The sequence below is a fragment of the Diceros bicornis genome, chromosome 14 (assembly GCF_020826845.1).
Source record: "Diceros bicornis minor isolate mBicDic1 chromosome 14, mDicBic1.mat.cur, whole genome shotgun sequence".
In the NCBI taxonomy this organism is placed as follows: domain Eukaryota; kingdom Metazoa; phylum Chordata; class Mammalia; order Perissodactyla; family Rhinocerotidae; genus Diceros; species Diceros bicornis.
Window position 1 is genome coordinate 53013127 of NC_080753.1, and position 52866 is coordinate 53065992.

At 40.0% G+C, this 52866-nt stretch overlaps 1 protein-coding gene across 1 annotated transcript; it reads left to right on the forward strand.

Annotated features, from left to right (window-relative positions):
* The first annotated feature begins 14373 nt into the window (after positions 1 to 14373).
* MCUR1 (mitochondrial calcium uniporter regulator 1) lies at positions 14374 to 43340 on the forward strand. The gene is made up of 9 exons (XM_058555236.1): positions 14374 to 14872; positions 21806 to 21925; positions 27969 to 28072; positions 28574 to 28675; positions 29588 to 29629; positions 30444 to 30515; positions 40622 to 40675; positions 42319 to 42433; positions 43264 to 43340. The coding sequence occupies exons 1-9, from the start codon at positions 14446 to 14448 to the stop codon at positions 43317 to 43319; spliced, it is 1092 nt and encodes a 363-aa protein (XP_058411219.1). The 5' UTR covers positions 14374 to 14445; the 3' UTR covers positions 43320 to 43340.
* Positions 43341 to 52866: the final 9526 nt, after the last annotated feature.

A 52866-nucleotide genomic window follows, 5' to 3' on the forward strand; every position in this document is an offset into this window, starting at 1 on the left:
TGAAATCAAATTTGGGCTATGATTTATTTCAGCAAAAGGATACCAAACAATCAGCAAAGGAAAAGGGCACATGGGGCAAAGTCTGGGGGAAACCAGGCACAAGCTTCCCAGGGTCCTTCCCACTGGAATCACAGAGGATATGCTGAATACCCCCAGCAATGGATTGTGACCACACAAGTGTTGTCTTCTAGGGAAACTTATTAGAGTCTCAGTAGCCAGGGTTTTTATTAGGGGCTGGTCATATTGACAGCCTCTGCTTGGCATGTACCAAAATTCCAGACTTCCAGAAGGAAAGCAGGTGCTCGGCATAAACCATATTGTTTGTACAAACAGCTTAGGCACAGGGAACCATTCTTGTTATTTAACAGTGGGAACCCTCCTGAAATCTAAGTTCCCAGATGCCACCCAAGGGCCAACCTAGCGAGCGGTCCTTTTCAAGGACAGAAGTTTAGGCTTGCTATGTTGACTTTTTCCTGCACACCCTGAGACTCAGCAGGCTGTATCCAGGGTCAGCCAAGTTCCCCAAAAGATCAAGATGCCACAGTCAATGAGGTCTCAGAAGTTCTCCTGAAGCCACGTCTATCCCACTACACAGTCACTTTTATCCTTCTGATACTCTTATTTTTACCTCAAGAAAGCAGCAGTAAAAAGAAGGACAAAATGGGGTAGACAAACAGAGAGGGAGCAGGTCCCTTGTCCTGAGCCCAGCCCAGTACTAGAGGAGTTGATGAGTCAAGTAGAGACGGTAGTTGGGAGTGGGGGTGGGTGTGTCCTGGCAAGCCTGCTGTGCTGGGTGTCTCCTGGGTGTCTCAGGTAGGTCATCGCGAGGTAGGTGAAATGTAGGTGTAGTCATGCAATGACTAGTCATTTTCATGATATATAATCCTCAAAAGAGTATAGCAAAAGGGTACCAATTGCATTATAAGAAATGGTGCCTGAGACCTACATATTAGATCCAAATGATTTAGCCTGAAATCCTTTAAGGTGATTGTGCCAGAGTTTCAGGATGACTTGGTGGGGTTGTAAGGGACTTGGTAAATCCCCACTCGGGGCTTCCCATGACTTGGAGGACTGGGCCCTGGTTGGGCAGGATTGCATGACCATCAGCCTGGTACTTCTCTGATGAGCTCACCGGGCCCTGGAGAAGCCATGCTCGTGAAACATGCTCCAGCCTCATGTCCTCTGAATTCTTTGCTAAAAATACGCATTTTGAGCTTGTCACGTTAACACTTACAAGATGCATTGTTGGATGCTCATTTTTTCCAGGCATCAAACCCCATAGGTGGTGACACTTGGGAAGTCAGGAACTGGGTAGGCTCCTGCATAGAACTTTCTGAAGCTGGAAATGAAGCAATAGGCAGGGGCATTGAAATGGAATTGATCAGCACTCGGAGGCAGCAATGAGATTTCCAAACTTGCCTTCAGTCAATTACCAGGATTTAAAAAAATAGTTTGTAGTATTGTTCACTAAGGAACCAAGTGTGTGTGGGGGGGTTTCTTTTTCTGGTAATGTAAAAATCTCTTTCACACACACAAACGCACATGAATACTTCCAAGTAGAATAGACCTTTCTTTAGCTAAAATAGTCTTTCAGATGTCACAGATCCGTAAAGGAAAAAAAAAAAAAAATTAAGTACAATACCTGCCATATACTATACTATAACAATGATTTGTCAAAAAAAAAAAAAAGTAAAAATTAGGAAAGCCAAAAGTCAATATGATAAACATTGAACAAATTTATTTTATCAAAAAAACTTCTTACATTGTACATATTTTTCTGATGTGTGACAGCGTGAAGCCAATCTGAACAAGCATTTGAAGGTGAGAGAGTGCTTGGCACCAGTTCCCTGACCTTCTCAAGTCTTTAAGCTCTGAGTCTCAGTTTGCTCAGCTGTCTACTGGTGAAAACCACACACTGAGCAGGGCAGAGCAGGAAGACGGAAGAAGTCTGGGTCCTTCGTGACACTGAATCCGTCCCAAATTGCCAATCTCTAATCGTGTTCTGTAAGTTACATGAACTCCTAACTGTTTGAGCTGCCATAGGTCAAGTTCTCTGTTATGTGTAACCAAAAGCGTTTCTAAAAGATACACTGCACTGTGAAGGTATAAATCTCTTATTACCTCAGAGTCCTTGGGTTCTTATACAATAGTAATAACCAAATAGAGTACTATTTATCAAGCGCATATATAGACCAAGTGTGGTAGTAAGTTTTGACCATTCATTATCTCATTTTAATCCTCACCTAAAAGGAAGGTATTATTATGACAGAACTCTCTTTAAGAACGGGAGAATTCAGTGTGAGAGAGACACAGAAATTCACCGAAGGTCACATAGTTAGTCAGTGGCAGAGTGGTCACTCATGCTCTGAACAACTGTGCTGTTCTGCAAATAACTCTAGCCATGAGAGCTTAATTTTTAGAAAGTAGACAACATTCCAGGCCTAAAGCCTTTCTGTCACCTGAGAACTGTTCATACAACAGAGATCCGCCCCTGATGAGTCTTTCACCACCTGTCCACAAACGAAATCAGTGTAACCACATGAAACGGTGTTCTTGTGAAGAGCTCATTGAAATTTGAGTAGGTGAGGTTTTTGGAAAACACCAAAAGGGGCCTATCTGGCTTTGAAATGCAAGGCAGCCTGGGTAGAGTGTATATGGAAAATGTTTAGACAAAATACATGATAAAGTCTCAAGAAATTTTGGAGTTGTCAGCTGGTGTTAGGAGGAGGGAATTGGGCTCTGGAAGGAAGCAGGCGGCAGAGGAAGAGAACACAGTGGCACCAGGGCCTGCCGAGGGAGAGAGACTCCCTCTAGTGGGGAATGGCAGGAAAATGTACAGGGAGAGCTAGGAGTGACACACAGTTGGAAGTAGCAGTTTTCCGCTTATGCTATAGTTATCCTCTGAAACTTCATAAAAATCTGTTAATCAAAATAGCCTCAGAGTAGCATTGTTTTGGAGAAAGAATGAAAAGGGGCAGTAGTTTCAGAATCCACGCATAGTGACCAGCAGGGAAGTGAACTCAGTTCCCAGGAACGATGAGTGACTCGTTCCAGCACTGAACCTGCCTGCACTGGGGATTGATTCTGTATTTGTCCCAAACACACCAAATCCAGTAGACCCTTGGAATGGGCAGAAAGAGGAATCAGATGTTGTTAGTACTTACGATGAGGATGTGATACAATAAGAAATATATATTTGGTCTTGGCACAGAGTGGTAAGAGTGCCTTTTGTACATTAATGAGACGACGACTGGTGGCTAAGGGTCGCTAGCTTCAGCATGTGGACCGGTCTCCAGAGAGACCAAGGTACGGGTGGCCTCCGTATCTGCGGGTTCGGCATTCACGGATTCAACCCATCTCGCATCCTGTACTATGTTTACTATCTGCGGTTAGGTGAATCCGCGGATGCGGAACCGTGGATACGGGAGGGACAACTAAGGGACTTGAGCAACTAAGGAACTGAGCCCTTAAACGTGTGTTGTCTACTACTACTCCGGGTAGCTAGTGTCAGACTCGACTTTAATTGTAAGACACCCAGTTGGTGTCTGGAATTGGAGAAGTGGTTGTTGGTATGGAAAAAAATCCCCACATATTTATTTGGTGTCAGAAGTGTTGTGCATAAAAATGGCTCAGACCAGATAAAGTCTTTTTATTGGATGGTACAGAAAAGGGTGACATTGGAAAGGCAGAGCACTTGAAGTCACTTGGTTTTTACTGGTTTGCTAAAAACTGGATGTTACAGACCAGCACTGTCCAATAGAAGCATAGCCACAAATGCAAACCACATATGTAACTTTGAATTTTCTAGTAGGCACATATTAAAAAGTAAAAAGAAATACATGAAATTAATTCTAATAATATATCTTGTTTAACCTATAATATATCCAAAATTATCATTTCAACATGTAACCAATGTTAAAAAATACACAAGGTACTGTATATTCTTTTTTTTGCACTAAGTCTTCGAAATCCATTTTGCATTTTACACTTACAGTTCATCTCAGTTTGGACTAGCCACATCTGAAATACTCAATAGCCCTGAAGCTTACCTCTTCAAGGTTTAAAAAAAAATCTGTTTAACAATTTTTCTTGGCAAGTCACATAAAATATAGTACTATATACTTTGATGTCTTCCTTTTTTGCAAATTTTTCTCTATTATAGAAGTAATATATGTTCATTTGTAGAAAAGTTGATATATAAAAGTACAAAGAAACAAAATTAATCCACTCATCAACTCCCTTTCAGAAATAACCACTGTTGATCCAGCTATCCCACTACTGGGTATTTATCCAAAGAACCTGAAATCAATGATCCAAAGAGATTTATGCACCCCATGTTCATTGTAGCACTATTCACAATAGCCAAGACATGGAAGCAACCCAAGTGCCCTTTTATGGATGAATGGATAAAGAAGATGTGGTATATATATACAATGGAATACTACTCAGCTGTAAAAAAAAAAAAAAAAAAAGACAAAATCGTCCCATCTGCAACAACGTGGATGGACCTTGAGGATATGATGTTAAGTGAAATAAGCCTGACAGCGAAAGACAAATACTGCATGATTTCACTCATATGTGGAAGATAAATACATGGATAAAGAGAACAGATTAGTGATTACCAGAGGGCAGAGGGTTGGGGAGTGGGTGAAAGGGGTGAAGGGGTACATATGTACGGTGAGGGACAATAATTAGACTACTGGGGGCGAGCATGATGAAGTCTATCCAGAAACTGATCAACAATAATGTACACCCGAAATTACACAATGTTGTAAACCATTATGATCTCAATAAAATAACTGGGAAAAAAAGAAAAAAGAAAGAACCACTGTTAAATATTTTAATATGTGTGCTTCTAGAGTAATATGTATATTACTCTCTCTATATATAATTATATATAGTATATATATTATACTATATAATAGTAATATGTGCTATTATTTATCAATAATATATTAATGATATATTATATTATAGTATTATATATTAATAGATATATAGTAATTTGAGATTATATGATATATACAGTATTATTGCTTCCTTTTTCACTTTTGTAGGAGTTGTAGGCCCAAACCAAGCTCATCTTTTTCTGCACATTCAAAAACGCAATAGTTTTCAGCATGCAACACACAGCATATCAATCTTTCAGTCCCCAAGGTTAAATAAATTTTGTCTATTTCCAATCCTTCGTTATCTATGTTTCTTCTGTCACCATAGGTTTGTGGGGTTTTTTCCACTCCAACTGATTTACTTTTTTCCCTTCATACTCAATGTTTTCAACCTAATTCAATTCTTACCTGCATTACCATAAGAGTTGCCTCTTTGGTCTGCCTGAGTCCAGTCACTCCCGTTTTGATCTATCTTGACTATTGATGGAAGATAATCTTCCAAAAATGCTGTTTTCCAGCTATTGGGGGAAGGCAGGTAAAATGGGGGATGGAATAGCCAGCTTTGACTCCCTCTAACAGAAGCATACACTCCAGGGAATTTTTCCTTCCGATGGAAATAGAATTACCCCTCTGTCACCTCCTCTTCCCCATACATCCATTATGGTGAATCAAAGTCTGTTGTAAGATACTTAATAAAACCTCAGAAAGATCTTAGGGTCCAGTCTTTTTTTTTTTTTAAAGATTTTATTTATTTTCCCCCCAAAGCCCCAGTAGATAGTCGTATGTCATAGCTGCACATCCTTCTAGTTGCTGTATGTGGGACACGGTCTCAGCATGGCTGGAGAAGTAGTGTGTTGGTGCGCGCCCGGGATCCGAACCCAGGCCGCCAGCAGGGGAGCACTAACCGCTAAGCCACGGGGCCGGCCCCTTAGGGTCCAGTCTTGAAGAAAGGTTATAGGCAATTACAGCTAGGCTTTCCCGCATCAATGCCATAGCTTTAGGCTACAGAAAAGCAGACAGAGCACAAGAACTATCCCCTCAAGCTGCCATTCAGAGGATAAGACACACAGGTCTCACATAAAAATGAGAAAAGATCTGGGGAGAGATCACTCACATCCAAGCAAATTGAAGACCAGGATAGAGCCACCTACATTAAGTATTAAGAAGATGAAAACATACTGTATGTGTTATAAAAATATCCTTTTTAAAAGGAGGAGAAAGAAATAAACAAGATTAGAAATAAAGATATAGAACCCAGTGTCAAAGAAAATATAACTCAAAGAAGAGAAGAGAATTCTCTAGGATGGCTTCTCTCTAAAACAACTCAATAAAAATATGAATTCTATAAAATAAGAACTCAAAGACAAGAATAAATATGAAGCAATGATATGAAAAGAGAGACTTACCATTCCAAGTAAATGAATTAAAGACAGAAAGAATACCATAACTAATAAATTCTATTTCTTATATGTACCCTTACACACAACCAAAAGAGACCCCTGCCCTAGGCCCTGATCTTTAGGGGACTGGTGATATCCCAAATACGTTTCCCAAATATCCAAGAAAATAAGCTTATTAAAGAACACATGGGCACCTCCAGTGTCTGCTCTGGCACAGCAAAACCCATAATCCTAAACTCTGCATTCATAAGTAACACCTCTCAGGCCCCAAGGAAACGTTTCTTCAAATGCATTGCAGAATGTCAAATGTCATGAAGGTTTTTGTGCCTCTGCCAACATCAGAGATGCATACTGCTCTGGAGTATGAGAAGGAGTTGAGCTGAAGTCTTTAGGAAAAATGAAAGACCAATTAATTCACGTGTCAAATACTTGGTCTCTGATAGCATGAATCCAATAGATTCTTGTCTAACAAAGTATTGTTGCCCAGTAGGCCAAGCATCCATTTTGTCACTTCTCTTTGTATCTAATTCATTGGTTTTGGAGATATTAAAAAATTAAAGTGTTATTCACAAACTAGAGCGGTATCTGAGGAACATTTTGCAGTATTCAACAACACATATTACATATTCTTAAATGTGTGCCCACCTACATTCCGGACATAACACACATGAAGCATGATTCTAATTCTTTGCGTTGGTGCCTATGTGGACATTAAACATTAAAACTGCAAGTAGTTTTTCAATATAAAAATATTTACTATGATTGTGATAAAATTTTAAAATATTAAATAAGAATGTCAATGTTAGGGCCAGCCCTGGTGGCCTAGTGGTTAAGTTCAGTGTGCTCTGCTTTGGTGGCCCAGGTTCGGTTCCCAGGCGCGGACCTAACGTCACTCATCTATCAGTGGTCATGCTGTGGCGGTGGCTCACATACAAAATAGAGGAAGATTGGCAACAGATGTTAGCTCAGGGCAACTCTTCCTCAGAAAAAACAAAAAATGTCAATTTTAACTTTGATTTTAAATTTTGATTTTTGTTAATTGTAATTATTTTGTCTTTCAATAGAGAAATTTCAATATTTTGAAGAAAATATAAAAATCATTGAAACAATTTAAGTTTTTAAAGTTTTTACATTTACTTTCTGTTTTTGATGTAAATTATTCAAATTTTGTTCAAGTTGAGTACATTTTATTTTTTAATCTTTTAGCTCTTTCCCATTCGAAGAAAACAAATTATGTGAAAAATCTTCATTGTTCCAACATAACTAGTGCTTTTGCTGAAATGAAAGGAAGAAATTAATTTTATAGAGTAGATAAAAATGTATTAATTTGGGAAGTCTTTATTTTAGTCTTCATCTAAACACTGTTGACCTATTACAGGACACCCAAATGTTCCCAATGATAATTACATTCACCATCTTTAATATTTTGCCAAATTTTAGTCATGTAAAAACCATATAAAACCATAAAAAGCCACAGCTTTTACACATATTTTCTATTTTGTCAGTATGAAAGTATACTTGTCAAGTATAAAGGAGGAAAAACTGTTTTCCCTCTACCCACCTTAGGTTCATTGGTTGGGGGGGGTCCATAAATTAGACTGACAAAAGAAAGATTTACAAGAGAAAAACAAACAAGTTTATTAACATGTACATAGCGCAGACATGTGGGAGTACTCATAGATGAGTAAAGCAAAGGAGTGGTTAGAACTTGCGCTTCTATAGCATCTTAGCAAAGAACAATAATTTTGTAGAGGAGTAGCAAGATGAAGGAAAAGGACTTTGAGCATCTAGGGGCAGCAAATTGTGGGAAGGCAAATATATGGGGAACTAATGGTAGATAACAGCTACTCTGAGCAAGGTTTGTTGTGTAGATTCCTCTGATGCTGTTTCTGGGTTGGAAGGGTCTAGAGTTCTCTCTGGTGATTAACTTTGTCCTTCCTGGTAGAGAAGGGAGGAGGGACACTTTTACAAATCTATGTCCTGTTTTTTGGGCAAATGCGGGAGGGCAGGGACCTTTTCTTGTGTCTAATTCTTTTCGATTGGCTTCAGCTCAAAATAATCCTTATGCCAAAGCGGCATATTTTGGAGTAGCGTATTCTGCTACCTTTCACAAGGAAGGAGGATAGAACATATCTTATTTAAAAGTCTCTTTGCTTGATTTATAACCTCTAAATGTTTGTATATATGGGTAATGGGCCTCCACTTGTTCTCTTGCTCTGATCACTATAAATGTCAGAGGCAGGACTGCTTATAAGAGTAAGCAACAGAGTTGGTAGGAAAAAAATTAAACTACTCCCAAGCAGCAAAGGCATGAGATGATCAAAGTGAATGTAGGAGAATAAAAAACAAAAAGAACAATGTCATCCAAGAGAAAAGAATAGATATGGAAAACACAAGTGATCCAATATACAGATAGTCATCCATGAAGTAGAAATTCAGCAAAGGGATAGAAAATTATCAAAATTATAGGGAAAAAATCCTCAAAGGAAAAGTGGAATCTACAGATTGCAGAGAAATTTCTTCTTTAAGAAAGATTCATACAGAATGAAATACTTAAGCAGGAGAAATCGGTTGTTTTAAGCTTTCCTTGAATCCTCCAAGTTACCATTATATGGTCCAGTGGCAACTGTGCTGTCACACTCCTTTCTTACTCCACCCGACACATCAGTTTCCTATTTCTCCTCCCTTCTGACTTTTTGTTTCTTATCCGATGAGATTGGTGGAGGGGCTAATGTATTTAGTATTATAAGTAAAATAAGAGGAAACAGGCACAGAATGAGCAGCCAGAAGCCTTTGCTGTGGCATAAAGCGCTCAGGTTAGTCAGGGTTACTGAAGACACTCGGAGGCATGCTTTACTTCCAGTTTCAGGACTGTTCTTAAACTCTGAAATTGCCAGAAATCTGACTTCCCTATAAGGGAAGAGGAAGGAAGTAGCAGGGAGAACCCTGTCTACTTCTCTCAAGTTCCATCTCAGAGAACACTAGAAGGAACTTTCACTGAGATACCTCACAGGCAAGTGCTAAGGAGGACCACCCCCCTCTTTCCTACGTGGTTGTAACTGAAGTGAGTTTCTTGTAGACCACATAGAGTTAAGTCATTGTTTCTTTCTTCTTTTACTTTTTAATCCATTCTGACAATCTGTCTTTTAATTGGTGTGCTTAGACCAGAGGTTGGCAAACGATGACCCATGGGCCAAATCCAGCCCACCACCTGTTTTTGAAACAAAGTAGAATATGCAATAAAGACTGTATGTGGCCCATAAAGTCAAAAATATTTATTATCTGATCTTTTTAAAAACTTTATCAACCCTTGATTTAAATCATTTTCATTTAACATAATCATGGCTATGTTTGGATTTAGGTCTACCATTTCATTATTTGCTTTCAGTTTGTTCCCTCTGTTTTTTTAACATCTATTTCCCCTTTCCTGTCTCCTTTTGGGTTATTTGAACCTTTTTTTGTGTGCTTGAGGAAGATCATCCCTGAGCTAACATCTGCCAATCCTCCTCTTTTTTTTTTTTTTTTTTTTGCTGAGGAAGACTGGCCCTGAGCTGACATCCATGCCCATCTTCTTCCACTTTATGTGGGACACCACCACAGCATGGCCTGACAAGCGGTGTGTTGGTGCGCGCCCGGGATCCAAACCCGGGCCGCCAGCAGTGGAGCACACGCACTTAACTGCTACGCCATGGGGCCGGCTCTGAACATTTTTTATCATGATATTTGATCTATTGTGTGTTTTGACTAGATGTGTTGGGATAGTATGTTTATGGGTTACTCTAGAGATTACACTATGGTTATTTAACTTTTCTAAATCTACTTAGAATCAATATTTTAGCACTTCAAGTGCAATGTAGAAAACTCATTACTAGATAGGTCTCTTTATCCTTGCCCTTTTATATTGTGTTTATATTTTATATCTATAAACATGAAATCTCCACCAGACATTGTTATAATTTTTGCTTGCAATCATTCAACGTATTTTAAGGAATAAAGAGGAGAAAAAGAGTCTATTATATTTCCCAAGATATTTACTATTCCTGGTTCTCTTCCTTCATCTCTGATGTTCCAAGTACCCTTTTGGTATCATTTCCCCTCCTCCTGGTAAATTTCCTTCAGCAACTCTTTTAGAACAAGTCTGCTGGCAACAAAGTTGCTTAGCTTTCCCTCACCTGAGAATGTCTCTATTTCAACCTCATTCCTGACAGAGTTTTTGCTGGATGTAGAATTCTGGGTTGACATGCCAGGCTGGAGAGACACCAGAGGGAAAACAACAGTCAATTCAACACTGGTTTGGTGGTACTTTGAATTTTTGTCTTCTTCACGGATCTGCTTGCTACGATTCATTTTTCAGAGTCCTCAAATATCTGCTCTGTGCATTCTATCCAGATTTTGTAACTGCATTGAGTTGGAGAAACCGGGTAGAATGTGCTACACCATCTTACCCAGAACCAGAATCCTCTTCCCATCCTTGACTACGCTTCGATTAGGGAGAGGAGCTAATATGATTAGTGGGAGCTGATCTCCCCCTCAATGTTTACTAGTAAATGGGGTCATCATATTAAAGGTCATACCCAGGCATGCCCCAGCTCCTTTGTTCTCTCTTTGACCTGTTTGCACCAGGACAATAAGGCTTTGACCTGTCACCACCTGGTAAGTACACATAAGGCAGGCCCAGTGCCTCTTCCAGACGCAGCTCTGGCCATCCTTCCTGTTTTCTCTGAGGCTACCTAGAGTTCTCACAGCTGGTGGGTCTCAGAGGGTCTGCTCTGTGAATCCAACTCTGCTCATGGAAGGTCCCCAGATCAAGATATGGGAGAGAGTAGGAGGCCCCCACTTCGGTCCCAGGTCCAAGCATATTCTCCAATCCAACTCTGTCAGCAAGTTCTGAACTCTGGGGGTTGTTTGGCCCCTGCCTGAAGCCTTAATTTGTTGATACTTCTTTTTTGTTTGGCCATTAGATCCCTGTATCTAGTCTCTCCGTGCTGGTCAGCATAAGAGACAGAAACCCTACTCTAGCTGGTTTAAACAAAAGCAATTTATTACTTCATATAAATAAAAATGTCAATTTCCAGCTAAGCTAGAACCAGGAGCATTTCTCTTCATCTTTCAGGTCTGCTTTTCACCATAATGGCTTCAGTCTTAGGCCATGTGGTAGCCCCGAGAGCTCAAGATTCAAAACACCCTACATCTAGATATCACAATAAAATAAGACTTTCTCCTTTGTAAAAACTCCCAGAAAAATCCTAGAATTGAAGCTCCTTGACTCTAACTGGGTGATATGTCGATGCCTGTGGCCTGCAGAAAGATTGGCCTATCCAAACCACAGGGACTGAGAGCAGGGAAGAGTGGCTCCCTATGGAAAACTGGGGTGCTGAGACTGAAAGAAAGAAGATGCTTTGAAAAGCAAGCAACATACGTCACAGCCTTATCCAAGGAAAAGTCTTATCCAATCTGTAATTGGAACTGACAATTATTATGCTTTGACTATATGCCAGACACTGCGCTAAGCACTTTACGTATATCACCCCATTTAATACTGACAATGATAATTGAAAAGAAAACATGAAGAGGTACTCAACATCATTAGTCATCCACGAAATGTATATTAAAACGTATATTAAAATCATAATGGGACACGATTCCATAAGGATTGAAAATACCAAAAGTTGGCAAGGATATAGAACAGCTGAAATTCTTATGTATTGCTGATGAGAGTATAAAGGGGTACAATCACTTTGGAAAACAATTTTTTGCAGTTTCTATAAGGTTAAACTACACTTACCAAATGATTCAGCTATCTGACTCCTAGATGTTTCCCAAGAGGATGACAAAGATTCTCTCGTTGACCAAATGCTACTCAGGCTCCACTGAGCTCTTTTCCAACTAGGCCTAACTTTTGGACTTCTGTGTTCCTCTCTGCACTGTCCAATTTTAGCAAGACTCCTGAATTTAACCAGGATCCCTCTTCCTCATATCTGATCACCCTCAATTTCTGATCAGGTTCCTCATCCTCCACCACCCGCCAGTGATGTCTGCTCACCCTGGCCTGCCTCCATCAAGAATCCTGTTAGGTTGGTTTAGCCAGAATACCCCTCAATCTTGATGTTTCCTCTTAGCAATTTTCCATCCACTGACCCCCCTCCACCCTGCTCCTTGGCTATAAATTCCCACCTGCTCATGCTGTATTTGGAGTTGAGCCCAATCTCTCTCCTCCACTGCAACATTCCACCTCAGTGGTCCCCATACCTATCAAGATAGTCCTCCCCCAGAATAAAGTCTACCCTACTTTCCTTTAACGAGTATTACTGAATAAGTTTTTCTTTAACAAGGGATAAATAACATATGTGCACACAAAGACTTATACAAGAATGTTTATAACAGCCTTTTCATTATAGCTAAGAACTAGAAACAAACCAGTAGGAGAATGGATGACCAACTTGTGGCACAGTTGTACAATGAAATACTACTCAACAATAAAAAGGAACTAATCCCTGATACAACATGGATGAGTCTCACAGACAGAGGCAGAAGGAAGATGCAAGGCAATGCTTATTGCATGATCCCATTTACATGAAGTTCAAGAATAGACAAAACTAATCTGTGGTGATTGGAATCAGAAAATGGTTGTCTCTTGGGAGAAGGAAGGATTATCTAAAAACCTGGAAAGGAGCACAAAGGAACTTTTCTGGAGAGATGTAAATGTTCTACACCTTGTTTGGCTGGTCGTTACATGAGTGCACACAATTGTTAAAAGTCATCAAACTGAAGTAAGATCTGTGGATTTTTATTTTATGCAAATTACACCTCAATATTTAAAATTACAAGGGGCTAACCTTAAATAAAGTTTGCGCCATGGTTTATTTAACCATTCCTCTAATGTTGGACAGCAGTTTTTTTCCACTTTTTCACAGTCATAAATTATGATACAATGAATATCTTTGTGCGTATATTAGGTTGATCCATATGGAATTACCCAATGTTCAATATTTTGACATAAAAATTACAAGTTCATGTGCTGCAACGTAACAGATTTTTAATATTTTGGATTATTCCCTTAGATTAAATGTTTAGAGTTGGGTGACTTGAGCAGACTTGATGAACATAAAAAGCTATTGACACATATTGCTATTGCTTTCTTTACCAGTTCTACAAATGTGTAACTCCTACTAGCCTTTTAGGAAAGTGTCTACTTGCACCTTAATATTTTTAATTCTTTATATTTTGATAGCCACTTACATCTCTACCACAAGCACATGCACCCTCTTCTCTCTCACCAGCATTTTGTGGCTCTCTTAGGTCTCCTAACACATTCTTCTTCCATCATGTATGTGTGCACATATGGGGGTGCAGGGAAATGACTCCCGGAGGACAAAAGCAATCTCATTTTTCTTTGTATCTCCTAGCTTGGCGACTTGTGCATTTCATTCATTCATTCAAGGAACATCTACTGAGCTCACACAATGGACCAGTAACTGAGATGGGTACAACAGGCATTCACCAAGTTCACTGAACACCACTAGTTTCACAGATATCCTTTTATTATAACCAGCAGGTCTCATTTAACATTCATGCCCCACGTTTTAAATTCCCAGATCGAGACTTGCTCACTTCTACTGGGCACTAATGCGAAAACAAAAGCTCTGAAAATTTAGCCTTTAAATGTATCGACTGTGTGAGCGCCGTTCCCTCGGCCCTGTTAATAATTCCTTAAAATGCCCCCCGGCGCCACACTTTGGGGGACTTCGGACGCAGCTAGTTAGTAAAACCTAGGGCAGCCCCGTGGCGCAGAGACTTTTCATCGGACTCTGAAGGGCACCAGGGTAATTAATTTCTTTATAAGGACACCAATGTCAGGAATATGCAAATAGTGGCAGCAACGAGCCCGCTCCAGTTCCGGCAGCGCCCGCCGCCTCCCCCGGGCGCTCCGCGTCGCCCTCTGAGCGGGGCGGGGGCTCGCGGCTCTCCTGGCGTCCCCGAGCCGAGCCCCGCCCCGCCCCCGGCGCGCGCCCGGAGTCCCCCCCTCCGGCAGGAAAGGGCGGGCCCGTGCTGCCGCCCACGCTCGCTCCCGCCGCGGACTCAGGACCGGGCCGCGCGTGACCCGCGCCGCGCGCGAGCAGCATGAGCGCGCGCCCGGGCCAGTGACCGCCCCGGGGATGGACTGCGGCTCGCTTGCGGGCAACAGGCCGAGGAGCGCGCCCGGCCGCCGGCGGCTGCTGCTCTCCCTGCGCGCCGGCCGCAGCGGAAGCCCGGACGGCCGCGGGGTGCCGGCCCGCCGCTGCCTGTCCGCGCTACCCGGCGGTCTGGGGGCGCTGTGTCCCCGCGCCCTGGCGGTCCGCGGCGGCGCGTCCCGAGCCTCCCCGCTGCTCCTCCTCCTGCTCGTGCCCGCCCCGCGCCTGGCCGCCGCCGCCCCGCGCCGGCCGCTCGGAGACTGGGAGCGCTCGCGCGCCGGGCCCTCGGCTCGCCTGGCGCGGCGCGGCGCCGGGAGCTGCCAGCATCGCGTGGCCCCGCGCACCCGCTGTGCCGCCGGCGCCCTCCACCTGTGCCACGGCCCGGCGGCCGGCCTCGCTTCCTCCAGGAGAGGTGAGGGCCGGGCGGGGGCGGCGCGGCCGGTGGAGCTTGGCTATGACCTCCAGGGTGGGGAAGGCCCGGCGACCCAGAGGTGGGTCAGCCGAGGTCAGCAGGCTCCTCCTGGGGCGTGAGGACGAAGGTCTGCCTGGTCCCGCCCTTCTGGTCCGCGGTAGCCTGGACTTGGTCAGCTGAGAAGATTCGACTTACTCGGAATCCGGGTCCAAGGTGTAGGGCGCAGAATTTTAAGGGGATGCCGGGAGGGCCGGGCGTGCTGGGGCAGAGATGGGGCACGCCCATGGGTGGCGCGGCCGCGTGGCGTCCCGCTCCCAGGTTTCTGTTCTGTCAGATGCACAGCTTGTCGCGATTCCGGTGAAGGGGTGTGCAGGACGCTTGCGAGTTTGAGGAGCGAAGCTCTGGGAAATGAACAGATTGTTTTACAATTTAATTTCAAACTCTGTTGGGTTCATTAATTCCTCCATTAAGCACTGGCTCCTACTCTGTGCCTGGCACTTTTCTAGGTACTTGGGATTATCAGTCTATAAAATCTTTTCCTTCCTGGGGTTTAATTCTAGCAGAGGAAATGATATAATTTATGTATACATATATACTTTAGATTTGCATATGTACACATAATCTGATAAATGCTGTAAGAAAGAATAGAGGGGGATAAGGATTAAGAAGTGGGGTGAGCCTCCAGTTACGAATTTAAATAGAGTCATCAGAAGAGGTTTCATTGAGAAGGTGGCAGTTGATTAAATACTTGAAGGAGGTGAGGGCAGTCAGGGCCCTGCATGAGATTAGGATCGTCTAAACTGGCTCAATACACTAGATAACAAATTGATAAAAACATCATTTTGGGTACTCTTTATTAATTAGGAAACTGGCAAAAATATAACTTTAGATAGTCTATACATATCCATCAGTAGCCACTCTGATGGCTATTTTTAAGATATTTTTCTCAACAGAAATGCCCAGTAAATGTTGGTTGCATTTAAAATTTAAGAATACCTTTGGCTGGGGGAGAAACTGTTTGGTAGAACAACAAAGTGAACGAAGCTTTACATACAGAGGGTGGGAAGTGAGTAATGAACTGTCAGTGTCCTGCAGTCATTATGAATTAGAGATGGCTTTGGTCTTATTTCTTGTACTTTGCCTTTTGTTGCTCTTTTTTTTTGACAAGCTGGTAAGTTGTGATTTATTTTCCTCCAATAATTCAAGATTATGGGGCAAAAGAGGAGAGTGTTTTTTCTCATCAGTTTTCTGACATTATATCAGCAAGGTGGTCCTGTTGAGTTAGTCTCAAATGGTCTCATTCTTCACAGAGCCATCTTATAAAGTGAGGATGGATGCATAAATACGGAAAACCATAGCTTGGACAGAGTCAAGGAAGGATATATGCCCATTAACCAGCAGCAAATGAGAGTTTTGTTCCTTTTGTCTTCAGTCTAGTGGTGTTTGGTGCCCAAGGTTACACGAGGGCTACTTAGACTTAAGGATGTTGTGAACAGGAAATTTGTACTTGGGTTCCTCCACTATCCAAGGCTAACTTGGGGCTTCTTTTCTAAGTGTGTGTTTTAATATCCTTTTGTATGCTGAAGGTCCCTAAAAAGAGAATTACATATTACACTTTGACATAGCTCAGTTTTCTTGTTTCCTGGTTATTAGTGGGAATTCATAGTTGTTGGACCTCGTTTTGTTGTCACAATAAAGGAGGAAAAATGAGTCAGAGGTGTCCTAAGTGCCAGAGTCCTGTTGTGTTTTGGGCGTTGTCCTCTGAGGGAAAGGAAGATGGCATTCCCCTTCCACAGCAGGGCTGGAGTGCCAAGTGGGAAGTGGCCTTCCCTTTTCTCCACTTTTCAGACAGCAATGTTTCTTTGAAATAAGCTTGCAATTGAAATAAATGCCAGTCGTTTTTGGAAGAGGAAAAAAATCTGCAGTATCTAAATTGGAATTAGCTCTTGCTTGGAAAGTAGTCATGACTGTTTTGTTTTATGTGTGTATGTATGTGAGGGGGGTGTTTTGTTTTAAATCACATGAATGATTATTTTGTTATTGAAAACAAGGAATTTGGGACTAGAATAATCCCATCACTCTTCACAAGGCAGTTCTAGACTCAAATGTTTTCAAGCTACCTGACTCATGGGACAGTCCAGCACAGTTCTACGATGGGTGGGGTGGTCTATAGAGAGCCCCTTGAGAGGTGCATTCATTCATTCACTCATTCACCACTTTTTCTCAAGCTGAGCCTGTTCTGTGTCAGGCAGACATTCAGGGTATCTTCTCATGGAGGCCAGTTTTTGTTCTAGGACTGGAGATAAAAGATGAAAAAAGAACTACCAGGGGTCAGCCCCGTGGCGTAGTGGTTAAGTGCGCGCGCTCCTCTGCTGGCAGCGCTTGTCGGGCCATGCTGTGGCAGCATCCCATATAAAGTAGAGGAAGATGGGCACAGATGTTAGCCCAGGGCCAGTCTTCCTCAGCAAAAAGGAGGATTGGCACGGATGTTAGCTCAGGGCTGATCTTCCTCACACACACAAAAAAAGAAGTACCAGATTTAAGTGACCTCATTTATGTAAAAAGGGAAGACCGTAGATGAAGAGGAGAAAGGAGTTGATCTCAAATTTTCTTTCTAGACAGTCTCATGATCCAGATCTTAGAAGTCATACAGTTGAATTATTATTATTATTTTTTTTTGTGAGGAAGATCAGCCCTGAGCTAACATCCACGCCAATCCTCCTCTTTTTGCTGAGAAAGACTGGCCCTGGGCTAACATCCGTGCCCATCTTCCTTCTCTTTATATGGGACGCCACCACAGCATGGCTTGACAACCGGTGCATCGGTGCGCGCCTGGGATCCGAACCCGGGCTGCCAGCAGAGGAGCGCGTGCACTTAACCGCTACGCCACGGGGGTGGCCCCCAGTTGAATTATTTTTAAAAGTTATTTCTGGCCTGCAGTATGCCTGGCCCTCTGCTAGATGCTAACAATACAAAAGTGACTAAGACTGGCTGCTCTTAGAGCGCTGGGACTAATAGATGAGACAGATATGGAAGTAATATAATAAATGCTGTGATAGAGCTATCTGTGCTGGGCTGAGAACACATAAGGGAGCAATAAAGGCTGCTGCCTGACAGGGGTGGAGTTCCCAGAGAGAACAATAAAGTGTAGCATAATGCCCTGCCCAGAACGTAATGGGTGCTTAGGAAATTGTCAAATTAAATGAAGAGGAGTAAAAAGGATGCTTAAAATTTACCAGTTGAGAAAGGGCAGCAAGCCAAGCTTAAGGATGGAGTACTAAGGTATAAAAGTGCAGGAAACAGAATGGTCTAAGTGGCTAGAAAGAAAGCTGAAAGGGTAAGTGTGGGCTAAATTAGGACAGCTTTGTATGCCTTGCCAAGGACCTTATAGTATAGGCTAGTGGTTCTTTGAATCTAAGGGCCCTCTTTTAACCATTAAACACACACATAGATAATAGTTGTTGCATTTTATATTTTGTCAGTCTGCAAACGGAGCATGGTACAAAGGGGTTATTGGATCTCTTGGACTTATCTTGATGCTGGCTGTGGCCACAGCCACTCTGCTCTGTCCAAGTTGGCAGTAATTTGGGAACCATTGCTATAGGCTTGCAGAGAAGCATCGGATCTGTTGGGTTCTGTCCATGTCACATTTTTGTTTACTTGTAATTTCCTTTAGAATGTTTAGGGGTGCAGGATGGAGAATAGGAGTTGATCAGCTAAAGTATCTTTCTGGTCATTTAGCAGACCTACTGAGAAAACTTTGAATTTTGAGTTAGGAGATTACTATTCCCTCTTCTACCACTCTTCTACAACACCTGGCATCATAGAAAAGTAAGGACAAATATGTAGCAAGATATTCATATAGCTATGTTTATTACATTTAAATGAAAGTTTTTTTATTTGATATTGTTCATCTCTTTTTTTTTTCCTTTGCTGTCAACATGTCTTTTTAGTATGATTGTAATAGTAAGGTGCTGTTATGTTTAAATGTCCTTTCTTGACAAAATTACAAATTGGCATTGCAGTTGTTCCATATTTCTTTTAAACTATTTTTGTGGTTCATGAAATACTTAAAAGCCAGGAAACCATTACTATGCTACCTTCTTCAAATGAGCACCTTGAAACAAGTTTGCAAAATGGGTTGGATCTGTGGTTAAATGCACAGAAACTCACAGAAAAGGTAATATACAAATTGTTAGAACACATCCCTCTAAAGATAGGCTTTTACAAAGACATCATGAAGAAAGAAAACTACAGACTCTATTTGTGAATAGAGACACAAAAACCCTCAACAAAATGCTAGCAAACCAAATTCAGCAATTTATAAAAAGGAGTATACACCATTAGCAAATGGGATTTTGTCCCAGGAACACCAGGTTCATTTAACATCTGAAAATCAATTCATGTAATGCACCATATTAACAAAATAAAGAAAAGAAACCACATGATCATATCAAAAGACAAAAAGAATTTGACAAAATTCAACACCCCTGCATGATAAGAAACACTTAAGAAATTAGGAATAGAAGAGAACTCACGTGTTAAAGAGCATCTGTGAAAATCCCACAGCTAACATCATACTTAATGGCAAAAACAGATGCTTTCCCTCTGAGGTCAGGAGCAAGGATGTCTGTTCTCACCATTCCATTCAACATTGTACTAGAAGTTCTAGCCAGAGCAGTTAGGCAGGAAAATGAAAAGGCATCCATATTGTAAAGGAAGAAGTAAAACTATCACTGTTCACAGATGACATGACCTTGTACGTAGAAAACCGTAAGGATTCACTAAAAAACTTTTAGAGCTAATAAACAAGTTCAGCAAGATTGTAGGATACAAGATCAATATACAAAATTTGCAAAAATATATATACAAAAATCAGTTGTATTCCTATACATTAGCAATGAACAGTCTCAAAAATCTAAAAAACAATTTCCTTTATAGTAGCATCAAAAAGTAAAATACTTAGGGATAAATTTAACAAAAAAAGTACAAAACTTATACTCTGAAACCTACATACCATTATTAAAGAAATTAAAGACCTAAATGCATGGAGAGACATTCCATGTTCATGGGTTGGAAGACTTAAAATTAAGATGGCAGTACCCCCGCACCCCGAATTGATGTACAGATTCAGCGTAATCACTATCAGAGTTCCAGATGGCCTCTTCGCAGAAATTGATAAACTGATCCTAAAATGCATAGGGAAATCCAAGGGACTCAGAATAGCCAAAACAATCTTGAAAAAGAACAAAGGTGGAGGACTCACTTCCTGATGTTAAAAGTTACCACAAAGCTACAAGTAATCAAGAAACTGTGGTGCTGGCATAAGGACAGACAGATCAATGGAATAGAATGGAGAACCAGAGATAAACCCTTACGTTTATAGTCAATTAACTTCCGACAAGACTCACAAGACAATTTAAGGGAGAAAATAGTGCTGGGACAACTGGACATCCATAGGCAAAAGAATGAAGTTGAACCTGCATCTCACACCACATATAAAAATTAACTCAAATGGATCACAGACCTAAATGTAAGATCTCAAACTGTAGAACTCTTAGAAAAAGACCTAAGTGTAAATCTTTGTGTGCTTGAATTAGCTAGTGCTTTCTTAAATATGACACCAAAAGCGAAAGGAACAAAAGAAAAAAATAAAGACTTCATTTGTGCTTCAAAAGGCACCATCAAGAAAGTGAAAGACAACCCACAGAATGGGAGAGAATATTTACAACTCATATATATGATAAGAAACTTATATCTAAAATATGTAAAGAACTCTTACAGCTCAGTAATAACAAGATAACCCAATTTTTTAATGGACAAAGAAGATACACAAATGGCCAATAAGCACATGAAAAGATGCTCAACATCATTAGCCATCAGGGAAATGCAAATCAAAACTACAGTGAGATACCACTTTACACCCACTAGGATGATTATAGTAAAAAAAGACAGAGGGCCAGCCCTGGTGGCCTAGTGGTTAAGTTTGGTGCGCTTCACTTCAGTGGCCCAGGTTCGGTTCCTGGGCACGGACCTACACTGCTGGTTGGTGGCCATGCTGTGGCGGCATCCCACATACAAAATAGAGGAAGATTTGCAACAGATGTTAGCTCAGGGCCAATATTCCTCAGCAGAAAAAAGATAATTACAAGTGTTGAGGATATGGAGAAATTGGAACCCTCATACACTGCCGTTGGGAGTGTAAAATGGTATAGCCTCTTTGGAAAACAGTCTGACATAAACTCATGTGGTTAAACATAAAGTTACTGTATGATGCAGCAGTTCCACTCCTAGGTATGTACTCAAGAGAATTGAAAACATGTCTGCACACAAACTCATACACAAATGCTCATAGCAGCATCATTCATAATAGCCAAGAAATGGAAACAACTCAAGTGTCCTTCAACTGATGAATAGGTAAAAAATTTCAGTATAGTAATACAATGGAATATTATTCGGCAATAAAAGGAAATAATAATAAAGGGAAAACATATTGTAAGGTGGATGAACCTTGAAAACATCACACTAAGTGAAAGAAACCAGTCACAGAATACCACATACCTTTGATTCTGTTCATATGAAATGTCCAGAGTACGCAAATCCATAGAGACAGAAAGTGGATCAGCGGTTGCCTGGGGATGGAGGGTAGGGAGATTGGGGCATGACAGCTAAAGGGTATAGGTTTCTTTAGGGGATGATGAAATGTTCTGATGTCCATTGTGGGGATGGTTGTGCAACTCTGTAAATATGCTAAAAACCGTTGAGTTGTACACTTGAAGTGGGTGAATTGTATGGTATGTGAATTATATCTCAATAAACCTGTTGTAAAAAAAACAGGTGGGCTCTTGAGGTATGCCTTATTTGTTCGTGGAGGGGAGTTGCTTTTGTTTACCCTTAGATCTGTTTTGAACCTCATTGTCCTTTCCATTCTAGAGCTGAGCCTGTCTGCTGCGTGCTTGCAGCTGGAGCACAGGAGGACAGATTTCACCTCTTCCGGGAGTAGGAAGCTCTACTTTGACACCCATGCCTTGGTGTGTCTACTGGAAGAAAATGGTAATCCTCTCTCTCTGGTCACTCTATGCCATAGAAACACACCATACCTTATGACTTCTCTTATGATTTCATCTAATTTCTCATATTTCTCTTTGACTTTTAAGTCTATAGTAATCTTTTGGTCAATCTCCATTTTTTTTTTTTTGGTGAGGAGATCAGCCCTGTGCTAACATCTGCCAATCCTCCTCTTTTTTTTGCTGAGGAAGACTGGCCCTGGGCTAACATCCATGCCCATCTTCCTCTGCTTTATATGGGACGCCGCCACAGCATGGCTTGACAAGCGGTGCGTCGGTGCACGCCCGGATTGGAGCCGGTGAATCCCGGGGCGCCGCAGCGGAGTGTGCGCACTTAACCCCTTGCACCACCGGCTGGCCCCGGTCAATCTCCATTTTTTAAGTCCTCATTTTTTGTTTAAGGACATTTCTGCTTCATCAAGACAGTTAGATTCCTCAAAAAATCAAGGATAGAACTACCATATGATCCAGCTATTCCACTGTTGGGTATTTATCCAAAGAACTTGAAAACACCAATTTGCAAAGGTACATGCACCCCTGTGTTCATTGCAGCGTTATTCACAATAGCCAAGACTTGGAAGCAACCTAAGTGCCCATCAAGGGACGAATGGATAAAGAAGATGTGGTATATATACACAATGGAATACTACTCAGCCATAAGAAACGATGAAATCCAGCCATTTGTGGCAACATGGATGGACATTGAGGGTATAATGCAAAGTGAAATAAGTCAGAGGGAGAAGGTCAAATACCGTATGATTTCCTTCATTAAGTAGTAGATAATAACAACAATAAACAAACACATAGGGACAGAGATTGGATTGGTGGTTACCAGAGGGGAAAGGGGGAGGGAGGAGGGTGAAAGGGATAATTCGGTACATGTGTGTGGTGATGGGTTGTAATTAGTATTTGGGTGGTGAACATGATGTAATCTATGCAGAAATAGAAGTACAATGATGTACACCTGAAATTTTTACAATGTTATAAACCAATGTTACTGCAATAAACAAAAAATTAAAAAAAATAAAAAATAAATTAAAAAAAAAAAGACAGTTGAGACTTTTCTCACACATTTTCTCTCTGTCCAAGTGAAGTGTATTTTTATAACATCACTCAGGAAGTGTAGTGTTATAGACACAAGTCAGCAAAACTCAGGAATGGTTCCTGTGATAACTGTCTGCGGCACAAAAGTGATAGTTGTTTTTTTTTTTGAGGAAGACTAGCCCTGAGCTAACGTCCAATGCCAAATCCTCCTCTTTTTTGCTGAGGAAGACTGGCCCTGGGCTCACATCCGTGCCCATCTTCTTTTACTTTATATGGGACGCCGCCACAGCATGGCCCGACAAGTGGTGTGTTCGGTGCACGCCCGGGATCCAAACCTGCCAACCCCGGGCCGCCGCAGCGGAGCGCGTGCGCTTAACTGCTATGCCACTGGGCCGGCCCTAAAAGTGATAGTTTTATTACTGTGCATCTTGTGTCTTTTTAAAATTTTTATGAAATTAAAATGTTGCTGAGTGGCAATTATTGATAATTTCAACTTATTGTGTTCTTTTCTTTTTTAACATTCAGACTAACATTTCCCTTATTGCTGTTGAGTTAATTAGTGTAAAAGATTACTCTGATTATATATGATGTTTCTTGAAAGTGCACTTAGTATATGGGTAACATTCTCATATTTAATCTTATCTAGACAAATACACCAATTATAATTCTCTGTACTGTGACACGTATTCTCAAAATCAGAATCTCTAATATCATAGATTGTACCTTTGAAATAAATATCTGTGTTTTTACTTCGTTGTATAGTTATTCATCCAGTTGTGCATGTTCATACATGAAAAGCTACCCTCTGTGGATGTACTGCTGATGCCCAGGTCAAGGTGATGGAATGAATTCTTCGGTGCTTCTGTGGGGAGTTAGGAGCTCTGGTTTCAAACTCTGGCAGGTTCTAGCTGCGTAGCCTAGGCAGTTCTTCACCCTTCTCAGTTTCCGTCTCCTCATCGGTCACATGGGCATAATACGAATTCTAAAGTTCCTTTTGCATATTAAATGAAATAATGTACTTGAATGCACTTTGGACAAACTCTCAAATGCTGTATTATAATTTTTAAAGCTTTTCTTTTCAGACTTGAGACAGTAGGCCATTTTGACCAACTTCTTTCAGCTCAGAATGTAAAAAAGAAAGTGGAAGTGAGAAGAGGGGCATCTAAAATTATCTTGATAAGGAGAAGTTTTCCTACTTTTCTTTTTCTTTCTTTTTTTTTTTTTGTGGCCCTGCGTTCTTTTTTTATCATAATTGCTTTTTGTTTTTTTGTTTTAATTTTTTATTGCAGTAACATTGGTTTATAACATTGTATAAACTTCAGGTGTACATCATTATACTTCTATTTCTGCATAGATTACATCATGTTCACCACCCAAATACTAATTACAACCCATCACCACACACATGTGCCGAATTATCCCTTTCACCCTCTTCCCTCCCCCCTTCTCCTCTGGTAACCACCATCCAATCTCTGTCTCTATGTGTTTGTTTATTGTTGTTGTTATCTACTACTTAATGAAGGAAATCATACGGTATTTGACCTTCTCCCTCTGACTTATTTCACTTTGCATAATACCCTCAATGTCCATCCATGTTGTCACAAATGGCTGGATTTCATCGTTTCTTATGGCTGAGTAGTATTCCATTGTGTATATATACCACATCTTCTTTATCCGTTCATCCCTTGATGGGCACTTAGGTTGCTTCCAAGTCTTGGCTATTGTGAATAACGCTGCAATGAACACAGGGGTGCATGTATCTTTACGCATTGATGTTTTCAAGTTCTTTGGATAAGTACCCAGCAGTGGAATAGCTGGATCATATGGTAGTTCTATCCTTGATTTTTTGAGGAATCTCCATACTGTTTTCCATAGTGGCTGCACCAGTTTGCACTCCCAGCAGCAGTGTATGAGAGTTCCCTTCTCTCCACATCCTCTCCAACACATGTTGTTTCCTGTCTTGCTAATTATAGCCATTCTGACGGTCATGAGGTGATATCTCATTGTAGTTTTGATTTGCATTTCCCTGATAGTTAATGATTTTGAACATCTTTTCATATGTCTGTTGGCCATCTGTATATCTTCTTTGGAGAAATGTCTGTTCAGGTCTTTTGCCCATTTTTTGATTGGGTGGTTAGTTTTTTTGTTGTTGAGATGCATCAGTTCTTTGTATATTTTGGAGATTAAGCCCTTATCAGGTGTATGGTTTGCAAATATCTTCTCCCAATTGTTAGGTTGTCTTTTCGTTTTGTTGATGGTTTCCTTTGCTGTGCAGAAGCTTTTTAGTTTGATGTAGTCCCATTTGTTTATTTTTTCTATTGTTTCTCTTGCCCGGTCAGACATGGTGCTTGAAAATATGTTGCTAAGACCGATGTCGAAGAGTGTACTGCCTATGTTTTCTTCTAGAAGTTTCATAGTTTCAGGTCTTACATTCAAGTCTTTAATCCATTTGGAGTTAATTTTTGTGTATGGTGTAAGGTAAGGGTCTACTTTCATTTTTTTGCATGTGGCTATCCAGTTTTCCCAACACCATTTGTTGAAGAGACTTTCTTTTCTCCATTGTATGTTCTTGGCTCCTTTATCAAAGATTAGCTGTCCATAGATGTGTGGGTTTATTTCTGGGCTTTCGATTCTATTCCATTGATCTGTGTGTCTGTTTTTGTGCCAGTACCACGCTGTTTTGGTTATTATAGCTTTGTAGTATATTTTGAAATCAGGGAGTGTGATACCTCCAGCTTTGTTCTTTTTTCTCAGGATTCCTTTACTTATTCAGGGTCTTTTGTTGTTCCAAATAAATTTTAGGATTCTTTGTTCTATTTCTGTGAAAAATGTTGTTGGAACTTTGATCGGGATTGCGTTGAATCTATAGATGGCTTTAGGAAGTATGGACATCTTAACTATGTTAATTCTTCCATTCCAATGGCCCTGCGTTCTTGTATTCAAAGTAACCAATTGTAGAAAGACCTGTTAGAGGTAAGGGGGACATTTCAACGTAGACTCAGTGTTGGATGATATTAAGGGAGCACTGTTAGTTTTGTTAAGTGTGACGGTGGCGAGGTGGCTGCAGTGGACTCAGGATGGCCATCCTTCCTCCCATCAAGAGGTGGCATTTATCCCCCCTCCTTTAAAAATTTGTTTATTTATTTATTTTTGACAAATAAAAATTGTATATGTTTAATGTTTAAAATGTGATGTTTTGATACCTGTACTTTTTGCTTTTCTTCATGCTAAACGCTGACCGGTGAATATTGGCATATTTCAAGACCCAGTGATGTGGGGACCCCACTAAAGTGTAGGGTGTGAGAGTGCTTAGATGAATGATGGATGTCTAAGATGACTGGGTCAGGATAAGGCCAGGAAGGACCCTTCAAGGAATATTCTGTCCTTTATCCTTTTTTTCTCCAGAGTTGTATCTCCTGCTTAACAAAACTAACTATATGTCTGTAATCTCACTAACCCTGATTGTGTCTTGTTCTCTGATTCCTACAAAACATTAATTTGTGTTTGGTAACCCAGCAGGTTTTCAGGCTTAACTTCTGCTTTTTCTTCACCCTACCTCCTCCCATGGGTGGTTATAAATTATATGGCTTTGGAGTTTGTTTTATTATGAGCATAAGTTCCCTTTCGGTCTCTATTTTTCTTTTCTTCATAACTGCCAAACTTAATTATGTTTAACTATGAACTCTTCTTAATAAAGTTTTAAAAATTGCACAAGATACATTCTTTTCAAAAAATTAGGACGACAGAAAAGAAATAAGAAAAACTGTTCTGAATCCCAAGACCCCAGAGTTAAATAACGTTAACATTTTGGTAGATAACCTTTTGGATAATTTTTCTACATGTGTATGACCCATACCTTGAAAATTAAATGATTTTGAATAAAATGAAGAGAGTAGGTCTTCGGAAGGCTTTTTTTGTCTCCTTTATTTATTTTATTTTTTTTTTGGAATTTCTTAGTGGGTCATTGTATTATTTTTTTTAATTGCGGTTTTTGTCCCCTTTAAATCTGTGTCTTTGTCTTTTTTTAAATTATAGTCCCGTGCTTAATCTCGTTTAAATTGTATCAGTTATAACTGTATTCAAAAAAAAGTGCCATTAATTAATTACAAGAATCAATAGAGTCTTGTGAAGTTCTTATAGATGGAAGTATTTTATAGAAGGAATTACTTTCCAGGGACTTGGTTTTAAACATTTTATTAGAATTTCCAGTGTGAAATTTAAGTTACTACCTAAAGTTATTAAAAGCAGTAACACTGCTTATCTTTATATAATTCAATTCAGCGTCATTTATTGAGTACCAAAGAATATATTTTTTCCAGTTTGGGTTACCCTCACTAGTGACGGAAGAGAACTATAGAGGAAAACTGAAAGAACTGATTTTGTCTTTTAACGTCAAATAGATTAACTAACAGCTAAATTGCTGTTTATTTTTATGTAGTCAATGATTTGACTGATTTATGCTGGGTATAAAATAATTGAGCTTTCTTAAGTAAATTATTTTTTACTAACGTGTACATTTTCAAATTAGGAAGTCATGTTCATCGCAGAAAATTTAGGTAACACAGAAGAAAATAAAAATTACCTAGGATCTTTATTAAATTACAAAAGCAATAAATTGTCTCTATATTTTGAGTTGGGCTTTTTTCCACTTGACATCACATTGCAGGCATTGCCTCTGTTTATTAGACATTCTCTGAAAACGTGATTTTTGACGGGTAGGAAGGGCGTTCGAGATCGATCAGCCCAACCCCTCATTTTACATGAGGAAACAGACTCTGGTGTGCCGTACCTTCCAGAGTGACAGACACATCATAGTCTGTGACTCTAGTCTCCTCGCCCTCCTACCACAGTAGGTTTCCACCTGCTTCTGAATTCAGACATTCACCTGAATCTGTACGTTTGCATTTCCTCCCTTTCTATGGAGGATTTTTTTTCCTGATAACAGAGTCTCCTGAGTGTAATAGTCTTTGTTTGTGTTTGCTTAGGGTTTACTACGCAACAAGCAGAAATCATTGTATCTGCACTGGTCAGGATCGTGGAGGCCAACATGAATGTCGTCTACAAAGATATGGTCACCAAGATGCAGCAGGTTAGCTTTGTCTGGGCACTCGAGCAAACTTGAAATCTAAAGGTGAAATGTTATTTTTAATGTATGTTTTTGGATAATACTCTATTGAAAAGCATATAGTAATTTTAACCATAGTTGAGAGGCAGACGATTATAGTGGCATAAAAAATATTTATTCAGAGCTATTTAGTCAACTATTATAGAATCATTATGCTTGAAAACTCCCTATGCTTGAAAACTAACTATTCCAATCAACCATTAATAAATGGAAATGTGGCCAGAATCACAGCAGTGTGTTCTTGAGCCACTGGGCCTCAGATGCCAGCCTTTTAACCATGATTCGCTTGATGATGATTGAGTTTTTATTCTTTTCCTTTTCTTGTTTTGGAATAAAGGATGACCTTGCTGGACCTCTTTTCTTGTGTCCACCTTCTAGATTCTCATTAAGTTGATACCAAGTGGAGACGGGGAAGGTGGACTTCCTAGGCTAGACTAGCTTATATGTTTTGCTCTTCTTTTCTAGGAGATCACTCTTCAGCAGATAATGTCTCAGATTGCTAATGTGAAGAAAGATATGATTATTTTGGAGAAGAGTGAATTTTCAGCCCTCAGAGCAGAAAATGAGGTGAAACTAAAGAGCCACTCATGCTATATAAAACACTTTATATTAAGACATTGAGGTGTAATATACATACACAAAAGTGCACGGGCATACATCTCCATGAATATCACAGAACACACACTACTAATCAGATCAACAGGTAGCACATCACCAGCACCCTAGACGTCCTGCTGATGCCCCCTTCTAGTCACTTCCCACAGAGGAAACCACTGTCTTGACTTATATCGCCATTGACTAGTTCTGCCTATTCTAGAACTTTGTCGGATGGAATCATAGTGTGTCGTTCATTGGTAGATCATTCTTTTTCATTTATCTGTAGTGTTACATGAATATGCCACATTATTCTACTGTGGTGTATATTAGAATTGTTACCAGTTTTTGGTTATTATGAATGAGTGCTGCTGTAAAATATCCCTCAGTTACTTAAAGTGTGGCATATGGGATCACAAATAAGTGCTATCTTTGCATCTTGCTTTTATTTTCAGTCCTATTTAAAGTTCCATCAAGGGAGTTCATTTATTCCCTGTTGATCTTAGTGTTATAAGAAACCTTCTAGCAGAAGATTCCTCCTTTTCCTAGGAAACAGTCGAGTTTAAAACTCAAAGTTGTCCCTGAAGTGTGCTATTTGAGGGCAGAATTAGTTAAAAGAAAAATTGAAGGAGGTTTTAAAGAAGGCCCTTGAAGACAAATATGCATGTTAGATACAATTGTACCATCCTGTGTGACAAATAATCATTTCTGTTACTGAGACTGTTCAGTTAATGTTGTGTTCTGAATGTAGCCAAGTGCGTGTTAAATGGAGAAAGAATTTGTGCATAAATACATGTTCTAATATTTGTTTATTACCAAGGTTTATGTTTCTCTTCTAACCTTCTAAACATATCCTCGACTTGTTTCTTTTTAATGTGTTTTTAGAAAATAAAGCTTGAATTGCATCGGTTAAAACAACAAATAACGGTAAGAACTTCATTCCTGTTTGCTTGCTTGTTTGTAATTACGTCAGCTTAGTAATAATGTCAGAAATACTATATATGTTCTTAAACACTTAATTCTGTGTTAAATATTTGTGTAATATATCTCAAAAATATACATTGGAAGATTTAGCTAAGAACACAGCCAATGAATAAATTGCTGATGTTTGTAACCAAATTCTTTAAGAAAATTGTGTTCTGAAAGGAATTAGTCATTTTTAAATAAAAAGTCTTTTAAAGTAGCCTCATGGAACCCTTAGATTCTCTTAGAAGAGACTGGCTTTAGAGATTTACATGTGATTTTAGAATGCTTACCATGCCAGCTGTTTGATTTTTTTAAGTGGAAAGGACGTTGATATTAAAAAAGAAAAAGTTTTGATGAGTGTCAGAAAGAAGGCTTTATTTAAACCAGAATTTAGTATTTTACTTCTTTGAGTCCGTCTCTGCTTTCCAAAGTTGTCCAAGGAACAGCTTTACTCATAATTTCCACAAGGAGATATATTGGGAGTCTTGAGGTTAAAAGCAACAATAACTGACTCTTAACCATAAAAGGGGATTATTTGTATGTATGACTGGGAAGTCCCAAGACAGGGCTGACTGCAGACGGGGCTTGACCAGAGTCTCCCAACGTCATTAAGTCTTAGCCCCACTTCTCTGTGAGCCCCTGGCCCTGCCCCTCCCCTGGGATGGCCCCCTTAGGGCGGAGGCTGTGCAGGAAGCAGTCCCAGGCTTTACATGCTCAGAGGGTTTGGATTTCTCACTTTGAATTTTTCTTTCTTTGTTGTTTGCCCTCCTACTAGGATGAAGTGATCAAAGTCCGAACAGATACCAAATTAGACTTCAATCTAGAAAAGAGCAGAGTAAAAGAATTGGTATGTTCCTTTATTAAAAATGGAATATGAATTAATTTCCTTGCAGGATGGAATTTTTGGTCAAGTGTAAGTTTGTATACAGTTCACAAGTACTGTTAAATATTTTTGTTAGACAGTTTTTTCCTTAATTATATTTTGGATTAGGGTTTAAATTTGATGCTTTCAAAAGTAACATTAAAATGAAAATGTTGGTCAAAGCAAGTTTGAATCTTTTTTTGTCTGTTTCAGAGACTAAATTATATGTCACTTAGACATTAATAAAGAAATTAAACTCGGGCCGGCCCCGTGGCTTAGCGGTTAAGTGCATGCACTCAGCTACTTGCGGCCCGGGTTCGGATCCCGGGCGCGCACCGACACACCGCTTCTCCGGCCATGCTGAGTCCGCGTCCCACATACAGAAACTAGAAGGATGTGCAACTATGACATACAACTATCTACTGGGGCTTTGGGGAAAAAAAAAAGGAGGAGGATTGGCAATAGATGTTAACTCAGAGCTGGTCTTCCTCAGCAAAAAGAGGAGGATTAGCATGGATGTTAGCTCAGGGCTGATCTTCCTCACAAAAAAAAATAAAAATAAAAAAAGAAATTAAACTCAATCTTGATGTACTTAATACTGACATAAACCTCCACAGGTCCTGATTTTACGAAAGTTAAGTTGATTATGTGACTTGAATAATGTTAAATTATTAATATAGATAATATTCTACACTGAAATTCAAGGTTAAAAAATATTTTCATGTAGTCTCTTTTTTTAATAGAGAAATCTTAATGACTTTATTGTTTTGAAATGCAAATTGTAAATGATTCTTTAAGTTATGTTAAATTGAAATTTTCAGTTAGGAAAAGTAGTGCTGTACATTTGTTACCAGAAAGATATCACAGAATGTAGGTTGTAAATAATTAAGCTGAAGGATGTATATATCTGTACAACAACTTGTGGGATGATGCACAGGACCTAAGAAAACTGGAAATACAGCTCTGTTACCCTTGCTTTTTCAAAGAAAATGCATATAAATACAACTTTTGTCTCAGAGCTTTCATAGTAATGCTTCTTTTTTATTGTTTTTTAAATTTTATTGAGATATAATTGACATATAACATTATATGAGTTTCAGGTGTACAACATAATGATTCAGTATTTGTATATATTGCAAAATGATCACCACGATAAATCTAGTTAACATCCATCACCACTGAGTTAATTTTTTTTTCTTGTGATGAGAACTTTTAAGGTCTACTCTGATAGCAACTTTCAGATGTACAATACAGTATTATTAACTGTGGTCCCCATGACTTTTTTATTTTATAACTAGAGGTTTATATCTTTGAACCTGCTTCACCCATTTCGCCCACCCGCTACCCTCCCCACCTCTGGCCACCACTCCGGTCTGTTCTCTGTATCTATGAGTTTTTTTTGTTTGTTTTTTAGATTCCACAAATAAGCGAGATCATATGATATTTGTCTTTCTCTGTCTGACTTATTTCGCTTAGCGTAATGCCCTCAAGATCCATCCATGTTATTGCAAATGGCAAGATTTCCTTCTTTATGGTAGAATAATATTCCATTGTGTGTGTGTGTATATATATATATATATATATATATATATATATATACATACACACACACACACACACACACACACCACATTTTCTTTATCTATTCATCCATCGGTGGACACTTAGATTGCTTCCGTGTCTTGGCTATTGTAAATAATGCTGCAATGAACATGGAATACAGTAAGTTGTATGTTTTAATAAAGATATGTGTTGGTTGCCTCTAGTGATTTTTAACCCATCTATCTTCTTGTTCAGGCTTTATTTGAATTTGATAACATTGGTTAGATACCTTTTCTATTCTTAGCGTAATGAGAAAAGGGCATATAAAGCATTTTTCACTAACGCAGAACTGGATCCACATGCAGAAGCTGAGTACTCACAGTTGTTCATTGTCTTCCTGTTTTTCACATTTGCTTTTAACCAAAATGTGTTATGGTGATACATGAAGCTAACACTGAAACTCAAGCAAAGGACTTAACTGTATTTTGGAACGGCCGCTGGATTTCAGGAGTTAAGTTAAGCTTCGCTATACGAAATAATTAGTATGGCCAAGTTACCTGTATTTTTTCTCTTAAAACACTTTTCAACCATGAGGATTAACTCATCTGGTATCACTGAAATATTTAATGATCACTAGCATATGACTAGTATCTAGAAGAGGAGAAACTCTTTTGGTTACCTGTGTCCTTATGGGTTGTGTACTTAGCAAAAATTTTGAATTTACTTGATTTGGGAAGATGCCTGTAGCTAACCAAGCTGGGAAGAGATGTATCTGGGAGACTGGGAAAGGGATTTGAACATGGATTAAAGCCAGTGAATTTATGTGATTTACTAACCTAACTGAGAAGTTGTTCTTAGTAGTCCTAAATTTAGATTACTCTGAAGTACAGGACAGTAGTATATTACTGTGCAGCTAGCTTGTATTTAATATGCACTGATGAAGATGAGTTATTTGACCCTCTCATTACCTTATTTAATAAAGTTATAATATTGTTTCAATTAAATTAACTGTGGTGATATTTACAGTGAGTTTCAAACACAGTATGGCCTAAAAACTGCTTTGGGGTGCAGGGAGGTGGAGCCACATAGATGTTATTTTAAAAATCATGGCAATGTCGAGATTTAGGCTTTTCTCTTGTGGCTGAGTCAGCGTTGACTTAGTGAAGACAGGAGTTGACAGGTGTGCAGAAAATCCAGTTCCACCCTGCCCTCTAGTGGTGATCTAACGCATAGCTCTTTCCTCCTCTGAATCCCTGACATTTAAAAGACAGAGACGAGCGTTTGGTCCTGTGAGTAGTCCTTAGTTTGGGGTTTGGGGATTTTCTTCTTTTTTTTACTTCTAAGCAATGCTGTTTTTATATTCTATCCCTCTGATAATCCCAGGGGAACATTTTACAGCTGGAAAGTTTCTAGATACCTCAAAAGCATTAATTTTTTCCCCTATAACAATGTTAATTTAGTGAAGAATTTTTAATTTTTCACTTAAATTATGGATTTGCATTTTCTCAATTAAATCCTAATGCCCACTGCTAAGGAGATATGTCTGATTTTGGTCTCAAGGTCAAAAAAATTGCAATTGCCCTAAATCTTTGCATAGACATTAATAGGCAAAATCAAGATACCATTTTAATTCTTGGTAGAACTATTCGATTCCTTTAGTAACACTGGATTGTGACTACGCCCAAGTGGAGTTTTTTATTATATTGAGGTCATAATAGTTTATAACATTGTGAAATTTCAGGTGTACATTATTATTTGTCAGTCACCATATATATGTGCCCCTTTACCCTTTATGCCCAGCCCGCCAACTCCCTTCCCTAATCACTAATCTGTTTTGTTTGTCCATGTGTTTGTTTATCTTCCACATAATAAGTGAGATCATATGGTGTTTGTCTTTTCTGTCTGGCTTATTTCACTTAACATAATACCGTCAAGGTCTATCCATGTTGTTGCAAATGGGACAGTTTTGTCTTTTTTGATGGCTGAGTAGTATTCCGGTGTGTGTGTGTGTGTGTGTGTGTGTGTGTGTGTGTGTGTATATATATACCACATTTTCCATCTTCTTTATCCATTCATCAGTTGATGGGTACTTGGGTTGCTTCTATGTCTTGGCTATTGTGAATAATGCTGCAGTGAACATAGGGGTGCATAAGTCTCTTTAAATTGTTGGTTTCAAGTTCTTAGGATAAATACCTAGTAATGGGATAGGTGAGTCATATGGTATTTCTATTTTTAATTTTTTGAGAAATCTCTTTACTGTTTTCCATAGTGGCTGCACCAGTTTGCATTCCCACCAGCAGTATATGACGGTTCCCTTTTCTCCACATCCTCTCCAACATTTCTTGTTTTTTGTCTTGGTAACTGTAGCCATTCTAATGGATCTAAGGTGATATCTCATTGTAAGTTTGATTTGCATTTCCCTAATGATTAGTGATATTGAATATCTTTTCATGTGCCTGTTGTCCATCTGTATATCTTTGAAAAAATGTCTCTGTTCATATCCTCTGCCTTTTTTTTTTTTTTTTTTTGGTGAGGAAGATTAGACCTGAGCTAACATCCGATGCCAATCCTCCTCTTTTTTGCTGAGGAAGATTGGCCCTGGCCTAACATCTGTGCCCATCTTGTTCTACTTTATATGTGGGATGCCTGCCACGGCATGGCTTGATAAACGGTGCGTAGGTCCACACCCAGGATCTGAACCTGCGAACCCTGGGCTACTGAAATGGAGCACGTGAACTTACCCACTACGCCACCAGGCCGGCCCCGGATTGTTTATTTTTTTGTTGTTGAGTTGTATGAGTTCTTTATATATTTTTGAGATTAACCCCTGGTCAGATATATGATTTTCAAATATTTTCTCCCAGTTGGTGGGTTGTATTTTCATTTTGTTCATGGTTTCCTTTGCCTTGCAGAAGCTCTTTAGTCTGATGTAGTCCCATTTGTTTATTTTTTCTTTTGTTTCCCTTGCCTGAGTAGACATGGAATTTGAAAAGAGCCTTCTAAGACTGATGTCAAAGAGGGTACTGCCTATATTTTCTTCTAGGAGTTATATGGTTTCATGTCTTACCTTCAAGTCTTTAATCCATTTTGAGTTAATTTTTGTGTGTGGTGTAAGGTAACGATCTGCTTGCATTCTTTTGCATGTGGCTGTCCTTTTTCCCAACACCATTTATCGAAGAGACTTTCCTTTCTCCATTGTATGTTCTTGGCTCCTTTGTCAAAGATTAGCTGTCCGTAGACGTGTGGTTTTAATTATGGGCTTTCAATTCTGTTCCATCGATCTGTGTGTCTGTTTTTGTACCAGTACCATGCTCTTTTGATTACTGTCGCTTTGTAGTATATTTTGAAGTCAAGGATTGTGATGTCTCCAGCTTTGTTCTTTTTTCTCAGGATTGCTTTAGCTATTTGGGGTCTTTTGTTGCCCCATATGAATTTTAGTATTCTTTGTTCTATTTCCATGAAGAATGTCATTGGGATTCTGATTGGGTTTGCATTGAATCTGTAAATTGCTTTAGGTAATATGGACATTTTAACTATGTTTCTTCTTCCAGTCCATGTGCGTGGGATGTCTCTCCATTTCTTTAAGTCATCATTGATTTCTTTCAATAATGTCTTATAGTTTTCATTGTATAGGTCTTTCACCTCCCTGGTTAAATTTATTCCTAGATATTTTATTCTTTTTGTTGCTATTGTAAATGGGATTGTCTTCTTGAGTTCTCTTTTTGTTAGTTCGTTATTAGAGTATAGAAATGCAGCTGATTTTTATAAGTTGATTTTGTACCCTGCAATTTTGCTGTAGTTGTTGATTATTTCTAATAGTTTTCTGATGGGTTTTTTAGGGTTTTCTATGTATAGAATCATGTCATCTACAAACAGCGAGAGTTTCACTTCTTCCTTGCCAGTTCACTTTTTCTTGCCTAATTGCTCTGGCCAAAACCTCCAGTACTATGTTGAATAAGAGTGATGCGAGTGGGCACCCTTGTCTTGTTCCTGTTCTCAGAGGGATGGCTTTCAGTTTTTCCCCATTGAGTATGATGTTGGCTGTGGGTTTGTCATGTGTGGCCTTTATTATGTTGAGGTACTTTCCTTCTATACCCATTTTATTGAGACTTTTTATCATAAATGGATGTTGGATCTTGTCAAATGCTTTTTCTGCATCTATTGAGATGATCATTTGATTTTTATTCCTCATTTTGTTAATGTGATGTATCATGTTGATTGATTTGTGGATGTTGCAACATCCCTGTGTCCCTGGTATAAATCCCACTTGATCGTGGTGTGTGATCCTTTTAATGTATTGCTGTATTCAGTTTGCCAATATTTTGTTGAGGATTTTTGCATCTATGTTCATCAGTGATATTGACCTGTGATTTTCCTTCTTTGTGTTATCCTTGTCTGGCTTTGGGATCAGGGTGATGTTGGCCTCATAGAATGAGTTAGGAAGTGTTCCATCTTCTTCAATTTTTTGGAATAGTTTGAGAAGGATAGGTATTAAATCTTCTTTGAATATTTGGTAGAATTCTCCAGGGAAGCCATCTGGTCCTGGACTTTTATTTTGGGGGAGGTTTTTGACTACTCTTTCAATCTCTTTGCTTGTGATTGGTCTATTCATATTCTCTATTCCTTCTTGATTCAGTTTTGGGAGGTTGTATGAGTCTAGGAATTTGTCCATTTCTCCTAGATTGTCCAATTTGTTGGCATATAGTGTTTCATAGTATTCTCTTATGATCCTTTGTATTTCTGTGGTATCCATTGTAATTTCTCCTCTTTCATTTCTAATTTGATTTATTTGAGCCTTCTCTCTTTTTTTCTTAGTGAGTCTGGCTAAGGATTTGTCTATTTTGTTTATCTTCTCAAAGAACCAGCTCTTAGTTTCATTGGTTTCAATTTCATTTATTTCTGTTCTAATTTTTATTATTTCCCTCCTTCTGCTAACTTTGGGCTTTGTTTGTTCTTCTTTTTCCAGTTCTGCTAGGTGTAGTTTTAGATTACTTATTTGAGATTTTTCTTGTTCGTTAAGGTGGGCCTGTATTGCTATGAATTTCCTTCTTAGGACTGCTTTTGCTGCATCCCGTATGAGTTGGTATGATGTATTTTCATTTTCATTTTTCTCCAGATATTTTTTTGATTTATCCTTTAATTTCTTCATCGATCCATTGGTTGTTCAGGAGCATGTTGTTTAGTCTCCACATATTTGTCACTTTCTAGCTTTTTGCTTGTAGTTGATTCCTAGTTTCATAGCCTTATGGTCGGAAAAGATGCTTGATATGATTTCAGTCTTCTTAAATTTATTGAGGCTTGCCTGGTTTCCCAGCATATGGTCTGCCTTTGAGAACGTTCTGTGTGATCTTGAGAAGAATGTGTTTTCTGCTATTTTTGGATGGAGTGTTCTATATATATCTGTTAAGTCCGTCTAGTCTAGTTTTTCATTTAATTTCACTATCTCCTTGTTGACTTTCTGTCTGGGTGATCTATCCATTCGTGTAAGTGGGTTGTTGAGGTCCCCTACCACTATTGTGTTGCTATTAATTTCCCTTTTAGGTCTGTTAATAGTTGCTTTATGTACTGTGGTGCTCCTGTGTTGGGTGCATATATATTTATAAGTATTATGTCGTCTTGGTGGTGTGTCCCTTTTATCATAATATACTGGCCCCCTTTGTCTCTCATTGACTTTTTTATCTTGAAGTCTACTTTGTGTGATATAAGTATGGCAACACCTGCTTTCTTTTGTTTGCCATTAGCTTGGAATATCGTCTTCCATCCCTTCACTATGAGCCTTTTTCTGTCTTTAGAGCTGAGATGTGTTTCCCAGAGGCACCATATTGTTGGTTCTTGTTTTTTAATCCATCCAGCCACTCTGTGTCTTTTGATTGGAGAATTCAATCTATTTACATTTAGAGTGATTATTGATATATGAGGGCTTAATGCTGCCATTTTATCACTTGTTTTCTGGTTGTTCTGTATTTCCCTTGTTTTTCATCCCATGTATTTCTGACTGCCAGTTCAGTTTGGTGTTTCTCTATGACTGTTTTCTCAGTTTTCTCTTTATTTATCATTTGTGTCTCTGTTCTGATTTTCTGTTTAGTGGTTACGTGAGGTTTGTATAAAAGATCTCGTAGATGAGATAGTCCCTTTTCTGATAGTCTCTTATTTCCTTAGTCTAAGCCAATTCTGTCCCTTTCCTCTTCCCCATCTAAGTTATTGTTGTCACAACTTATTCCATTTGCGTTGTGAGTTTGTGATTAAAATGAAGTGATTATAGTTATTTTTGATGCTTTCTTTCCCTTTATCTTTAATGTTATAATTAAGCTCAGGGCCTTCTTGATGATTTCTTGTAGCAGGGGTCTTGTGTCGATGGACTCACTCAGCTTTTGTTTATCTGGGAAAGTTTTTATTTCTTCATTGTATCTGAAGGATAGTTTCACTGGATAGAGTATTCTTGGCTGAAAGTTTTTGTCTTTCAGTGTTTTGAATATATCATTCCACTGTCTCCTAGCCTGTAAGGTTTCTGCTGAGAAATCCACTGAAAGCCTGATAGGGGTTCCTTTGTAGGTTATTTTCTTCTGCCTTGCTGCCCGTAATATTTTTTCTTTGTCATTGACTTTTGCCATTTTTTCTAATATATGCCTTGGAGAAGGTCTTTTGACATGATGTAATTAGGAGTTCTGTTGGCTTCATTTACATGTAATTCTAGCTCCTTCTCCAGGTTTGGGGAGCTCTCAGCTATTATTTCTTTGAACAAGCTCTCTGTTCCTTTCTTCCACTCTTCTGACTCTGGAATACCTGTAATCCTTATGTTGCATTTCCTAATTGAGTCGGATATTTCTTGGAGAATTTCTTCATTTCTTTTTAGTCTTAGTTCTCTCTCCTCCTCCATCTGAAGCATTTCTTTATTTCTGTCCTCTAAATTACTAATTCTGTCCTCTGTATTATCAGCTCTGTTTTTTAAGGATTCCAGATTTTTTAAAATCTCATTCATTATGTTCTTCCTCTCCAACGTTTTTGATTGTTTCTTTTTTATAATTTCAGTCTCTTTTGTGAAGAATTTTCTCTGCTCATTAATTTTATTCCTGAGTTCATTGAACTGTTTCTGAGTTTTCTTATAACTCATTGAGTTTCTTTATGATAACTATTTTGAATTCTCTGTCATTTAGATTGTAGATTTCTGTGACTTCAGGATTAATTTCTGGACACTTGTCATTTTCCTTCTGGTCTGGGGTGTTAATATACTTCTTCATGCTGTTTGAAAGAGTGGACCTTTGCCAGCACATAGTGGTAGTATCTGGTTGCAGATTCCACCTGCCACCACCTGCCACAGTTTCCTGAGCCCTCCGCCAACCCCTGGCAGTTGTGCCCATCCATTTGAAGTTGTGCCAGTAGGGCTCTCTGCGTCTGGCCGCTGATGCTTCACACATGCAGGCGCAGGTGCTCTGGCAGGGATCCCCTGCCCTGGCTGACGGGCCGAGCTGATGTGCCAGGCAGGATGAGGGAAGAGAGGTGCCTTCTTCCCGCCTGCTGTCTCCTGCTCTGCACGCACTAGCAGTCCGCCTGGGCTGCTTGGCTTGGTGTGGACGCCCCCATGGTGGCTTCGCCACTTTGGTGTGGAGCTTTCCCAGGGGCTGGGAAGCAACTCCAAGAGTGAAAGCGTTCCTGCACAGGGCTGCCTTTTACCCCTTCTACTCTCAGAGTTGCACTCCAGCTGCTGCATGAGGTCCCGCACCCTGGATCGCTGCCACTGGGGAGGGAGAGGAGATCCGCTTACCTCCTTCCACTGCCTCCAGGCTTCCAGCACCACCTTCAGACATAAGGCTGTGTGGATCTCTTAGACGTCTGTTGTGTTGTGTGAATGTCCTCTGTCAGTTAATAAAGGTCCTTTTCGTTGTATCTTAGGGGAGAGAGCCTAGGGGAATAGCTCACTCCACCATGATGCTGACGTAACTTGGGCTTTTTTTTTAATTAAAACCAACATGGGATGGTTTAGTATATTTCTTGTATCTATGTATTTACGTTGTGTTTTATAATCACAAGGCAGTGTCTATGTCACAGAATAATATTCTTTGAAACTATTTTTTTCCCGACTTGATGTCTTTCCTATCTTTTGTCTAAGCCTCACGTAGTGACTGGGTTTGTTTGTAGTTGTTGTGGGAGAGCTCCTAATTTAAATTATTTCCGACTTTTTTCAACCCTCTGAATGCCAAAAAGCATATGACTCAGCATCCCTCTAAATCGGTCCCAGGTAATACCATTATAACAGTGGGAGGGGCCTAGAGACATCACAGTGAAGACATGAAAGAGAAAAACAGCAGAGAGAGGTGAAGGATGACCAAAGGGAATCCAGATGTTGGAGCGATGAGTGAAGATAAATAAGAAACCTCAGAAACAGATCTGAAGGAGAAGGGCAAGTAGGCTGCTTTATCCCAGAGGTGATTTCTGTAGTGTTACATGTTCTTAGAAGTACTGAGACCAGAACGTGTAAGGCACCAGAGGAGGAGGAGGAGAGAGAGAAAGCAATAAATCAGAATCTGACCTATGTTACATGTTTCTTTCAGTATTCATTGAACGAAAGGAAGCTGCTAGAAATGAGGACGGAAATGGTGGCATTGGTAAGAAATGAAACTGACTTTTTTGGTCATTTTATTTGTCTTTGCTTCATCCCATGCATGGTTACTGTTGTTTGTAATGATGTGTTATAGGAAGATATATGCAGGTTTACTGTCACAGGATTTTTTTTAATTGTGGTAAAATACACATAAAAATTACTATCTTAACCATGATTAAGTGTACAGTTCAGTGGTATTAAGTACGTTTACATTAGTATGCACCCATCACCACCATCCACCCACAGAACTCTTTTCATCTTGCAGAACTGAAACTCCACCCATCAAACACTAATTTCCCATTCCGTCCTCCCGCCAGCCCCTGGCTACCACCATTCTACTTTTCTGTCTCTATGAATTTGACTACTCTAGGTACCTCATATAAGCGGAATATACAGTATTTGGCCTTCTGTGACTGGCTTATTTCACTTAGCATAATGTCCTCGAGGTCCATCCATGTTGTAGCATGTATCAGAATTTCCTTCCTTTTTAAGGCCAAATAATATTCCATTGAGTGTGTATACCACATTTTGATTATCCTGTCGATAGACACTTGGGTTGTGTCCACCATGTGGCCATTGTGAATAATGCTGAACGTGAGCATACAAATATCTGTTGGAATCCCTGTTTTCAATTCTTTGGGGTATATACTCAGAAGTGCGGCATCATAGGATTTTTTTGCGCTTAACAAAATCCTTGATTATCTTAATGGAAGTTTGTCTCAGTAATTAAAGAATACTAAGGAATGGAGATTTCTATTATATTTTTAACTTACAGCATGCCTTACTTCTTTTCCCTCCTATATTACCTGGGACCTTTGAAACCTACAAGAGACTTCCATGAGAGAAATCTGGAATACTTCTCTCCTCATCCAGGCATTTATTTCCTTATTCATTACCTGAATTGTTATCCATAGGGAACTACTCACTTGTCCTAGGATGTTTAGTGAATCATTTCCAGTGTTTTTATGCATTAATGAAATATTACAACCCCTTTATAACATCAGCCAAACTCACCACCCTTTGGGGAATTAACTGTGTATCTACTTTAACTGTTATGTTCGGGAAAGAACACAAATAGGCCCTTGGTATAGCCAAGCCTCATAATAGTAAAGCACTTGGTGTTTGAACTATAAAAGAAGAGAGCTTTAAAAAATGTGAACAGAAATAGTGTCAAGGCAAGCTCTGTTGCTTGTAAATTATCTAAGATTCCATTCATTTTTTTAAAGCATTTTTGTGTATCTTTCACTAGGAGGAATTTAGAAGGATGAGACATATTCCTTGCCACTGAGAACAGACTGGCTTTGTAATATTAACCTTACTTGTAGAGCAATCTGTAATTTACAAAAGCTTTTTTACATAGGTTATCACATTTGATTCTCTAAATAGCCTGTATGAAGGCGGAGCCCATGGTATTTTTTTTTTTTTCCTATTTTCAAACAGAAGGAAACAGGCCTACAGATGGTCAAGGCCCTGACCAGTGCCACATAGCATGAGGATAGTAGAGCAAAGACTAAGGTCCAGGTCTCCTCAATTCTACCCCAGGTTTCCCCTTGACTGCACCTTGTTGGGAAGGAACTCTAGGATGGACAGAATAGAGGGGCTGGTATCTGAAGTGGTTTAATGCTGTGAATCTCTTTGTTTTAAAAGCATGCCCAGCAAGACCGGGCCGTCACCCAGACAGACAGGAAGATAGACACTGAGGTCGCTGGCCTGAAAACCATGCTCGAGTCACACAAGCTTGATAATATTAAATATTTAGCAGGTAAGCTGTTTTGTATCTGGGTAGTTAAACCAAGCTGAAAATAAATAAAATTTATAAAATAAGTCAAAGACAGATAGTGTATTTCATTGATTCTAACCCATTTTTTTCCATGTTTTAACATCTCTGAAATTGGAAGGCATCTTACAGTTTCCAGTAGATTGTATTATAATAGACATTTTTTTCTTTCTTACTAGTAAATGAAATGATGTACTTTACAATCGATGGAATCTTAAAATTGATAAGATGCTATCATTGAACTATAGTTATTTGGAATTTTTTTAGTGAAATTCAAGATGGGGAATATTAGAATGAAAGGCTTTTGAGTTGTGATCTTTCTTCTTCAATTGGTGATACTCCTTATAAGGAGTTAATTTGCTTTTGCAATTTTTGATCTGAAAGCGAGAATGAAGATTCATGTACAAAAAAAATTACATAGCCATTTTAAATAAAATTTAACATTTTGGATTAATCAATATTTTAAAGTTACAATAATATTTAGAAGTGAAATTTTGCTCATAAAGTTAAAGGGTGTGTCCCTATATAGTACATATATGTATTCTTAATGACCACAGAATTTTTGTGATTCTAAACTTTTATTGAAAGGTTTTCTTGAATATTGGATACGTTTGTACTTTGAAGATGGTAATTTCAAGGTGTGGGGTATTTTAACGGGCGGGTGTTTCATGGAATATGGCACATCAGTAAGCAATCTTGGCTTTTTTTTTTTTTTCTTGGTGGATGAGCGTCTGTATGTTTTCTTAATAAAAAGATGTTCCCTCAAGTAATAGTTAATAGAACTAATACTCTGCTCAATTATATTTTTCTTACAGGGTCTGTATTTACATGCCTAACAGTAGCTCTGGGATTTTATCGCCTGTGGATATAATAAAGCATCTATTTGAAGAGATCTCTATTGTTTTGCCTGAAGAATTCCAGATTGTTGTGCTTTTTTTTCTCATTTCAAATTTTAACCTTGATTTTGACTTAATGCATATTATTTATTTTATGCAAATTATGGACATATAACCAAAGCAAAGAAGTCAGGAATTTCATAATTGGTCCTTCCATCTTTTCTGTTTAGTTGACTTTATAACGCTGAGTGGTGGTGGACAAAGGACAGAGACCACTCAGCTGGACCAGTGAACCTGATCTAACCTGTGGGGCGTACCAACAGTAAATATTTATATAATTCTCTACACTTTTAAATCTTGTGTCACGTAGAGGATTTTGGGTCTCCATTAAAAGGCACAATGTCTTTACTAAGTGTTGAAGAATCATTGAAAGTAAACTGAGAATACCAAATCCTCTTTACCTAATGACCCAGTCCCTAACATCAGCCAGCCCCTGTGTTAGAGTCCAGTCATGTGCCGACAGACTGCATATATGATGGTGCTCCCATATAGCCTGGGTCTGTAGTAGGCTATATCATCTAGGTTTGTGTAAGTGCACTCTATGATGTTCGCACAACCATGAAATAGCCTAATGATGCATTTCTCAGAACGTGTCCCCGTTAAGTGATGCATGACTGTATTGTGTTTTGACTCTAGTTGGTTGGTATGTTAATGACACTGCTCAACTTTACACCCAAAGGAGATTTTTTTCCTTTCAATTTCTATTATCTTAGTAAGTTATTGTTATGGTTATTTTTTATGTGCCCTCCAGCCAGAAAATCCTGTTGCCTAATGAAGTGTCGTAATTGTAATGGGAACTCTTTTGCCTCTTAGAGTGCTGGATTTCCCTCCCTGCCTCTCATGTGACCCCTCTTCCTGTCCCTCCTGATTTGAGAGCTGTAATGGTGCTCCAGGTGTGGCATTATTTACCTAGAAAGCCTGCCAGCTCTTGGCATGGAGCTCTGCGTCCGCCTGTGGGACAGGGTCTGCTTCCGTCTGGTCTTCACCTGCTTTGCGTACAAGGGAGGCTCTCAGTTTTCCTTCTGTAGTGATATCTAGATATCTAGGTAGTGGACAAGCTTTAGGTCTTTAGTGAAACTTATGTCTTTGCCCACTACAAGCTCAAATCACAGGCTTGCAAACCTAGAGAATTGTCATGCCAGGTATGGTCCTAGTAATCTAAGTTGATTTCTTTGGTTATTAAAGGCGTTTTTATGCCTACTTTACCTCTATATTTAAAACAAATAAATTCCTAGACACAACTGAGGTTATTTTGAGGAAGCACATTTTCACCTTATTTGAATGACTGGCACGTGGGGGAAAATAAGCATTTTAGAAACGATGACTGATGGCCCCTCTTCTGCCTTTCTCCACATACCCACATGTGCACATAATCTGGTGCAATGGAGAAACCACATAGAGACTTCTTGATCAAACTGGTAGAATAAATTACCCACCGTCACTGTTCCAACCAAGAGTCAATTCAATAAAGACTCTCCAAGAGGAAAAAGTACCTTGTGCAGTTAAGTTTCAAAGCAAACACTAACTTGTGTAGGTTAAAAACAGAGAGTGAAGTGACCTTACATCCTGATAAAATACTTTCAAAATAACATTCAGTGGGGTGACATTCTTTCATCTGCCAAAAGTATTCCAAATGACATTCCTGCTGGTGATTGTGGGCTGCACCAGTCTGTCACTTAATCTGGGCCCTTGATTTTGCTGTAGAGTTCTTTGCAATACAGAACAGGCTTTTTTTTTTTTTTGGCCTTGGGAACAATGAACTCTCCTTTTGATGGCACGGATTGCATGCATATATGGAAGATAGAAGGGCTCAGGACTGCGTTCCCTTTGTTTAATCAAGTATATTCTATTTGAAAAGCGTATGAGCCAAAAATACAAGTGCACCTTCCCAGTGCTGGCCCAGACGTCTGAACGCTGTGACGTGCTGTGACTAGACACAGGATGACAACTTCCTGGCTCAGAAGGGTTCTGATCACTTTAGGAAATTAGGCATTAGCACTCAGAAGGGAGAAGGTGCCTGGCAAAACTTCAGATAACCCATGTCTAGCACAAGGGAAATTAACCGTAGCTAGATCCTGAATACATGCCCGCTGGACACAGGTGCCCAAAGCAGACATCAGAGGGACAGAATCTCGGTTTTTCCTTTTCATGCACTAGTCACTCCATTCTTAGAGGGTCCTTCTGCATTCCTTCTCTCCCCTGCCCTGCCCTTTTTCTTTTTTAAAGAGCCTAAACTCCAGCTCCACTCCTTTCCTTCTGTGTTATTAACTAAACCTGTTGGTGTGTGCGGGTCTTCACAGGAAACGGATTTTCATTTCTGTGCCGCTCTTACTTCCTCAGCTGGTTTTCTAGCTTAATGTCTAACAAGACACAATCTGAATGTATTCATTTTTTCCCTTAAGTATGCCAAGTGCCTCCGCTGAGAAGTCACAAGTTCAAGAAGCAAGACTTGACTCAAACCAGACATCTTGCTGGAATTTGTCTCTGAACACTTCAGAAAAAAACCCTGAGCCACAGCGAGCACGCCCCCTCCGGGGTGGGCTCTGCTGTGCTTGCGCTTTTCCCCTTGTGGCTGCACTTGCGGACGTGGTCTTCCCTCTCACGCCCCGGTCTCCTCCTCTCCAGCCTCTGCCGTTGACTAAGCCAGTCAGCGTTGGTGAGCGTTCCTCTTCCTCTCCCCTGCTACGCTGTGTTGACGTCGTCGGCATCATTTCTGAGCAGATAGTATCTAGACGGTGCTACGGGACTCGTGTCTGGAAAACTCTGGCTTTAACAGACGTTTATTACATTTGTTGTGGCTTTTCTGATACTAAAGCAAAAGACATGTTAACCAGGCATAATTTATTCTTTACGTATATAAAATGTTTTATATAGCCTTTTACTGGAATTTTATTTAGAAAATACCTATCTTTACAGATTTATACTTACGTTCCTCTGATTATAACCCAAGTCATTTCTTAACCCTTTTATTACTTAAGCAAATACTCAATTACATGTTATTATAGAATAGAGTGGGTATAATATTTTTTGTCTAAAATAAAATACTTAATTCTGCATGTCTAATACACTTTTCTAATCTTTCCAATTAAATATGAAAAATTAGAACAACTTCTGCAAACACTGGATTTCAACTGTTATTCCCTCCATTTGTATATAACACTGGTGTATTATAAGAAAATCTAATACTTAAAAATTTGGATTTACACAGAAAATAAATTTGAAAATGATTTGTTTTACAAAATATATTTTTATAATTCAAAAGAATTCTTTTAACATGCTCATGTGAAATATTTTACTACTTGTTTGAGGGGAAATGAGGTTTATACACAAGTTTTTAGAAATAGCTGAGGATTCAGGTTGCACGTGATAGAAATCCAGATCAGGCTAGCTTGAGCAAAAAGGAATTTGCTTTTTTTGACTTACATGATCGAAATTCAGGAAGAGCAAAACAAATGCCACCAGAACTCATCTGTCTGCAACCCTTAGCTCTCCTTTTCTCTGGGTGGGCTTAATTCTCTCAGACCAAGTTCATGTGTGGAGAGCCAGAAACAGCCAGCACACGCTTTACAGCAGGCGATTGGAGAGTTCCACTTTGAAAAAATCCTGGAAGGATGAATCCAAAGCAAGCAGCTGAGGTAGCAGCCAGTAGGGGGGCCTGAGAGGGACACTGCGGTTCCTTGCTGCATGCTTCTTCCCTGAGGACCTGCTGAGCAAGTGTCCCACCTCTGGAAACTCAAGCTCTTCTTGGGTCAGCCTGCACAGGCTGATCTTCAGTGTAATAAACCTCTGCTCAAGAGGAAAGCAAAGGAACATCTTGGGAAAGTGGACAAGTGAAATAGAAAGCCTGGAAATTAATTTTAGGTACATTTCATTTTCTCCAACCAGAAATCTTTGAGCAAAGTTAAGAGAGTCAAATAAACTAACTGGGTTTGACGGTGAGCTGTGAAGTTTCTAAAAGGCCCTAAATGATTTGCAAACTCAGCCTTAGTGTTTAAAAACGGTGTGCCACCGATGTAGATGATCGTCCATCCACGGTGTCTCACCTCGACCCTGCTTTCACATCTGAGTGCGCAAACTGAAAACCTTTTCTTTGCCTTGGGTCTTTGATTCTTTTGAAAACAAGAAAATTGTTTTAAAGAAAGACATTTTCTAGAAACAGCTTTCTCTCTGGAATCTAAAGCTCTGCATCCCACAGCAGAGCTTTGCCATTCGTTGTTCTCCCAGTCGTGTCTCTACCTTAATTTTGCCATTTCCACAGGAGGGTCACAGACTGTAGGACCCTGGCGAGGGGTGGGCGTGGCCACTGTCACCACCAGGCTCTGAGCATCGGCATCCTTAACTCAGAGAGCAGCAAGCTGTTGGTCTTATTTTACATGGCACAGAGAAGCAGATGACGATTTCTAGGCCAACACTCCCAGGAATAAGAAGTTGAAATATGTGGGCATTTTACAAAGTCCTAACTTCTTTCAGTTTAAACTAATGTTTTGTTTTTTTTTTTGCATATATGTTTCAGTAAACCCTAATCAGTTGTTCGTGATTCTGAAGTTTCAGGTCAGCTTGCTATTAAAGCCCAGGAAGCTCCCCTCACAGTTTCAGCTCAGCGTGTCATTGCTGCCATTACCATCCAGCGGAGGTTTTTTATAAACTTTCCTCCTCAGCCGTCTCTGACTCCACGACTCCCATTCTCCCAGGAGAAAAGAAACAGCTGCGTAGGGGCCTCTTGTCCCTTACAGCATGAAAGGCGGTGTCTGCCTAACACAGAAGTATTTTTCACTCTCTCTTTTACTTTCATAGTGGTTTATAGTTTGCATGAATCGCACAGCATTTCTAGAGGCGCTGTAACAGGCAGTGTCTCTCTCGCACCTCGAGAATTGCTATCTGTGAAAACCTCAGTGGTAAATAAGACTTTGTGGGGAAAGATGGAAGCCTGGGGGATCAAGATATTCAGTGAACCCATGAAAGCACTTATAATTTCTTTTTTAATGTTTGTATCAATTGGATGCCTTCAACTGCGAGTAACATAAAACGATCAGTAGCTTATATCTAATGACTTTTATTACTTACTTGAGTCTAGAAATAGGATATCTTCAGGATTGGGTTGGCGGCTCAGTGTTGCCTTCAAGAACTCAACTCTGCATCTTTCCACTCTTACCTTCCTCTGTGTATTAGCTTTCAGCTTCTGCCTTGGGGTTACCTGATCACAATATGGCTGCCACAGCTCCAGGCATCACATCCTCACATAGCAGTACCCAAAGCAAAAAGAGAGAGAGGTGCAAAAGGGCTCTTCTCATATGTCTCTCTTCCTTTAATCTGCCCCCCGCCGCCCCCCACAGAAATCTCTTTGTGTCTCATAGGCAAGGATCAGGTCACATGGCCACCTATAGCAAGACAGTTTGCAAAAGAGAATGTTTAGCATTTTCAGCCCCTCTAGTAGCAGGTGGGCAAGGAAGAAGGAGGCTGGAAATGGTTGTTGGGTTGGCGTTCAACAGTTTTGGTTACAATGTTCATGAAAAGAAAACACAGGCTACACACTAAAAAGAACCATACAGTTAGCTTTAAGTTACCATCCTTTAGTGGCTAGCAACACTTCAGAATGTCCTTTCCATCTATTTCCAATAACGTGGGTAATTTTATTTTATTCTGTCGTAATATTTTTGCTGGCTCTCCAACCAAATCTTCAATTCTTTTTTTATTTTATAAACTAGTTTCCAGGATTCCACCATTGTTCTGGATTAACTTGCATGCTTGAGGGGAAAAAGTTAATTAATAAATTCCATACACACTTGAGTGTTCCCAAAACTCCTCCTCAATATACAGGGTTATATGTCCTTAGCTTTGCTGTATTGTTTTAGCCCAACCACAGCCCACCCAGGCCCTACTCCCTCCCTCCCAAGGAACAGGGTGGACTTCCAACAGGCCCTGTCCTCCTCAGAACTCTGAGGTTCACTTTTGCTTCAGTTGCCTTAAGCTGCATGGCAAAAGCATGTATCCTGCCCTCCATCTCTCTTCTCAGCTTCCTGGTTCCTCTTTCCTTACCATCTCCTACAAGAATAATGCGGAGCACATATACTTGATCTGAAATTCGCATGGCTGCAGGAAATGTAAAGTCAGTCTACATGTAGAATTCCAGGTTGGGAAGGGATGACTGGGGCGCAATCGGCCCTCGGGCTTGCTCAGGGGGTGGTGGACCTAGAAGGCATTGTGTTCTCTACTGAACAATATGTTCTTTGTGGGATGCTGGAAATTACTGATGCATCCAACTCTTTCATGCAACCTAGCACTGGTGTGACTGCAGAAAGTCTGCTTCTGATGGGTGTGTGCATTTAATCACAAGGTCAGGTGCTCATGAAAACAGAAATGCTGTTGAACCCAGTATGGTCGGTTAGTTCTGAGTTGTCTCCATAGCGTTGATGCGAATGCCTTTGCTCAGTTAGGAGCGTCAGCAAGTGTTAGTAGACGAAGCAGTAGCAAGTTCCCAAAGTTTAAGAAAATTCTAAAGGAAAAAGTTAAAAGTTGAGAAAAATGTATCTCAACTTCTTCCTGCCAATTAATAAAAACCATGATTTTTTTGTTTTAGTACAGTATCTTGGTATGGTTGCTAAACACCAGTTTTTACAGACAGATAATTTCGCAACCACTCATCTGATGAGTCAGGAGCCCTGGGTTCAGCTCCCAGCCCGGCCACCTGTTGCACTCTTGGGAAAACCATTTAACCTTACCAAGCCTTAGTTCCCACATTTCTAAAATAATAACAAAGGTACTAATGAAAATGGGAATAATTATGGAGCATTTGTTTACTGTATTCCAGGCACAGTTCTGAAGTCTTCGCATGCTCATTTAATCTTCGTCCCATCCCTATGAAGTAAGTACTATAATGGTCCCTATTTTATAGATGAGGAAGTCAAGACAGAGAGAGTTGAAATAACTCGCCCAAGAGCACCCAACTGCTAAGTGGTGACTCCAGATTCAAACGCAGGCATTCTGACTCCAAGGAATAGAGACCCTACCTGACTAATAGCACTCGGTAAGGGTCACATGAAGTCAAATACATGACAGTGTTTTGTAAACGATAAAAGCATACCTGCATAGAAAACGTAATGCAGACCACGTGCAATACGTGGGGTCACTTACAGTGATGACTGCTAACTTTGCTTACATCACCACCCAAACTAGTACATTTCCCTTACTGCGCTCCTAGCACCACCCCAGAGGACCAGGACAGAGCGGTTTACTGAGAAAGATGCAAAAGAGAACATAACCCTTTGAACAGCGAGGGTATAGATTGTGGTAGGTATTGGAGGAATATAGATAACCTGTAGGAAACCAGCGTGACACCACACCAGCCCTTCCTATAAATCCCAGGGTAATCGCAAATCTTCATCATTTTATTTGGAGATCTTTTTAAAGGGATGGGTGTTGACACAGAGGCCACTGCCTAAGCCTTAGATTCATCCAGAGGTTAGGTCTTGAATAATTCCTTCTTATTTAGCTCGGTACTTTTTTTTGTGACACAGGCATTAACTAGGATATTTCATTCTTAATCAACCAACTCAAACATCTGTAGCACTACATGAGAAAATAAAACAAATTTCAGCCACTTTTCAAAAGTTTCCCAGAAATCCGGGCCACCCAAATCCAAACTAGGCCCTTGGGAACATTCAAATCTCATCCAAATTCTGTTTTATTTGTATAAAATTGTTCTTGCCTGCTCTCAGCTTTCCGTGGAAACCACGTGTCTCTACTCTCCTCAAGCAAAGCAGGACTTCAGATCTCAAAGAGGTGGGAGGAAGAATGGGCACACTTGCAGGGCACACATGCTTTTCACCCCAGCCTCATGTGTGTTAAAAAAATTACACACACACACAAAACTTCACCAGAGCAGGCAAATCCACAAAGACAGAAAGTAGATTGATAGTTGCCTGGGTCTGGGGTGGGGGTGGGGAATGGAGAGTGAGTGCTAACAGTACAGGGTTTCTTTCTGGAGTGATGAAAATGTTCTCAAAATTGATTATGGTGATGGTTGCACAACTCTGGGAATATACTGAGAACCACTGAATGGTGCACTTTAAATGGGTAAATTGTATGTTGAACTATGTCTCAATAAAGCTGTTTTTAAAAAAACACATGTCCATGCTACACCTTCGATTGATTGACAGAGGAAGAACCAAACCACAGAATTGTGCAGTTGACGGCATGGATCACACAGCTGTTTACTGGAGGCCCAGACTGGGATCTGAGGCTCCAACTCCTCCTTCAGTCCCCCTCCCTGCTCGCCACATGACTCCTGACTCGTCTCCCCAGACGATGCTTTGGTTGCTGTTAAATCCTAAATCACTTTTTGTTAGGGTTCAGAGATAACTAAATGAAATAATCTAGTCATCATTCTTACATTTAAAATGTTTTATGAGGGGCAGAGGCGACTCCTGGTCAGCACAGGGAGAGAAACTGAACTTGGCTGTTTATGAGGTTGGCACTGGAGGCGCCCCAGGGCAGGGTGAGGACTTGCTTCTCTCTCATCCCCATTGGCCAGCATTGTCTTGTGGCAGCCAAGGAGGGCAGAGGCCCCTCATCCTGACCACAAGGGCCTCCTCTAAGCGAGCGAGTCAGCGTGGGGCCAGAAGGGGGCGCCATAAACAGGCAGGAAAGCAGGCAGAGGTTAGCCCAGGGAGCCCAGACCACAGAAAAGTCCTCTGACAGGACCTCGGTGACTCCCTCCCCACGCCCCCAACTCTGGACAGGCGCAGGCCAGCATCCTCAAGCCAAATGTGCCTCAGAATTCCCCAACTGGGAGCTGTCTTCTCAGACCTCTAGATCGTCTGAGAAACGCCTGTCCTACTCATCGTCCTGTCCCAGGCCCAACCCATCTCGGGCTGCCGCGTCCCCCAGGTCGTGTAAGGGAGGTGTGGGGCATGAGGGGGTGGTGGTGGAAAGGCCCCAGATGAGAATCTGGAAGCTGGAGCGTGCTGGATTGGGCTCCACAGAATCTCTTTGAGCGTTAGTTTGCTTGTCCATAAAATAAGGAGGGTGAACCAGGTGGTTTTATCAACCTTTCCAGACCCACAACTCCGATTCTAAAGCACTTCAGTCTTAGAACTTGGGGCAAACAGGGCTCCCCACAAGCCAGTACACGTGGAATGATGAAATTTAAGTATTTAAGGAAGAGGCCTTCCATTAAAGAATGCCCATTACAATCCTTAAAAGTAACATAGGTTAGCAAAAAGGGGAACCTATTTTTTAATAATCTAAGGCATCTCTCATTTACCCCCAACATTGCCCTGAATCGCCATCATTCTTTGTCAAAACTTACCTCCTCCAGGAAGCCATTGGGATCAACACTATTTTTCTCTGTGGTCCTCCCTATTGGTGTGCTGTGGAGTGGTTAGGAGCCGGCCCTCCAGAGCCGGGCAGCCTCGGTTTGAATCCTGTGTCACCTTGAGCAAATGACTTAACCTCTCAGTACCTCAGTTTCCTTATTAGTAAAATAGGGATAGTAACAGTACCTATGTCACAGGATCGTTATGA

What these genes read in the sequence shown, in the direction of transcription:
- MCUR1 (XM_058555236.1), top strand. Translation starts at nt 14,446, where the DNA reads ATGGACTGCGGCTCGCTTGCGGGCAACAGGCCGAGGAGCGCGCCCGGC. An exon ending in GGTTAAAACAACAAATAACG is followed by an intron (nt 29,630 to 30,443) that starts GTAAGAACTTCA and finishes CCCTCCTACTAG; the next exon opens with GATGAAGTGATCAAAGTCCG. An exon ending in AGAGCAGAGTAAAAGAATTG is followed by an intron (nt 30,516 to 40,621) that starts GTATGTTCCTTT and finishes TGTTTCTTTCAG; the next exon opens with TATTCATTGAACGAAAGGAA.